The sequence below is a fragment of the Diabrotica virgifera genome, chromosome 7 (genome assembly GCF_917563875.1).
Source record: "Diabrotica virgifera virgifera chromosome 7, PGI_DIABVI_V3a".
NCBI classification, from domain to species: Eukaryota; Metazoa; Arthropoda; class Insecta; order Coleoptera; family Chrysomelidae; genus Diabrotica; species Diabrotica virgifera.
Genome location: NC_065449.1, coordinates 214,898,422 through 214,970,510, shown reverse-complemented (window position 1 = coordinate 214,970,510; position 72,089 = coordinate 214,898,422).

Below are 72,089 nucleotides of genomic sequence, written 5' to 3'. Positions count from 1 at the left end.
GTGGCATTTTTATGATTAATTATTTATATGGGAAATAAGCCACAATTAAAATAAAAAAATAATTTTATTAACGTTTCGACGCCCAAATCGGGTGCCGTTGTCAAAATACAAAATATTACTAAATAAACAAAAATGTTGTTGCTAAGCAAAAAAATTCTTCTAATAATTTATTTAATCTGACTCATTTATATTGGCAATTTAGACATATATTATACATTTTAAAGTAGAAGACTTTAAAATGATATTGCCAATATTTATGAGTTGCGTTCCTGGGACGACTTACTGAAAGATAGTTCATTCGATTACATGAAATCAACCCCAACTCAAGAATATCCGTCATCGAATGAACTATCTTTCAGTAAGTCGTCCCAGGAACGCAACTCATAAATATTGGCAATATCATTTTAAAGTCTTCTACTTTAAAATGTATAATATATGTCTAAATTGCCAATATAAATGAGTCAGATTAAATAAATTATTGGAAGAATTTTTTTGCATAGCAACAACATTTTTGTTTATTTAGTAATATTTTGTATTTTGACAACGGCACCCGATTTGGGCGTCGAAACGTTAATAAAATTATTTTTTTATTTTAATTGTGGCTTATTTCCCATATAAATAATTAACCAATAACTTACTTTAAATTAACATTAAAGGTTTTTCAAGTAAGCAATTTATTATATTTTTTATTAGCTTCAATTTTAGTGATGAAAACTTTTTTGTAAAAACTTACAGTTTTTGAGTCATTTATGAAAAATCGCTCTAAAGCATGCATTTTCTTTCCAAAAATTAAAATATTTGATCTTTAATAACTCAAAAAGTATTGATTTATTTTAATCACATTATATAACAAATTTTGCTTACAATTTGTCCCTCTCTCGATTTGTGGGGTTATTTTTAATAAAGTAATTTTCACTCCCGATAAGGGGTGACATATACCCCAGGCTAAAACCCCAAGTTGTTATTGTCAATTCGTGAAAATAAATGGAGATTTACCGAAATCGAAGGTAATAGTTGATTTTTACCTTCAGTGACTGCACTATAGAAAGAAAATGGCAATTCAATAATTGAGATGCGTATATTTTGCAAGCTAATAAATTATTAAACGATATGTAGTCGCCAAATAATCAATTTAAATTATTTTAAAAACAACTCTCTCTTAAGCCGGGAAAATGGGGTCGTTTTCTTGCGAAGGGGTTGTAGCTATATAATCGAAAGGTGCGTGATTTAAGAGTTTATTCTTACAATATAAGCTATACGAATTAAACTACTATTAACTTTTTTGTAAAAACTTACAGTTTTTCAGTGATTTACAAAAAAACTCTTCAAACATGCATTTTTTTCACAAATAATTAAAATCTTTGATCTTTAATAACTTAAAAAGTATTGACTTATTTTATTAACTTTATATAATAAATTTTGCTTTTAATTTGTTCTTTTATTGATTTGTGCAGTTATTTTTTATAAAATAATTTTCACCCCCGAGAAGGGGCGGTATCCACCCTCAGGGTAAAGGCGCAAGGTGGTACCATGTCACCTTTGTTTCTTGACGTATCCTCTAACCACTGACCAATTTTCGTGAAAATCGATGAAGGTTCACCGAACTTGAAGGTAATCGTTGATTTTTACCTTCAGTGAATGCACTATACAAAATAAATTGCAATTTACTGATCTAAATGCGCGTAATTTGGAAGTTTATAAATTATTAAATGATATGTAGTCGCCAAATAATTAGTTTAACGCATTTTAAGTACAACTTTCTCTTAAGCCGGGAAGATAGGGTGGTTTTCTTGCGAAGGGGTTGTAGCTCAATAATCGAAATGCCCTTGATTTAATAGTTTATTCTTAGAGTATATAAGCTATAGGAATTATATCCGCAATACGATATATTTTAAGTTTTCTCAGCATCTTTCTATTAAGTTAAATCAATTAAAGGGTTGTTTGGGGGCGAAGGGGATGAGCTCAAAAATCGAAACTATATAATTTCAAGAGCTCATAAATAGCTCGTAATTCTGCCGCAAAAACCGATTCAATATTCCTATTTTTACGTAGTGGGGGGGCTGACTTAGCCCCCCCCCCCACTAGGGTATTAAATTCCTGCTCAATGGAACGAGCTCAAAATTTTTAGTTTGCGGAATATGAGAGCTCATAAAAAGCTCATAAATCAGGGCTATTTGTTTTTTAATTTTTGCAAGTGGGGGGGCCAGCTCAACACGGGTGTTAATAAGTAATGCCCTTTGTTTGTTGTCATAATTTTGAAAACAAAACCAGGAAAACCGTACGTAGAGCTAGATATACAGAGCGTGTCTGAAGAACGGCCCCATACCAAAATCGTGGTCTTGGACTTTTGTCTCTAGAGGACCGCTTTAAGTCCATAACGTCAATTGCAGACTAATTGTTTGGACATCATAAAAGGCCTGATACAATTAAAACTGTCTAATCAACTATTTTTAATGGGAAATAAGCCACAATTTTACCAAAAAAATTATTTTATTAACGTTTCGACGCCCAAGTCCGGTGTCGTTGTCAAAATAAAAAATAATACTAAATTAAACAAAAATGTTCTTGGTTAGTAAAAAATTCTTCTAATAATTTATTTAATCTGACTAATTTATATCGGCAATTCAGACATTATTATACATTTTAAAGTAGAACACTTTAAAATGATATTGCCAATATTGATGAGTTGCGTTCCTGGGACGACTTTACTAAAAGAGAGTTCATTTGATTACATGAAATTAACTTAACTCAAAAATATCCGCCACAAAAAATCATAACATGTGATCTGTCTTTAAAAAGACAACCAAATGAAACGGTGGCAGTAAAATTCTCGCGCTAGAGAGTCCATAGTAAATCACGAGGGAAAACCAGGAAAAACCTCGTGATACTATCCCGACATCGTAAGTATTTGGGCTTACATTTAGTGTACTCTCAAATCTAATATCAAATTCCGACTTTAATATATATGCTATTTTAAATTATAAATAATATTAATAATACGTAGACATTATTTACATAATACTAAAATATAAAATATGTTCTAACTCGATATGTTACTGACTTACTAATCGTGGTATTTTCTTTCTATTGACTTCCTCTTTCAGTATGGGTAACCACATCCTACTGCATTCTACCGAAGAATTTGCGACACAATTGGTTTACTTAGCATAATTAGAGCCGCTTCTTTGATTTTCTCTTTTTACTATCTGTTAGTAAAAAATAGTCCTGAAAGAAACAGATAGTAAAAAGAGAAAAATCAAAGAGGCGGCTCTAATTATGCTAAATGAAACCTTTTGTGTCGCAAACTCCTCGGTAGAATGCAGTAGGATGTGGTTACCATACTGAAAGAGGAAGTCAATAGAAAGAAAATACCACGATTAGTAACTCAGTAGTAAGTCATATATCGAGTTAGTACATATTTTATATTTTAGTATTAAGTAAATAATATCTATGTATTATTAATATTATTTATAATTTAAAATGGCATATACATTAAAATCGGAGTTTGGTATTAGATTTGAGAGTTGACTAAATATAAGCCCAAATACGATGTCGGGATAGTATCACGAGGTTTTTCCTGGTTTTCCCTCGTGATTTACTATGGAGGCTCTAGCGCGAGAATTTTACTGTCACCGTTGCATTTGGTTGTCTTTTTAAAGACAGATCACATGCTATGATTTTTTATGGCGGATATTCTTGAGTTGGGTTGATTTCATGTAATCAAATGAACTATCTTTTAGTAAAGTCGTCCCAGGAACGCAACTCATCAATATTGGCAATATCATTTTAAAATGGTCTACTTTAAAATTTTTAATACATGTCTGAATTGCCGATATAAATGAGTCAGATTAAATAAATTATTAGATGAATTTTTTACTAAGCAACAACATTTTTGTTTAATTTAGAATTATTTTGAATTTTGACAACGACACCCGACTTGGGCATCGAAACGTTAATAAAATAATTTTTTGGTAAAATTGTGGCTTATTTCCCATTGAAAATAGTTGATTATAAAAATGCCACAAGGAAATAGCTATAAAACGGTCTACAATTAGACCTACTTCATACTGTCTTCAGTTTCTCCTACCTCTCAATCCCCTCTGAAATATGAGGGTCACACCTGGTATATAGATGGGTCCAAGACAGAAGATGGTTCGGGATCAGGAGTACATAATGATAGGGATAATGATTCCATCCCACTAGGAGAATCTACCTCTGTATTTCAGGCAGAGGTATATGCAATCCTGCACTGTGCACACATAAACAGATTGAGAACTTATACTAAGAAGATTCAGCCAATAATCAATATCTCTTTAGACAGGCAAACGGCCTTGAGGGCTTTAAAGAACCCAAGGATAACCTCAAGGCTTGTATAAAAATGCTCCGAAGAACTTGACACCCTGGCGGAATATAATGAAATAAAACTGATCGCTGGCAATGAGAAAGCTGACGAACTTGCTAGACAAGGATCAGCAACAAGATACTTCGTTCCAGAACCGACACTGGGATACCCAAAAGCACAATCAGAGACCGATTAAGAGGCTGGATACGAAGACAACACAAACAATACTAGAAAAAAATTCCCACGCAAAAGCATGCGAAGAGATTTATACCTCAGAAATGCGCAAAAAGAGCTGAAAAACTGCTCAAAATATACAGGAATCAGCTCACAATCACTACAGGTTTCCTAACTGTAAACACTTACCAGTACAATGGACAATTTCCAGTAAAAGGACACCTACACACGATATGACTATACAATGGAGATCTCAGTTGCAGACTATCCAATAGAGGGACCGAGACCGTCAGACACACATTGTGCGATTGCGAGGCTCTGGACCGCAAGAGACAAGCAATATATGAAGACTGCAGAGCAAGTCCGAAAGTATATGGCACTATCCCACTGGACCTTTCCAGGCTAGTGCAGGGCATTGTTATATTGAATTGGGTGTCATGAGAATAAAAGAAAGAAAGCACAATAAGCTAAAAGGCTGCAGTGCGACCGGGGTGCATGCACGGACGGCTTCCAGGAGAAAAAAAACACCTCTCAAGCCTATAGATTGAAAGTGATTGAATGCAGAGGATGGCTAAACTGGGACCATGAATGGAATACTATTGCCTTTACTGATGAGTCTAAATTTGGTGTGAACAAGCATGATAGCTCTACAAGTGTGATAAGATTACGTGATAATAAACGAGATCCGTTATTTTCGAAACATAAAAACAGACGGAAGAAACGCAAACAATGGTATAAAAATTAGTTTCAGAGAAGAATAAATTTACCCATTTCAATCTACTTACTGAATTCAGACATGAAGTATCTAATTATAACAATTATTTTTACGCATGAACGAATTAATGTACAACGAGTTACTATCACTTGTGATAGAAATCCCTTTAAGAAAAAGAATAGTGAAGAAGGTTTACTAAAACTGTATTCCAAAGAGGTAAAAATTAGCTGTGGGAAAAAATATAATCTGTTAAGCGTATGTGAAGACCATGTGATTATTCCAGAAGTTTTTCATCCATTGTTTAATAGCCTTTTAAGTGATTAGGCAGTTATAGGAATTTAAATAAAAATATATTATATTCCCCTTGATTTTACTCATAAATATTTGTTAAAATTGATGTTTGTGTAAACATCCCATTCAGTACTGTTTTTCTCTCCTAAAGCTCATTTACCATTATCCGAATTGTGTCCGTTCATAGTTTCTAATAGAATGAGTGGATAACTAAAACGTACTTTCCTTTTAATGTATAAAATAAATAAATAGCCATTATAAAGCAAACTTCCAAAGTGTATTTCTATTTATTTGTATTTGTATTATAAATAGAAATACAACCAGATTTAACTCATTAACACCGTCGGCTAAATGAGAGCTTTGTAAACAGCCTGATTCAAACAGTTAACTGTCTTACTCAGCATAAACTATAACTTCAAGTATATATGCTTGAAGCTATTCTGAAATATACTCAGTGCATTTTAAGGGTCTCCACTTTCTATGTCAACAGGAGTCAAAATAAAGTTATGTTTTCTGCCAATGAATATATTGTTGTGCTTTTTCGAAAAGTTATCTACATACATATTATGCACATAATACGTTAGCAAATGTATTGCAAACATTAGTAAGAACATAATATTAAATTATTTTTTTTACTAATGTTACGGCTTATCAAATAATATACTTTTTCTACAAATGTGTTAAAAATTTTTAGCACTTCATAGGAGCCTTAAAAATGTTACTTTAAAGCACTGAGTGCTTTAAAAATTTTAAGGTACTGCAGTTAAAAGTGAAATATCAAATTTTAAAAGCAAACGTCAAAATATTTATATTTCATTTATTAACATTAATATTAATAGTACAATTTGCGCAATTTGAAAAATGAATTTTAAAACGTTTTTTAAAATTTAATTTAAACTGTACTATGTATTGCATTTTTAACACGTTTGTAGGAAAAAACTATTAAAATTTGTTAGAATATACAACAATAAAAGTAGATGTTATTCTATAGTTGTTATGATTTACGTATTGACAGTATAGGAAGTTTTGATGTAATGTCAAGAAAAATATAAAAATGGAATGTCAGTCAAGTTCAAGTAAATTTTTTGTAGGTATTGTCCTGTAATTGAAAATGAATAAATTATAATTGTTGATATATAAGACGTTTGTAGAACAAATATTGTATGATATACGTGTTAAAATTACATTTTTAAGACACTCATGTGAATTGCAGAATTCGCTTCGCTCATTCTGCAAACCTTCACATGCGTGCTTTAAAATTGTATTTTTAACACTTATATCATAAATAACTATTATATCGTCATGTTGTCATGTACGTTTATTCGACCTGTTCAAAAATATCGGTTCAAAAGTCAAAAGAACTGAAGTGGGCTTGGAATTACATTTAGATAATATATAGGATTTTCACAAAGGATCCCTCTACTATTGTCAAACGTGTACGAAAATCCACAGTGCTTTAAAAGTGATCACAAATTTTAAATATTTGCTTTAGTATAATCGTGTTGTATATTTGCTTATTTTTAACATTACTTTCTACATTAATAGGAATTGTAACGTATTGCCCTTTTACTTTCATAGCATAGACACCATTTCAAATTCATGGAATGTCGTTTCCGGTAAAGGTACATTATTCTTTCTGAACAACATGCTGAAGAAAATGGAACTCCACAAGGTTCAATACTTAATTCTACATTATTTTTGGTAGCAATACATAACAACTTACCTAAATCTCTAAAAACTCGATTAGTTGCAGACAATCTTGTCTGTCATCTTAACTGTAGATCTCTATCTTCTATTGGACCATTTAATTCTTGTCTGTCTCCATGATATTCTTGGTATTACCTTTCACTGATAGTGGGAATCCGCTATACCATTAACAATATCTTTGGTTATCTTTTATCGTTCATTCTTTCAACATGTCCACGCCATCTCAGCCTTTTGCATTATAGAGTCTCCAGGATTGTATTGTCCATACGCATATGCTCTCTGACTTCAGTATTCCTTACCCTATCGCTTATCGCTTCTAGTGATTTGGCAACATCTACGCCAATAAGTCACTTCCATTGCTTTTATTTTGAATACGTTTTTTTTTGTTAATAGCTACTAACTGTTGTATTTCGAGTGATATAATTATTTCAGATTATACTATACACTTGACAGATAACTGAATTTTCTTGACTAATTCTAGTAGCTATTTCTTTTGTATTCCGAGCATCGTTTGTAATGCTTATATAGTATTTTTACAACAAAAGCAAGATTACGTAGGTCAAAATTTCTGACGTAAAAGCACTGTCAAAACATTAGAATATGACTTTTCATCATGGCCACGTTAATGTCATTACTTGTCAGATATTTTTCTTTGTTTTTTTTTTACTATAAAAATAATATCTATAATTCTTTATTATAATTAATGATGTCAATCGGATTTCATCAATTGCCGAAATATATTAATCATATGCCAAAATATTTGTTAATGTTAACGAAAATAATGAGATTCCATAACATCAACTAATCTAGAATTGAAATTTGTGTAGCACAGCTAAAATACGACACCAACACGGAACTGCCCGATCTTGTATAAGCGTCCACATGGTATTTTAACAAAAAAAAAACGAAATCGCGATTACATTGAGAATTTTAGAATTATATTAATTAAATAACCAAAAACATTTATTATTATCAATAATATAAATTTTCTAAAACAATTATTTAATTTTAATATTCCCAAAAATAATAATTTTAGTTAAATATTTTAGACATTCGTACACTACTCATACATTCAAACGCAAATGACAGTTCAGTGTTGCTGGTTGCGGTCAACTATTATGCTGTGAGTTGTGAAATAATCTATTTTAATGATTATACCTACACTATGATAATATTGTTGCTAATTAATATATTTCGGCAAGTAATGAAAACCAATTGACATCGTTAATTAAAATAAATAATTATAGATATTATTTTTATAGTAAACAAAAACAAAGAAAAAGATCCCTGACAAGTAATGACATAAACGTGGCCATGATGAAAAGTCACATACTAATGTTTTGACAGTGCTCATACGTCAAAAATTTTGACCTACGTAATCTTGCTTTTGTAGTAAAAATACTATATACCCACATATTAAACAGCTGTCAGTATTTTCGATTTACGCACCTCTTACTTTAAGCGCCTTTTTTCACTTCCCAGTACTACGTACTTTACTTTTGACGGATTAATTATTGATAAACCCAACTTATAAGTATATTCTTCATCTATTTTTCGGAATATGTAGTGGACATCAGTTTGATCTTCTGCAAGTATTACTTGGTCGTCCGCAAAATGCAATCTGTACAGTTTATTATCTTCAATTTTAACATCCATAGGTTCACATTTTTTTTCAAATATCCAAAACCGCCGTACAATAAATCTTAATTCCTAAGCAATGCAGCAGCCTTGGCGTAGTATTTTTTGCCCTTTATCTTCTTTTTTGTCATTTTTTACACAGCATCAACCTAAATCGGTGTAATTTTCTTGTCTTCTAACACCTGCCAGAGCTTGGCCAAAGGGACACTATCATACTTCTCAATATTATGTTCCAAGCGATTTTCTATGGTTTGTTTTAGACAGACATATTGTTTCAACAATAACGACCAGTACGAAAGCCACTCTGATCTTCAGCGTGTTCTTAACAATCTTCAATTCGGCTTTTAATTATCTTCCCGTACATTCTACAAATTGAGTTCGTCACACTATGCCCTTAAAAGTTTTTACAAATTTTCTGTCGCTTTTGTTTTTGTAATTTTAGATTGCTCAAGCTTTCAGCCAAGAGCTGAAATATTTTTTTAAATTAGTTATATGGTTACTTTGTTAGTTGGTTCTTTGCGGTTACGTGGAAGAGCGCTTCTTAGCTGGTGTTTCTAGGAACATCATCTAAGAGCGAACGTCGCCTTTTGCTTTATTATAATTATTACTGTTTGTCTAGTTTGTATTTTTTTTTTTTTGAAAAAAAAAAGCAATAAAGTCATCCAGATTTAGCCATACGGCTCACACTCCCTCTAAGGGGAAAATTGACTCATCCCAGATACCTACGGTATCAAAAGGATTGAGCTCTGGTGGGACTCTTTCCGTGTTATCGAGCCCTAGGTGACTTGGTATGCTGGAGTTTCTCCCAGAAATTTTCGTACGCATCTTGCCGTCGCGAGCAATACAGCTTTCTGCATGGTCCTATAAAGGTGTTCATTTAGACCCAGCTTTTTTATGCTTTCGAGGAGGGTCTTCGGAATGACTCCAGTGGTAGACATAATAATCGGTATCGTCTGGGTACTTTGCATTCTCCATTGCCTTCGTATTTGAATTTCCAGATCTCTGTACTTGGCGATCTTTTCAGTAAATTTACTGCGTAGATTATTATTGTTAGGTATCGCCACATCAATTAGTGTTGTTTGTCTTGTTAATTTATTAACTAGTACGAGATCTGGTCTATTATGTGCCACTGTTTGGTCTGTGAGCACAGTGCGGTCCCAGTATAGCTTGTAGTTGCCATCCTCAAGCATACTCTCGGGGACGTATTGATAATACGGGAGATGGTCCGTTTGGAGAAGTCCCAGCTTGATAGCTATCTCTTGATGAAGGATTTTTCCCACTGCGTCATGCCGTTCCTTGTATTCAGTTGCAGCAAATGCCTGGCAGCCCCCTGTAAGATGTTGGATGGTTTCTTGGGCTTGACATCCATATCGGCATCTGTCGTTTTGAACCTGAGGGTCTTTGATGATATATTTCAGGTAATTTCTGGTTGGTATAACCTGATCCTGAATGGCCAGTAATGAACCCTCCGTTTCAGGGAACATCTTTCCTGACGTCAACCAGTAGTTCGACGCTATATTGTCGACATAATCTTGGCTGACCCCATTGGGATGTCGCCCGTGCAAAGGTTTACCCATCCAGGCGCGCACTTTTTCGGCCTTAGTAAGGTGGTTTATGCGCAGTTCTGCTTCCCTCAGTTTGATCGGTGTTGTGTCATCTACTGCGCAGATAGCGCGATGTAGAGTAGATGTCTCAGCCTGCATCTGAAAATAAGTTCTTAAATTAGCAATTTGTTTATCTAATTGCTCACCTATATCCATAAGTCCTCTTCCTCCTAAATACCGGGGTAATGTCGTTCGTTCTACTGCACTTTTAGGGTGGTGTTTTTGTGCCTTTGTGAGGTGTGTTCGTACTTTTCGCTGAAGATTTTCTATATCCGTTTTTGTCCACTTAACAATACCAAATGAATAGCTAAGCGCGGAACAAGCGTAGGTGTTTAGTGCCTTAAACAAATTTTTACTGTTAAGCTGTGAACGAAGCAGCTGTTTTACCCTTCTTATAAACTCAGTAGTTATCTCAGTTTTCATTTGCTTATGGTCAATTTTCCGCGCCTGCTTTACTCCAAGATATTTGTACATATCGTTGTCGCCCATGGCCTCGATGTTCTGGCCATTTTGCATATCGAATCCACCGGGCTGTACCTTTCCTCTGACTATATTCAAAACACGGCACTTGTCTAGACCGAACTGCATACTAATATCATTAGAAAATGTTTCTACAGTTTTTAGCATCTCTTCTAGGTGTTCTCGAGTGGAAGCCATTAATTTCAAATCATCCATATACAACAGATGATTGAGCTTCGCTACCACAGTATTATTGCTTTTAATGCTAAAACCTGAGTCAGTGGAGTTTAATAGTTGGGAAAGGGGGTTCAAAGCTAAACAGAACCACAATGGACTCAACGAGTCTCCTTGAAATAGGCCCCGGTTGATTGCGATATTTTCGGTTTCGATATTGTTTTCACCAGGTATTTGGAGGTGAATTTTAGTCTTCCAATCTCTCATTATATGCCTTAAAAAGGCCACTATGTTATCATCTACTTTGTATATTTTCAATATATCTATTAGCCATTCATGCGGTACTGAATCAAAGGCCTTTTTATAGTCAATAAAAGCAGTAAAAAGGTTCCTTTTTTTAGTGAATGCCTGGTTAGAAATGACTGAGTCGATGATAAGCTGTTCTTTGCAACCCATGGAACCCTTAGCGCATCCTTTCTGTTGAGACTCTATGATATTGTTTAGAGCACAGTGTTGGTAGATACGCCGGGTTACACAGGATGTGACCAATTTATACAAAGTTGGAAGACAAGTAATTGGGCGGTACTTGGATGGATCTTGGGTGTTATTTTGATCCTTGGGTATTAAATAAGTAGTTCCCTGAGTTAGAAATGATGGTAATTCCTGCGGATTAGAAATAACATGATTAATTAATGTTGATAAGCACTCATGAATACTCCAAAACTTTTTAAGCCAGAAGTTCTGAACTCCGTCTGGTCCAGGAGATTTCCAGTTATGAAGCTCTTTGATGACATTTGAGACTTCTTCAGTCGTGAATGGTTCGTAGTTAGCAGTGACGTAGTGGTGACAGTTGTGCGTCGTATCTTCTATCCAGCCAGCATTGTTGTTAAAAGCAGCTGGTGTGGAAAGTTGATTTCCCCAAAACTCATGAATTTCTTCTTGGCTTGGGTAAGACTTGTCGACACTTTCTACGGTGGAATTGAGTTTTCGGTAGAACGCCTTCTCAGAGTTCTCAAAAAATGCATTGTCACATTTTCGGCTGTTACTAACTTTATACCTTCTTAATCGTCCTGAATAGACGGAGAGTTTTTGTTTTAATGTATCCAGACACTGTTGGGCTGTGTTATTTTCTGGATCGTATCTCGAGTGTCTTGCAGTGCTCCGCATTATTTCTTCAGCTCTTTTAATGACTTTTCTACTTGTAACACCTCTTATATATTCTGTGACTTGACCAATATCCCTACGCAGTAATTCAATTTTTCCGAGAAGTCTTTTTTCCCAGGGTGCAATTCTGTTACCAGTCCTTCCGTTATTAGTACCCCGTCGTGTTCTGATCTTAACGCCCATTACATTGGCAATTGCTGTAGCTGCACAGTAGATTAGCATATACAGATATTCCAATGTGTGGGCTCATTCATATATATATCATGTGGATAAAGTCATTATTATTATTATTATTATTACTTCCCAGTCTTCCCATGTTTCACAACGTGTTTTTAATTTCTTCGGCTATTATTTCAGTTTCATCGTAGTAGTAAATATCCTATTTTTCGTTGCCATTATCTTGGAATTCTGCTCGATATTCTGTCAGCATTTGTTCATAATATTCGACCCATAATTCCTGGATTACAAATCGTAAAGGTCCTTCGTTACATGTATTATACATATCCTCTCCTTCCTCACAAGATTCTAGGATGCGAATTTTTTGTTTTAAATAAAAAAGTTCTCGTTCAAAATTTTCAACTGTGTGTTTAACCTTGCCCAGCTATATTTAGATAAGTCAAAAGTACACCCTAATATTCAAACAAACAACAATTATACCAGCCATATTTATGCCAAGGCCTCGTAGATTCCGGGAAAGTGATGTACATATTTCTCCGGCTGAGAATTCGCGAGAGAGCAAACAATCCTTGTTAAATTTGAAGTGAATTCGGTTATTGAATAGGATTATATTAAGCTGCTGCTTCTCATTTATCAAAAATTGATAAATAAACACAAGAGGGTGAAATAAAGGATTTATAAACAGAGAAAGACAACTCATTTCGTTCAGTAGTACGTCCTTCAGAAAATAATTCCGTTACATTTTCAATTTGACGAGACGTTTATTTTTTGTTACGTGAAGAAGAGAGAAATTAAAGGGGGATTAGCAGTACTTTTTTTCTTTCATTGAAATTATTTATAAATAAAACAAGAAAGGTGAATTAAGTTACTGCGTATGAAATATATTATGTCAATCTCGAAAACATATTTTAACAATTAGTTTAATCAATTTTCATATGCGACAAATAATCTTATATTTTTCGCTGAATTATTTCGATTATTTCATTCATAGAGATTCTGACCAATAGAAAGTTACAAAAATAAAAATTACAGCGGTTATTTTTTAATGATTTTAACTTCCAATCGTGTAGTAAGATTTTTCATCACGTGTTTAATTATGTCCAATCAGATAATTATTACAGCGGGAATATTCTATTGTACATTATTACAGTGGGAATAATTTTATGTAGATTGTTTCTGTTTAATTGCAACTAGTTTCCTAGTTTTGACAACTACTGTCACATTTAAGAAAATATCCATAATAAACGTTTAGTTCTGCATCTAATGTCAAATTGTCACGAGGAGAACACAAATCGGCAATTTGAAGCGGCATACATACGCGGCAGAAACACGACCTGATACAGAAAGGACAAAAAGAATGCTAGAAACGGCAGAGATGAAAACACTGCGAAAAATCGATGGTAAGACAATGTGGGATAGAGCTATAAGTAGAAGTGCAGATAAACGACGGAGATGCAAAATGGACAACATTAATAACTGTGCGAAAAACAGAAGAGTAGAATGAAATGACCACATAAGCCGAATGACAACAATTAGAGTAGTAAGGACAGCGAGAGACGGTTCCCCAATAGGAAGACGATCAGTGGGAAGACCACGAAAAAAATCTTAACTATTTAGAATGGGAAATCCACAATATTATTAAAAAATTATTTTTATTAACGTTTCGACGCCCAAATCGGGTGCCGTTGTCAAAATACAAAATACTATTAATATAAACAAAAATGTTGTTGCTTAGTAAAAAAATTCTTCTAATAATTTATTTAATTTGACTCATTTATATCGGCAATTCAGATACATATGATACATTTTAAAGTAGAAGACTTTAAAATGATATTGCCAATATTTATGAGTTGCGTTCCTGGGACGACTTTACTGAAAGATAGTTCATTCGATTACATGAAATCAACCCCAACTCAAGAATATCCGTCACAAAAAAATCATAGCATGTGATCTGTCTTTAAAAAGACAACCACATGCAACGGTGACATTAAAATGACATAAAAATAAAAATAGCTTCAGAACAACAACACGAAAAAAATGGAAAGACAACTTACTGGAGGCACATTGAAAAACAGACAGAGTCAGGTCTACATAAAAAGAAGAAGAAGAAGAAGAAGAAGAAGAAGAAGAAGAAGAAGAATAAGAATAAGAAGAAGAAGAAGAAGAATATTTCTTGAATAAAACTGTATTTATAAATAATTTTAACTAATATTTTATTAATATCTTCGTCTAAATATTTGTTAAACTGTGCTATTCACCTTGACAATTTAAAAAATGTGTGTCACATTAATTGGGATCAATATCACTGAATGTATTTATACAAAGACTTGAATTTTGTGTAAGTATTAAAAAATAACCTGTCGAATATCACACGATAGTAAGAATAAATAAGATAATAATGCTCGAATTTTTGTTCTCAAACTTGTTTCCGTGCAAAAAGTTTTTGAAAAATTGTCACATTATTGTCAATTTATACTCACTCTCTAGTGATATTAACGCCGATTATTTTTTTGAATTATTTCAACATAGGAGATTCTGACCAATAGAAAGCTACAGAAATCTAAATTAAATTGATAATTTTTGATAATTTCCCGTCGTCAAGTATATTACGTCAGATGCTCTTCGTTGTTATGAAAAAATACATTGAGTGACATTAATGACAATTAATGTTTTAAAAATTATAAAAGTAATGACTTTCAACCGTAAAATATTTATAACAACTGTGTGTTTAGTTGTACTAATTTGTACTTACATAAATAAATTACAATAAAATTTTGGTTTTTAACAGTTTTATTCATGAAATAATCGCAACAAATTGCACTCGATCTCTAAAATTAATATAGAATTTTGGAGCTCTTGTGCAATTACTACTGATAACTTCTCGTCGTCAAGTATGGCCTCATACGCCAAATATTCAGGCAAAGATATCAATAAAATATTAGTTAAAATTATTTTTAAAACGCAGCTTTTTCATGAAATAATCTTACCGAATTACTCTCGAGCTCATAAAAATTATCGATTTCTTTTGCCCTCGTGACACTTTGACATAATTTCACTCCCCTTCGGGTCGTGAAAAGTGTCACTCCGGATACAAATCGATAATTTTAGAGCTCTCGTGTAATTACTACTGATAATTTTCAATCTTAATGTTAAATAATTATTACGCCAACCCTGAATAATAGTTTCTGGTACCTAGTTTTATCCCTAAATAATTTTATCCCTACCCAAAGACTGACATGCATAGATATTGCAATAGAAGATCTCTTGAATGTTGATCGCCGAAGGCAACACAACTCTTTCAGTAATAACCGCTAGTTAACATGCGAAAAGTAACGTGAATCTCTCTCTTTACTGTTGATCCCCAACGGCAACAGCCGTGCAAATATCTCTCTGCTGCTCTCTTTTGACGTGAACGGATGCAGCTTCTCTATCTGCTTTCTCCGGTGGAAGATAGTAGACGTGTTAAATAGTACCTCGAGTCTCTCTCTAGACTTGACCGCGTCAAAGGCAAATAAAGGACAAAGATAACTCTCTCAGTGACAATCATAAGCTAACAGGCGCAAATACCAAATTTACCAAAAATGGATAAATAAACACAAGAGGATGAAATAAAGGATTTATAAACAGAGAAAGACAACTCATTTCGTTCAGTGGTACGTCATTCAGAAAATAATTCCGTTACATTTTCAAGTTGACGAAATGTTTATTTTTTGTTACGTAAAGAAGAGAGAGAGAGAGAAATTAAAGAAGGATTAGCAAAACTTTTTTAATTCTTTGAAGTTATTTATAAATAAAACAAAAAAGGTGAACTAAGTTACTGCGTATGAAATACTATACCGGGTGTCCACTTATATTTTCCCCCATTTTAACTGCCTATAACTTCTAAACCGCTCAAAATAGAAATTTGCGGTTTTCGCTAAAATGTTTTATTTTAGTAAAAGTTTTGTCTGAATGGATTGAATTTTTTATATCACTTTCAAATACGAAAAAAAAATGGCAAATTTTTGAAAAAAACGTTGTTGACTTTTTTTAAATGGAACACCCAGTTAATTTTTTTGAAATTGAAAGAAAGGTCATTCACCTATCCAGCGATATAAAGTTTTTCCAAATCGGTTGTCAAATCACTGAGTAATTAATTTTTAAAATGAGGGGTGCAACGTGGATATCACATACCTAAATAGCATAACTGAGCAAAATGATATTATGTTACGTGATTTCCACATTGCATCTCTCATTTTAAAAATTAGTTGCTCAGTCATTTGGCAACCGATTTTAAAAATTTTTATATTGCTGGATAGGTAAATGACCGTTTTTTCAAGATACAAAAAAATATACTGAGTGCTTTAATAAAAAAGAGTCAACAACGTTTTTTTCAAAAATCTGCCTTTTTATTTAAACGCGATATAAAAAATGGTCACTTACCTAAAAACTTGAAAAAACGGTAATTTATCTATCCAGCGATATAAAATTTTTTAAAATCGGTTGTCAAATGACGGAGCAATTAATTTTTAAAATGAGAGATGCAATGTGGAAATCACATAACTTGGTTAGTTATGTTATTTAGGTATGTGATATCCACGTTGCACCTCTCATTTTAAAAATTAATTACTCAGTGATTTGACAACCGATTTTGAAAAACTTTATATGAACTTAAAAGAATGTGTGTGTACTTTGTACGCACGTAAGAAGTTATACTTCTATTATATAATTTTAACGAAGTAATTGTATTCTATTTAAATATTAAACTAACTTTCTTATCTACCACTTTCAAAAATTTTTTATTAAAACAACTTAAAAAAATGAATCGTAGAGGATTGGAACCCGGGACGTTTCGAACTCTGACCGAACGCTCAACAACTAGACCACCGAGGTCATGCAGTTGACACGTACGTTTCGGATATAATTATGAGTGCAGCTGATCTCACTACTACCAACTTTGTTAAATTTCGAAACAGTAATTTCACTTTTATTTAATAATGGTACGGTAAACAATCCTCATTTTTTAATATGTTATTCCTTACAAAAATACCTTTAATTTAAGCAATTTAATTTAAATAATTAAAAATCGTAAATTTGGGTCAAAAGTTATTAACTTTTTAAGAATTCCCATAAGAGCCCATGTTAAAACTTAACTTTGACCCTTAATAGTAATTAAACGGCACGGTAAAACATTTTTTTAAAAATCAAGTCTTAGTTTTTTTAAGTAAACTATAACATACTAAAATTTCATGCAAATCCTTAATTCTTTGCCGAAGGTGTAGAACGTCATTAAACTTATGATATTTTGAAAATTGATCAAATTATTTTAATTTTGAATTGAAATGATTTAAGTGCACTTTACATCAACAATAAATTGAACAAGAAATTGACAAAGTTATTCAAGGCCAAATTTGACGAGTACAAAATGTAGGGTTTGTAAAAGAAAATGAAGGAATTTGATGAAATAGAACAATTGGATATGTTTTATTTTGTCAAATGTCTTTATTTTCTTTTTATTCACAGCAAAATTGGATGTAGAATTGTGTTTTGTATAAGCCAAATTTGACCTTGAATAACTTGTTGTCAATTTCTTATTCAATTATTGTTGATGTAAAGTGGACTTTAGAATTGAAAAAAAATACAACAAAACATATAGTAAGAAAACAATATATTAGGTGAATATTGATGGTAATCAAATTATATAAATAAGGGCCGGTTGTTCGAACGCTAATCAACATTGATCACTATTAAATACTTAATTACTGTCACAACTGTCAATGTCAACTTTGGTTGGGTTGTCGAAAACATAATTATTGATGACAATTATGAAATTAGTTAATCAATTATGTTAATAATTGTTATGTTAATTTACTAACTAATCTCATAATTATAATTAACTATGTTTTCAGCAACCCAACCAAAGTTGACATTGACAGTTATGACAGTAATTAAATATTTGATAGTGATCATTGTTGATTAGCGTTCGAACAACCGGCCCTTAAAGTATTACATTATTACATACTATGTATTTTGGCAGATCAAACAGGTAGGTTTATACCCATGATACATTAACAATTATTACGTACCTGTTGCTTTTAAAAACTATTTAAAAGTCACTACAATATTATAAACTGTTTTGTTTCTGTCCTCACAACAATAAAACTAATATATTATACATTTGTTTACCTTTACCTTTTCCTCCAAACCACAGCTGTCCTACAGCTGCCATATTGGATAATTTTTGACATGTCATTGGAACATCCAATCAGAACAAAGTTATAATGCGCGTATGCGCCTGGGTGATGCGTATGCGCCTGATTTTAACATATAAAAATTCACCCTCATCGCGCGTAAAGAAGTATAACTTCAAAAATTCAATCCATTCAGACAAAACTTTTACTAAAATGAAACATTTCAGTGAAAACCGCATATTTTTATCTTGAGCCGTTTAGAAGTTATAGGCAGTTAAAATGGGGGAAAATATAAGTGGACACCCGGTATATTATGTCAAAATCTTAAAAACTTATTTTAACAATTAAGCGATTGTTTAATTTTCATAATATGTGACAAATAATCTTATATTTTTCGCTGTATTCTTTCGGCCATTTTCAACCTTAATTTTAAGTAATTCTTGAGTCAACCCTAAATAGTACCTATTTTATAGTGTCTAGTTTTACCCATAAATAATTTTATCCCTAGCCAAAGACTGACATGCAGACATTGCAAGAAAAGTCCCTCCCTTGAATGTTGGCCGCCTAAGGCAACAGTAATGCCCACTATTTAACACGAGAAAAGTACTCCGGATCTCTCTCTTCACTATTGACCCCCCTGAAGGCAATAGCCGTGCAAATATCTTTCTTTGATGCCTTCTTTCGACGTGAACAGACGCATTTTCTCTATCTGCTTTCGTTCACAGAGAGCATTGAGATCAGAAAAGGTGTGCGACAAGGATGTGTTCTCTTCACTCTCCCTTTTAATGTTTACTAGGAACAAATTAAAAAAAGCACTGGAGAATTGAGTCATAAAATCAATATACTTGCCAGCAGTATTGATGAACTTCAGCATCTTATGAACAGGGTACAAAGAGGGGGTGAAGAAAGAGGACTTAACCTCAACATAAAGTAAAACAAAATGGATGCTGGTGAGCAAAACTCAAAAACCTGCCAGACAATGGAAAAAAAGAAACCAACTAATTCAATACGTAGACTCATATGTATACCTTGGAACAGTCGTCAACTCGAAATGGGACCTAACAACAAAAATACTATCTAGAGCTAAAAAGTTCAAAGCAACATTTAACAACATGAGAAATATATTCACCCATTGCGACATATCTCACCCACTAAAAATACGGCTGCTAAAATGATATGTATTTCCAATCTTGCTGTATGGAGTAGAGGCCTGGACAATAATGGAAACACTAAAAAAGCTAGACGCATTCGAAATGTGGGTGTAACGACGTATCCTCACAATATCCTGGACGATCCACAGCAGCAACGTTGAGTTGTTGCACAGAATGGTAAAATAAAAAGAAATCACAAGAATTTCACAATAAGGAAACGGAAACTTGAATACGTTCGTGGTCATATTATGAGACATGATAAGTATCGTATACTGCAACTGATAATGCAGGCTAAAATAGAGAGCAAACGCGGACCTGGAAGAAGAAGACCCTCATGGCTTCAAAACTTACGTCAATGGTTTGGAATAACATCCATAGAATTATTCAAAAACGGCACCAACAAAATTAAAATTGCTTTGATGATAGCCAACGTCCGCAACGGACAAGGCACATGAAGAAGAAGAAGATAATATTATGCATCATTTTAACTTTTTCATTTGATTGGTTTTATAGGCACTACTTTATATTTTCTTGCTTTGGACGAGTTTGGACGATTTATATTTGATCACTTGTGTTTGGGTTTTTTTTTTCGTACCTACTGTAACATCAGTGAATATTTTACCCTTAATGGTCAAGAGCACACAAAGCAATTACACATTCTGACAGGATTATCTTGTAGCAATAGCAAACATAATAATCATGGGGGACTTAAAGCTAAATTTGGTCAGGGAATAGTTGAATATGTGCATATGTGGAGTACATTTATCTAAAATTAACTATGCGATATTAGTTCGAATCTACTAGACAAGTGAAAGAAACCAAGCGGTTTGTTTGAATTGAACTTCAAGTGTCTACATTTCGATTATGTTTTGTTTTTTATTTTTCGGTCTAAATTCTAGAAACGGTGCGAAAAATTTCATTTCAAATTTGCTATATACAGGGTGTTCGGTAACGAATGGGCCATATAGTGGAGTCACTGAAGGTTTTCACCTCCGATTTCGTTGAACCTTCATCGATTTTCATGAAAATTGGTAAGTAGTTAGAAGATACTTCAAGGAACAAAGGTGACATGATGTTAACTTGCGCTTTTACCCTGGGGGTGGTTGCCACCCCTTCTCGGGGGTGAAATTTTTTTATTAAAAATAATACCAGAAATCGATAGAGGGGCAACTTCTAAGCAAAATTTGTTATATAAAGTTATTAACATAAATCAATACTTTTTGAGTTATTAAATATCAAAGATTTTATTTTTTCTTAAAAAAATGCATGTTTTAAAGCTGTTTTTCACGTATTACTCAAAAACTCTAAGCTTTTGTAAAAAAGCTATTATTACCAAAATGAAAGATAATAAAAAATTTAATACACTCCCTACTTAAATAACTAAACTAATGTTATTTTAAAGTAAGTTATGGGTAATTGCATGTATATTTTTTTCGACGAGTACTCAAATCTAAGTATTCAAGCTTACATAACGGGAAAACGATGCATTTTATAGAATATACTTGTAAAACACTTGTCAAAGTACTTCGGAATACCTATCAAATGAGCTTCAGTAGAAGTTAATAGCATCAAAATTAAGCAAGTTATGATGAAAATAAGAGAACCCTTTCGATTTTTTTAGGAAAAGTTAAAAACTAAACATACGCCATTTCCGCAAAAATTAAAATTTGTAGTAATCCTCAGAAGAATTTTTTTATGTTACCATAGTTAATTATTTCAACAAATTTGACCGGTTTAGAATGCATATTTTTGAAAAAAAAAGGTATGATTTAAAAAAATCAGAATTTTTAGAATTATCGTACTTTTCATTTTCTTTTGATAATAACTCCAAAAATACTCAATATACGTAAAAAATGATAATTAACTAAATTTAATTTTTTTCTGTAACAAATACTTTACCCATTTTACTATTTTCGTAGAGTAAAATATAACCGAGATAGAAACGTTTAAAATTTAAATTTTGCTGCGAGAACCATGTAACAGGGGCCATTTAACCTTTTATTTTTAAAAAAGTAAGAGGCATAAATGACTATTTTGACGTTTGTTAATAGCTCTTGGAATACAATTTTAACCAGTTATTAGATGAACTTGCTACTTTAAAATTTAACGGAGTTATTTACAAAAAAACAATAACATTTTTTAGAAAAATTTTTAAAAGATACATTTTGAAACATTTTTGGTGCATAAACTTTAATGCTATCAACTTGTTCGAGCACTTATTTGATAGATATTTCAATGAGCTTTGACAAATGTTTAATAAGTTTATGTTATAAAATGCATCATTTTCCCGGTATTTAAGCTTGAATACTTAGATTTGGGTACTCGACGAAAGAAATATACATTGAATTACCTATAACTCACTTTCAGTTAACACTGAAAGGTTTTTCTAGTAAGGAATTTATTTAATTTTTTATTAGCCTCAATTTTGACAGTAATATCTTTTTTGCAAAAACTTATAGTTTTTGAGTTATTTATGAAAAATCGGTGAAAAACATGTATTTTTCTTACGAAAAATTAAAATCTTTGATCTTTAATAACTCAAAAAGTTTTGATTTATTTTAATAACTTTATATAACAAATTTTGCTTATAATTTGTCGCTCTATCGAATTGTGGGGTTATTTTTTATAAAATAATTTTCACCCCCGAGGAGGGGTGGCATCCATCCCCAGGGTAAAAGCGCAAGTTGGCACCATGTCACCTTTGTTCCTTGAGATATCCTCTAACCACTCACCAATTTTCGTGCAAATCGATGGAGGTTCAACGAAATCGGAGGTAATAGGTCATATTCACCTTCAGTGACTGCACTAATAGCTTAACCCTAGATTCCTGACCTTAAAATACTTCGATTTAAGCTAACTTACTTTATTACGAAAGTTGATAATAACCAGAATACAGGGTGTCAAAGTTAAACTTTTGTTTTATTTATTTTTGAATATTTCCTGACAGGCATGGGATAACAACACGAAATTTGGTAAGCGGTGTTTTTTGGGACGATAAATTTAAATTCGCCACCAAAAATAATGTATTACTCAGAGGGCGCCACATACGTCTGTCAGCACTCATTTAATACGTTTAATTTGTATTATCCCACACTCTACATACTTTTTGAATCAAAACTTTTATTCTCTTAATATTTTTACTTAAAAAAAATACTCCATTCATCTCGCTAAACTTAACCGTTTTCGAAATAAACGCATTTTAAATTTGCGAGGCAACATGAATTTTGCATATATTTTTAGTTACAGCCAAAAAATAAACTTGAAACCATCATAAGTTCTCATATTTATGTTGGCAAATATCATTTGATAGAATTTGCGATACATTTTTGAAATATTTTGGTTTTAAGTTTATTTTTCGGGTGTAACTACAATAATTATTATGCAAAAAATTATGTTTCATCGCAGGTTTTAAATGCGTTTATTTCGAAAACGGTTGACTTTATTGAGATGGATCTAGTAGAATTTTTTTAAGTAAAAATATTAAGAGAATTAAGTTTTGATTCAAACAGTATGTAAAGTGGGGGAGAAAAACATTGGACGTATTAAATGAGCGCTGAAAGACGTATACGGCGCCGTCCGGGTAATACATCATTTCTGGTGGCGAATTTAGATTTCTTGTCCCAAAAAACTCCCCTTATCTAATTTGGTGTTGCTATCCTACGCCTGTCAGAAAATATTCAAGAATATATAAAATAAAAGTTTAAGTTTGACACCTTGTACTTAGCTTAGTCAGGTTTTTTACTAAATTAAGTTAGCTTAAATCGACCTATATTAAGCTCAGAAATCTAAGGTCTACGCTATGGTCCATTCGTGACCAAGCACCCTGTATAAGGCCTAATCATGCAAAACACAACACTTCCATACACAGAACCGCATAGACATCAACAATAAAGAAGAATCAATCACATTGGCCATTGAAAACGAAAAAAATCAATTCACTTCCTTTTCTGAATGTGCTAATCAACAAAATTTATTTAATAAGATACAGAATACGCAATCAAAGTTTACAGAAAGCCAACCCACACCAACAGCTATTTAAATTACCACTCAAATCACAGCCTAAATATCAAAAAAAGAATTATCAAATCATTATGTGATAAAGAGTGCAAAACCCTTGCTCCAATTAAAAGGAATTTCGGGAAGAAAAAAGCTGCTGAAGAACAAAAATTTTAATAAAAAATGACTACCCATTGTCATTTATAAACAAGGAATTCCACACGAAGAAAGAAAACAACACACTACAAGTAGTCTAAAAACACCCACAAGAAGGTACTTAAGGATTACAACAATACCATATTTAAAGGGCTTGTCAGAAAAATTAAAAAGGGTATAAATCAAGTAGATACAATATCACAACAACATGACAACCTACACATTCAGATCTATCATGTCCAAAACCAAACTCAACGACATACCAGCGAGGTCAAAAAACTTAATCTACAAAATAACCTGTGAATGCAACAATTTTTATGTGGGAGAAACTGCAAGACTACTAAGTGTCAGGATTAACGGGCATGAAACATACATCAAAACCAGGGATTTCGACAAATCACAGATATGCAAAGATGCCTGAGATAAGCAAGCAGACATCGAAAAGAGAAAAATCAAAGCAGCCCTCATTCGACTTCAATTTTGATACACATAACCAGTGTTGCCAATCGGCGGATAATTATCCGAGTTGCGATCTTTTTAAGAGTTGTCGTATCTTTTTCGTATCTTTAAATAAATTGGATATTTGCGTATATTTTTCAGTGTATCTAAAAATCTACTACAACAGACTAATAACAAAAATAAACTTAAAAAATCCGCTTGTTATTCAATTATTCCCAACAACACATTAAAGGGCCTAGCCGGGTAAGATGGTGAAAAGTGCCCCCAACTCAATTTAAATTCCATATAGGTCACTTTTTAGCACATATAGAGGAACTCACTTTCTGAAATTTTTAGCCCCCGAGGTGGTCACGTGACCCCCCTAGAGCCTAATTAGGCTTTTTATGTTTTTATTTTTTATCTCAGCCGCGTCAAGAGCTAGCCAAAAACTTTATTAAAAAAAGTTGTAAGTTTCAAAAAGATCTATACGAAAAATTTTTTTTTAATTTTTTGGCGGAAAATTCGAATTTTTAGAACAATTTTAAACTTTTAAATAACCCTGAAAAAAAAACTAAGACACTCGTTTTTACGAAAATCAATTATAATGTGTATTTTTGCACAATCTTTCACTCTAAATTTTTTCAATTTTTTAAAATTGGTGAAACGTACCTTTAAAAATAAAAAACCGCATTTTTTCGGTTTTTTTTTTCGTTTTTTGATACAATTTTATACATATTTTTTAAAAAAGGTAACACCGTCACTAGAAGAGGTAAAAAAATGAAAAATAATTGGGGTTTGCTAAATAAATTTTTTTTGTAACGCCATCCATTTTCAAGATACAGGGCGTTGAAGAAAACAAAATTTTACACATTTTTTACGATTTTGCCGAAACTACTGGCAACATTGCAATAAAGTTTGGCAGGTTTTAAGAGGTAGTTATTGTGCATTTTTGATATACAATTAAGAATTTTATATTCATCATTGCCTCGCATACGGGTAATGGTCTGAACTTTTTAAAGAAAAAAAGATGGTACGCCACTGACATATTTCAAATTAACAATCATTTTTGAATTCCTCGTTCCATTTGTGACAAAAAATCTATCTTCCCATTTTTTCATACGACGCGCCGTTTTGTTGCAAAAAATAAAATATCTTAACGCTTCCAAAGTATTCGAATTAATTTTTATAATGGATGTACGAGTTTATGTAATTTAATATTATGTAGATGTAGAAACTACTAGAAGTTCGAATGCTTTGTAAGGATTAAGATCTTTTATTTTTTGAATAAAAATGGCGCGTCGTATGAAAAAATAAGAAGATACATTTTTTGTCACAAATTGAACGAGCAATTCAAAAACGATTGTTAATTTGAAATATGTAAGTGGCGTACTATCTTTATTCTTTAAAAAGTTCAGACCATTACCCCTATGCGCGCCAATGATGAATATCAAATCCTTAATTGTATGTCAAAACATGCACAATAACTACCTCTTAAAACCCGCCAAGTTTTATTACAATGTTGCCAGTAGTTTCAGCAAAGTCGTAAAAAATGTGTAAAATTTTGATTTCTTCAACGCCCTGTATCTTGAAAATGAATGACGTTACAAAAAAATTTTATAAAGCAAACCCCAATTATTTTCAGTTTTTTACCTATTCTAGTGACGGTGTTACCTTTTTTGAAAAATATGTATAAAATTGTATCAAAAAACGAAAAAAAAAAACCGAAAAAATGCGGTTTTTTATTTTTAAAGGTACGTTTCACCAATTTTAAAAATCTAAAAAAATTCAGGGTGAAAGATTGTGCAAAAATACACGTTATAATTGATTTTCGTAAAAACGAGTCTTAGTTTTTTTTTCAGAGTTATTTAAAAGTTTAAAATTGTTCTAAAAATTCGAACTTCCCGCCAAAAAATAAAAAAAAAATTTTTCATATAGATCTTTTTGAAACTTACAACTTTTTTAAATAAAGTTTTTGGCTAGCTCTTGATGCGGCTGAGATAAAAAATAAAAACATAAAAAGCCTAATTAGGCTCTAGGGGGGTCACGTGACCACCTAAAGGGCTAAAAATTTCAGAAAGTGAGTTCCTCTATATGTGCTACAAAGTGGCCTATATGGAATTTAAATCGAGTTGGGGGCACTTTTCACCATCTTACCCGGCTAGGCCCTTTCTTTGGTTCCACCCAAATTTCTATAAATAGCCTATATATTGTATGAATGTTAGCGACATCCGATACTTTTCATGGTAATTATCTAAGTAGGAACAGATAAGACGGGACAAAAGAGACCTGTCGAATAGTTTTGTTTAGAATTTGAATGCACAAATGTTTCCAGGCATAATAATCCAATTCAAATTTCAAAAACAGGAATTCTGCCGTCCGATTTTATTTATGGGATTTAATCTTTAAACTTATGATAGCTACTGCACGATTTAGTTTTATTTTTATTTTATGTAGTGCAGTGCTTAGGTAAACGGTAAACGTCTGTTGAAATAAATTTTGGTTTATGAAAATACTTTTTTATGATGAATAAATGGTAAAATTAAAAAATGAAGCTAATATATATTTGTTTCCTAATAAAAATAGTATATTGTACAACAAGAGAGAAAAAAGACATATTTCTCACGAGCGCAGAAGTTTGTTGGCACGAGCCGAGGCACGAGGCGAGTGCCGCAAATCAAGCGAGAGAGAAATATGTCATTTTCTCTCGTGTTGTACACTGCACTTTTTCTATGGATGCGTTTTTGACAAGAGTTCAAACTTCAAAATTAAATAATTTAGGTGCTTTTAGGTATATTATATGCCTAAATTGAAATAAAATACATATATACACATAGGTACTTGATATTCTTAATATTTATATACTTTATTTATTCAAAATTATAATTCAGAGTTGAACAGTCTTAAAAGGTAATTTTTGATAAGTTTTGACAAGTTTAAACACATTTTGTTTGACAAAAATAATTGTGTTTGCTTTGTGCATGTTACCATGGAAATGGCGATCATATGTATGTAAACCGGCGGTGAACCCGTGAGAAAAAATATTTCTCACTGCAATGGCCGACTTTTCTCACTGCTTGAGAAATTGTTCATTTTGAATGTATGTAAGTAGTGAGAGAAGTTGCACATTGTATAGCATCCATAGAAAAAAAGTATTTTCATTGCTATTCGTTCTACCATTTTCAAACACTAGTGTCAACGATGTAACCAGGATGATCCTAAGGGGGGTTATAACTACTGGAGGGTCTCCAGGGAATATGGAATAGTAATGGTGTTAAGCGTATAGAGCTCAAAGTACATCTCAATGGCGGTTACATCCCCAAATCCCCCCTGGTTACGCCACTAGCTAGTGTAGAAAGGGTTTTCAGTAATGTATTCAATATAAAAACAAATAAAAGAAACCTCTTAAATACATCTACAATTAGGGCTTTATTGGCAACAAAAGATGGTTTCGGTAATACTGGCTGTGTAAAATTTACACCTTCAAAAATAATGTTACAATGTAACGTATGGCAAAATAAAAAATAACAATTTTGTAATTTATTATATTGGTTTTTTGTGTTTTGCATAATGTACATGTTTATAGTCCAGAAAGCCACTAGGAAAAATATTCTAATGTAGATTTTTTGCACAATCTTACTCAAAAAGGACTCCTTTTAACAAATTTGCAGGTTGCCAGGACCAAAAGGTGGTCAAAAATTTTTTAAACGTTTTTTTTTGTTTTTTTTTTAAATTACTTTTTTTGTATGGAAAAAAGTTTTTTTAGGTTTTTTGGATCATTCCAAACAGAAAAGGTCTTTAGTGACTTTTCTCTAAAAATGATAGTTTTTGACATATAAGCGATTAAAAATTGAAAAATTGCGAAATCGTCCATTTTTAACCCTCAAAAACTATGTGAAAAACTGAAAATTTGAATGTTGCCAAGGTAGGTAGATATTCTTTAAACATCGATTGATGAAATCCCGAAGAGTTTTTTGCAATACAATATTCAAAACTCCTATTTTTTTTAATTGCTAATAAAGCGTGCTCGACACTATTTTCCACCGACAGTATGGTGCAAATGAAAGGAATAAATACGTTATTTCGTAAACCGGCGACTTTAAGGTAAAATCCCGAAACAGGTCGATTTTTCTTTTTAAGTTATGATATTGTGGCATATATGGTATACTAGTGACGTCATCCGTCTGGGCGTGATGACGTAATCGATGATTTTTTTAAATGAGAATAGGGATCGTGTGGTAGCTCATTTGAAAGGTTCTTCAATTCTCTATTCAGTAATGTAAATATTTACATAATTATTTATACAGGGTGTCCTTCTACTTCTTTTTTGTCAAATAATTTAATTTAATAAAAATTTTTTGGACACCCTGTATAAATAATGATGTAAATGTTTATATTACTGAATAGAGAATTGAAGAACTTTTCAAATGAGCTAGCACACGACCCCTATTCTCATTTAAAAAAATCATCGATTACGTCATCACGTCCAGATGGATGACGTCACTAGTATATCATATATGCCACAATATCATAACAAAAATAAAAATCGACCTGTTTCGGGATTTTTCCTTAAAGTCGCCGGTTTACGAAATAATGAATTTATTCCTTTCATTTGCACCATACGGTCGGTGGAAAATAGTGTCGCGCACGCTTGATTAGCAATTAAAAAACAAAGAAGTTTTGAATATTGTATTGCAAAAATCTCTTAGGGATTTCATCAATCGATGTTTAAAGAATATCTACCTATCTTGGCAACATTCAAATCTTCAGTTTTTCACATAGTTTTTGAGGACTAAAAATGGCCGATTTCGTAATTTTTCAATTTTTATTCGCTTATATGTCAAAAACTATTATTTTTGGAGAAAAGTCACTAAAGACCTTTTCTGTTTGGAATGATCCAAAAAACCTAAAAAAACTTTTTTCCATGCAAAAAAAATAATTTTAGGAAAAAAACAAAAAAAAAACGTTTAAAAAATTTTTGACCAACTTTTGGTCCTGGCAACATGCAAATTTGTTAAAAGGAGTCCTTTTTGAGTAAGATTGTGCAAAAAATACGAATTAGAATATTTTCCCTAGCGGATGCGCAGTGGCTTTCTGGACTATTAGGTTTTTAATGTTTTAAGACTGTCAGTTATGTTTCTACTGTTTTAGTTGTAATAAATCTTTAGTTGCTAACAGAGCATAGGGGCAAAATTTCGGACCAATCATTTTTAAACGCATTTATTTTTTTCGAATCATGAGAAAACTAATAAATATTTTTGAAAATTTTTAACGCAGAATGAAAGATTACATTACTACAGAGGACAAAAAGTCCCTTACAGTAAACAAAAAGGTTTTTTTTAGTGAGATATTTGAAATTAAAAATCACACTTAATTTTCTCTTATTTTCACCCCTGTAACTTATTACAATAAACATTATAGAAGTCTTCAATGACATTCGGCCCTCGGTAATAATTTAATCTTTCATTCTGCGTTTAAATTTTTCAAAAACACTTATTAGTTTTTTCAGGACTCGAAAAACTATTGACAAGAAATTTTGCGCCTACGCTTTTAATGTAGTGTTATTTTTTTGTATTGATTTATTTATTATTTATTTTTCTAGTACCTAGTTTTAGGTAGTTATTACGATTTAATAATATAATATTTAAAAGTGATTTTTTACTTAAAAATCAATAAAAAGGTACACATAATGAAATATTTAGATATATTAACACTTACAATAATACAAAATACGTACAATACAATAATAGTAGGTAATTACATGAATTAATCAGCTAGGATACGAGATTTCAATCTATAAACAAAATTTTTAAAAGTAACGGTAAAACAGAAAATCTAGAAGATTAAAAATTATACTGTAATAAGTAGTCAGATAAAAGAATAACATTGGCACATTGATTTTAATTACAGAATAATTTTTGACGTTGTAAGTTCCCACGTTGTAACCAGGATGATCCTAAGGGCGGGAGGGGTTACAACAACTGGATGGTCTCTGTGGGAGGTATAGAATAAGAATGGTGTTAAGCGTAGAGAGCTCAAAGTACATCCAAATGGGGGGGGGTTATAACCCCCAACCACCCTCTTGGTTACGGAACTGAGCGTATCTTTTCGTCACAAATCGGATCTTTTTCGAGCGATCATCGGATAATCTAGAGAAATGCGGTTGGCAACAAGGCACATAACCTACCCGACAGCATGACGGTTATACCCTTTTTAAACAAAATGTTCCTAATAATATTCCGGGGTAAAAGTCGAAACGTCAAATTGTGATTACAATTAACTGTGGCTAATCTCATAAACACAATACTTAATGGCTTGCTTTTTTTTTCAAAAGCCATCTATCGATATTTTCCGAGTTTAAGCATAGCTGCACAAAAATGCAGGGAAAATACAGGGAAAACGAAGTATTTGAAGAAGACGCATCTCCTGGCTCAACAATCTGAGAAAGTGGTATAATTGCAGTTCCGTCGACTTGTTCAGGACTGCAATGTCAAAAGTGAAAATAGCTGTGATGATTACCAACCTCCTTAGAGGAGACGGTACCTAAACAAGAGAAGCACAAAAATGGCTTAAAGTAAACAGAGCAAGATATAACTCTTAGTTCGTATTCGAGAAAACAACTCAATCTACAAGTTATCGCGAGCTTGGCAGTCAACGTGTTAAAATATGTTAAACTTGTTTTTCTGAATCGCTGGTTCGCTCGCCATTGAATCTACATTTATATTGAGTAAATTCTAAAAATATATTAATATTATTATTAACTAAAAACAATAGTAAATTATAAAGTGTGGTGGGCGATATAACAATATGCTTGTGGCTGATTTGATATTCGGATAACAATGTTCGATGAATTACAAAAACATAGTGGACAAAACAAAACAATATCTATTCAATAGAAATAAAATAAAAGGATTGCGGAAATTATTATGGTTAATTATTAAAACGAAGGTAAAATAAAATGTTAAATATAATTTGAAAATTTATATTTGTCTAAATGTAAATTTTCACATTTTCTAGAAATCGGAATATGAAATATAAAAATAAATCGATAATAAAATTGTATCGTGCTGCGAAAGAGGTTTGTATAAAATAAATAGTTTGACTATAATATGATAAACAGACAAGTTTCATTTTAATACAAGTACATAAATTCTTCTTTTTCTTTACGTGCCATCTCCGCGACGAAGGTTGGCAATCATCATTGCTATTCTCACTTTTGATACTACAGCCCGAAAGAGTTCAGTTGAGCTGCATCCAAACCATTCTCTGAGATTTCTCAGCCAGGACATTTTTCTTCTACCTATGCTGCGCCTTCCTTGAATCTTTCTCTGCATAATTAATTTTAGGAGTTCATATCTGTCACCACGTGTTATAGGTATGACCCAAGTATTGAAGTTTTCTTATTTTGATGAAATCCAGTATCTCCTTGCTGTTCTGTATTCTCCTTAGTACTTCCTCATTGGTTATTCTGTCTGTCCAGGAGATTCTCAGCATTCTTCGATATGTCCACATCTCAAATTCTTCCAATCCTTTGAGGCATTTTTTATTGAGAGTCCATGTCTCCACACCATACAAAAGAACAGAAAAATACCTAAATTCAAAAAATGTCAAAAAATGTCTTTCAGATCAGTTGCTATGTAGAATCCAAATGAATGAGGTTTACCCTCAGGGCCAGCCACTCACCAAAATGAAGACAAAGTTCAAGCATCGCATAATATTTTATAGAAAAATGTAAGAGACAACGTTTTCAACCTAATAAAAATATTTAAAAATATTTTTAAAAGATATTTAATTAAAAACTTATTGGATCATTTTCCTGGTAACACCTCCATGGCTTCTAAAAATTGCAAGCCAGATGGATGCTGAAGCGAAGAAGACAAGAGGGAATTCTAAAACTTGCAATTCACGACCCCGTCTGTTCAGCGTGAAGTTCCAACGGAAAATAGACCTATGTTACTCAAAGGAGTAATACTAATATAAAATAAAAATGTACATATACCATTTTTATTCAGTTGAAATGCGAAGCCAAAACTGTCTTAATTTTTACTTAGTTCAGAGAGCGACGCTGTACCCGGCTGTATCTCAGGAACTAGTCCTTACAATTTAATTTTTTTACTTTTAGAATAAGCGTCGCACCGAGTATTTTCTAGTTCCGTTTTGTAAATATTTTCTTCTCCTTCTTCATCTTTTATATAGGCAGTACTGCCTGTTTTTCTTTAACGGTGCCTTTTATTCTGCCCCTAAGTTGTCATTCCATCTTTTCCTTGGGCGTCCTATACTTCTCCTGCCTAACGGTGACTTGTCCCTGGCTATTCTTACTATCCTTGATTCAGACATCCTGCTTATGTGCTCATTCCACTCTTCTTTTCTGTTCTTTACCCAGGTATTTATATTGTCTACCCCACATATGCGTCTGATTTCCTCACTTCTTACCCTATCCTGTAGTCCTTTTTCAGCAATCCTTCTTAAGATCTCCATTTCGTTGGTTTCCAGATGTCTTCGTGTTTTGCTTGTATCTGGTCTTGCTTCGGCCGTGTAAGTCATAACTGGCCTAATAACTGACATATATTCGGGCCTTTGTTTCCAATCTTAGGTGTTTGTTTTTCCAAATTGTGTCGTTTAGGCATCCGGCCGTTCTACTGGCTTTAATTATTTGGTCTTTTACCTCTTCTTTGATATTGTTGTCGGCTGATAGATTAATTCCCAGATCTTTGAAAGTCATTACTTGTTGTATAATTTCATTGTCTAACTCCAATTTGCATCTTATTGGTTCTTTGGCAATTACTAAGCTTTTTGTTTTATGGGCTGATATTTTCATATTCATTTCTTTTGAGTTAATGTTGAACTCGTGCAATAATCTTTGTAGGTCGTCTTCGCACTCTGCTACTAACACTGTGTCATCAGCGTAACAGAGTATTTTTATCTCTCTATTGCCCATTTTGTACCCTCTTTTTTTCTTCACTTGTTTTATTATTGCATCCAATATTATGTTAAATAGTAGAGGGCTTAGTGAATCTCCTTGCCTGATTCCTGTGTTTATTTCTATGGGTTCTGTTATTATTCCATTGACTTTCATTTCTATTTTATTTCTTACATATATGTTTTCCATAAGTTTTATGATATCCAGTGGTAAGTGTTTCTCATATAGTAGGTGTATCATATCTTTTAATTGGATTCTATCCAACGCTTTCTCTAGGTCTATAAAACAGAAAAAGGTTGGTTTGTTATATTCTAGTGATTTCTCCGCTATTTGTCTTATCACGAAAACTGCATCGTTACATGATCTTCCACTTCTAAATCCTTGTTGTTCATCTGATATATTTATGCACGCCATTATTTTCTCCATAAGTATTTTTGTTGTGATTTTCAGTATAGTGCTCAGTAAATTTATCCCTCTATAGTTACTGGGGTCTGCCCTATCACCTTTCTTAAATAACGCTATCATTTGAGTGGTTCTCCATTCTTCTGGAATTCTTCCTGTATTTGTTATTTTACTTATAAGGATATTCAGTTCTTTGTGAAGTCTATCTCCTCCGTATTTTAAAAGTTCATTAGCTATTTTATCTTTCCCAATAGCTTTTCGATTTTTCATCTTTTTCAAGGCGTTCTTTATATCTCCCTCTTTAATTTCTGTTTTCTCATCCGATTCTAATCCTGGTGCTTCCAGTTCTTTGTGATTAGCTGTTTGATAGAGGTTTTTTAAGTAAGTTGTCCATGTATTTGTATCAATATGTTTTACTTCTATCAATTCCCTCATCTCTGCTCTTTGACCTCTTATCATTTTCCGCATTTTCTTTTGCATCCCATAAAAGTCGTGCTCCATCTCTTTTGAAAATGCTTCCCAATGTTCTGTTTTCTTCCTTCTTACTATTGAGTTTAATTAATTTTGTTCTCTTTATATTTTTCATATGTTTGTCTCGTTCTTTTGGACTTGTATTCTAGGTAGATTTTCTTTTTTTCTTGGCATTTTATTTTTATTTCTTCACAGAACCATGGAGTTTTCCTTTTGTTTCGTATATGTTTACTTATCTTACGTTCTCCAAGTGCTTCCGTTGCTGCCATTTTGATATTATCTCTGATCTTCCTCCAACTTTCTTCTATGTCTTCATCCGGTGTAATGTAGTTTTCATTCAGTACTTTTTGCAGTCTTCTCTGGTATAGATCTCGTGGTGACAAGTCTCGTAGCTGTTCTACCTTTTTTCTTGTCTCACATTCAACAGGGTCTTCTTCCTGTTTCTCTATAGCTCTATTCTGATTTTTTCAAGTACTAGGTTGTGATCGCTTCCAATATTAGCTACACTTAAACATCGTATGTCTAGTACTTGAGAGTGGTGGATGTTTCTGTTTGTCAATATATAATCAATAACGGATCTGTGTCCTCTTGTATTTTGGAATGTATATTTTTGTTGATCTTTGTGTCTGAAGAACGTATTGTTTATTCGAAATTCGTTCTGAGAGCAAAAGTTAATAAGTAGTTCTCCATTTTCATTTTTGTTGCCTTCATTGAATCGTTGCTTTATTCCTGGTATAATTATATTACCGACTCTTGCGTTCATGTCTCCTAAAATGTATATTATCTCATTGGCTGGTATTTCGTCGACTGTTTGTTGAAGCTCGTTATAAAAGTGGAGTCTGTCGATTTCAGGTTTGCAGTTTTCTGGGCTATAAACTCCTATAATATTTATTTTTTGCTTCATTAATTTGATCTTAGTAACTACGATTCTTTCTGATATGTATTAACATTCATATACTTTATCTGCCCATTTTTGTGTATCATCAAGGCCACGCCTTCTTTGGCTCTCGTATTTTTTGGTACACCACTATAGATCAAGAAGTACATCTGTCCCAAGCCACATCTGTCCTTTCCCTTTCTTTTTTGTTTCCTGGATCGCGCATATCTCTATCTTATTTTCTCTCAGTTCCTTTTCTGTTTTCCGTTTTGTAAATATAATGTAATATAATAGTAACGGAGATATATTTTATTTGTTTATAAGCCAAACAATTGTTTACAAATTTAAAACATTGCCGGGGCTGCTTAAATAGTCCGATTTTATTTCTGTAAATATTATTAGATAGGTAGAGCGCCTGTTTATATGTAAAAAAATTAGCAAACTTCTAAATGGTCTACTTTTTGTTCAAAAAGTTTTTAAAAAATTTGAACTTTAAAAAAAAAATTAGATTGAAAATTTAATATTCAAAATCTATCAGGTCGATTTTAATGAAATTTGGTGGACGGTTTAAGTATGTTATAAGCATGTTATAGAGCATCATTACATAGGCTTTCCTGACGAGAACAAAAGAGTTCGAAATGGTCCATAGAAAGATGGTAATGATCTCTGAATCGAAATTAAATATAATGCCTTTTATCTACCCACGTTTTACTCACGTATCGAGTACTAGGAAGCAGATTTGTTGATCTTTACCTCGGTGAATTGATATGTTGTGGAGTGCAACTATGTAGACTCCCCATGTCTCTACATTCATCACGCTTTTCCTTGCAATTTTTAGAAGGATGGGAATAGGTATAAGAGAGAATCTGTTTCCGAACTAAGAAATCCAAAGATTTATTATTTTTAAACATTTATTTGTTTGAAAATGGAGTCTTTTGGGTTTCGACATTTTGTTATGTTATAAGCATTTTCTAAGCGGATTACGAAGGTTCGAAGTGCAACCAAAGTGGCTGAAAAACATTGGATAAAAACAGGATTATTTTTCCCCCTTATTATGTATTTATGGCTATTTTGCAGAAAGGGTAATTACTTAAGACATTTTTAACCAGTCGTATATTATACAAAATTAAATTATCTTTATTTTATTTCCCTACAACTTTGTTCCAAAATGGATCGTTTTAAAGTTATAAGCAAAAAAATTAGAAAAAAATGGATGTTTTTCAAAATTTTTAAATATTTTAAATATTTTTTTATTAATGTTCCGGGTATATTTGAGAGGGAGCTTAAGCCAATTATAATTATTGAAGTTGTTCCCTAACTTTATCAGCAAAAATTCGAATGCCACCTCCCACATCCAAAGAGCTTTTTTCACAAATCCGCCCTGTAGACCAGGGCGGATCTGTAAAAATATTAGTACATTTGGACGTTGAGAGGTGACTCAAATTTTTTTGCAGAAATTGCTTGGAAATAACTCAAATAATAATATTTGAGTTATCCTCCCTCTCAAAAAGGTCCGGAACATTGTTTAAATAATCAAAATGTCAAAAAATGAAGGAAAAATTCGATTTTTTTCTTCGTTTTTTCATTACAACTTTAAGAGTATTCATTTCCGAGAAAAGTTGTATTGACATAAAAGTTTTGTAATTAAGTTTTCTACAATATAAAGTTGGTTGAAAATTTAAAAAATAGTCACCCTTGTTGCAAAATAGCAATAATTGGGAAAAAACTATACAAAAACAAGTATTCGCATTTTACGTTTTTCAACCATTTATGCTAAACTTAGGACCTTCAACTTTCACCCAGAAAAACTATATGATACAGTTAAACAATACTCTAATGCCTGGTTGCACCAACAGATCTTAAGCTGCAGCTTAGCTAAGCTCTGCTTATAGATAGGGCCTCCTTGAGTATCACTTACGTTGCACCATAATTTTAGATTCTTACCTTATTATCAATTATATCTATTATTATATTATGGTATTCTTATTGTAATATATTATAATTATATTATATTAATTCTTATGATATTCTCGACTTAAGCTTAAGATCTGTTGGTGCAACCGGGCATTAATTTCATTAAGATCGGTTCAATATATTTTGCAAAATAAATTTTGCAATCCAGCTTTCGCAAAAAAAATTCATTTTTTCAAACTGTTACAGGACTGAAAAGAAAGCTGATACAAGTTGAATTTTTTTTTTGCTTATAGAAGTGCACTGTACCTTTCATTTGCAATTTGCAAAACTAAAATCGATTAACCACCACGGCGTCAGGATTTTTTTTAAATAAACATTAAGTATTGCTGTTGCGCGCAGGACACCGGATAGTTTGCTCTGATTGGGCATTCCAATGACCTTTGATAATTATTGATACATATTAATTTTTATTACATTTCGATATAAATAAATAAATTTGTTTATTGCAAAATAAAAACACATACTCTATCCTTTAAAATAACACTTTTTTTAGCAAAAACTTTTTTTGTTCATATATTTGAACTTGAGAATAAAAGTTTATTATTTTTAAACATATGCAATTGTTTAAACAATATTTCACAAACAATAATATAATTAGTTTGATATTTGTGGAATTAAAATATTAAAATACAACAAAATATAAAGTAAGAAAATAATACATTAGATGAAGATTGGAAGAAATTTTGGTGGAAATCAACTTTATGTGAATCGAACACCGCTGTCCTGCGCGTAGCACCAATAATTAATGTTTATTTAAAAAAATTCCTGACGCCGTGGTAGTTAATCGATTTTAATTTTGCAAATTGCATATGAAAGGTACAGTACACTTGTATAAGCAATAAAAATTTCAACTTGCTGTCTGCTTTATTTTCAGTCCTGTAACAGTTTGAAAAAATGAATTTTTTTTGCGAAAGCTGTATTGCAAAATTTATTTTGCAAAACCTATTTAACCAATCTTAATGAAATTTACAGTATTGTTTAACCGTATCATAATGTTTTTCTGGGTGAAAAATGAAGATCATAATTGTAGCATAAATGGTTGAAAAACGTAAAATGCGAATACTTGTCTTTGTATGGTTCTTTTCACAATTATTGCTATTTTGCAACAAAGCTGACTATTTTTTCGACTTTTAACTAATTCTATATTGTAGGAAATTTAATTACGCAACTTTTATGTTAGTACATATTTTCTCGAAAATGAATACTTTTAAAGCTATAATCAAAAAACGAAGAAAAAAATCGAATTTTTCCTTCATTTTTTGACATTTTAATTAATTAAACAATGTTCCGGACCTTTTTGAGAGGGAGGATAACTCAAATATTATTATTTGAGTTATTTTTAAGCAATTTTTGCAAAAAAATTTGAGTCACCTCTCAACGTCCATCTCAAAACAGATGGGCCCTGGACTACTGGTCTAATACTACAATCAGGGCCGGCGATAACGGGCCTGTAGTATGGTGTAACTAGACCCAAACCCAGATATCCAAAGTGAAAGTTATCCTCCAACATTAAATTTTTCTATATAGTCCACATATTGTTCAGTAAAAAGTTACACCATTTTGAGTGTCGGGATTGGGGGGGGGGGGGGAGGTTTGGGATAATCTCAGTAAATTAGTAGTTTTTTACGTTTTTCGTCAATATTTCTACAACTAAGCGGTTTAGCGAGAACCATGTTGTATACAAAAATGTTCTACATTAAATTTTAAACAAAAAAGGTCCTATGCATAATCTTTCTAAAACGAACTGTTCCAAAGTTACGGAGGGTGTACATAAAGACATTACAGAAGGGTGTACATGTAAGGTTGACGTTCCTTCAAGGGCTTATCAGTTACATGCCACCGCCCACTGAAATAGAAAATTATATTTAGAAAACGTAGTCCTGGAAAAAAATTAGTTTCCTTAGTAATAATATGTATTATAGTTTACCCAAAAAAATATAAAAAAATCTTTAAATCTTAAAAAAAAGGAAACTCTCCACTTTATACTACGTAACTCCCGTTACGAAGCCGTTAATTTTAGAACAATTATTCATACAACCTTTTTTTTATAGTTTATTATATATAATTATAAATAGTTAAAACAACCTTTTTTGTTCAAAATTCAATGTAAAACATTTTTGTATAGCACATTGTTCACGCTAAACAGCATAGTTTTAGAAATATTGACGAAAAACTTGAAAAAACTACTAATTTACCGACCTCTCCCTCACCTCCCCTCCCCCCAAACCCGACGCTCAAAATGGTGTATCTTTTTACTGCACAATATGTGGACCATATAGATCAATTTGTTGTTGAAGGAAAACTTTTACTTTGGATGTCTGGGTTATGCCTTTTTTTGATCAATTGTATCATACTACTGCAAGGAATGCAGTGCAGGCAGGCTCCCCTGTTTGGTACTAAGCTTTTTTCTACTGGTGTTATACAAAATATTTAAAAACCGTGCGCCTATGCTAGTTTTGCACCTGATATCCTGGCACCGGCACTGGCTATAATAATAAAAACACCAAAAACAAATTCTCGAAACAACAGAGACATAACTCTTTTTGTATTCTTTTTATATTAGGTAACATTTAGTTATAATGACAATGCATGTCGTGAATCCCTCTTTTTCCGGCTGTTGACACCACGTTGTAGGAGGTATGCATAAAATATAAGAATATAATAAATAAACATATGTGATTATCTGTGGTTTAGAATGTAATTATTTATTGTAATTACTTAGTATCGCCGTGGTTTTTGTTAATGTGTTGTTAATTTTTGTTTTATTCCAAGTATTTAATTATATTAAATTGAATATATAATTTAAGTAGCAGTTACAATTTTATTAACAATAATTACGTGTGTAGCATAAACTATTGGGTTGGATTTTATACAATTTCTTGTTAACAGTGGTTGTTAGCAAATACTTTTGTCTTAAACTTAGTATACAGGGTTGGTATAAAGTATGAATCCACTAAATATATTTCAAACGAATAAATTATGAAATTTTGCATGCAAGTACACTGACCTAATATAATGCATTTAACGACATATTTCTTGTTACCACTATACTTGCGGTTTCAGCGGAATGTTACTTAGTATAAGGTCTTCAAGAAATCATAACAACGTAAGTAGACCTTAATTACTTCTGATAAAACAACTAGAAATGGAGTACACAACACTGTCCAATAACAAGAACATATACGCGACATAACACTTTTGAAAAAATGTTATACTCAAAGCGACCATAGATTGGTAGGAGCAAATATTGCGAGAAATATGCAAAGATAACATAACAAACTTATCAAACAATATCGTTAAGCAACAGCAACAGCAACAACCCTGATTCAAAAATCCGAGTACCTAACAAAGTGAAATAGAAAATACTAACATTGGTAGGGAGATGTGCTCAAATACAGAAACATCCAAAACATCTAAACTACATCCCAATACTATAGAATTACTAGAAAAAAACAGAGCGATCATATGAAACAAAAATATACTCTGGCCTAATTAGCAAAATACAAGGAAAAGTTATTTACCAGCAATTTTATTGCTGGAATCGAATCTTATGATTGTATATATTAATAATACAGGTATGCAAAGTCCGCAGATAGTGTGCTACTTTTTTATAAACAAAATGGAGCCCGAAAATCGTGTTTTTTTTTCAATTTTTGCTCTATAACTCCAAAGATTTTAAATTTACACCAAAAACATCCAAATAAAAATCCAACGTAATTAAATTTTATAGAGACGTTTGCATAGAGACGTGTTTTCCCGATTTACTTTGAAGAAAATTTTCCCCGAAAAATGCGAGTTTTTCCAACAAAATCTTTAATTTTCAACTAAAATTTTAGTTAAGTAATTATTTATCAATAACTAAATAACTTGGTAATATAAAAGCTCTTTTCGTATAGATTATAATTCCAGAAGCCGATAAAAATTGAATGAACAGTTTAGCAACAATTGAATTGTTAATTAAAAATTTACGGTCACTATAATAACCACAATACTTATGATACATAAATATTATTGTGTTTTAAATTTTATCAATCAAAAGCAAAAGGAAAATTAAATTAAATTTTTTTTTAATAACGCGGGCACATAAATTTGATACACCCTGTATATTGAGCTGTAAATATTTATTAGAATTTAGTTTGGATGTAAGTGGATTTCTCTTTTAATGAGCTTTCCGATGAACCATTAAAGACTTTTGTGAATAATTAAAGTGAAAAGGACGATGTATTTAGGTTTAAAATGGAGAAAGTTGTTTACTACGGAAACTATAGAATCCACAGCTGGATGTAATTATCATTTTCGAGAAAGTGGTTTTAAAAAAGAAAGTTTGGAATTTTAATATTTGTTTCAACCCGAGTGAATGTTATAGAGTTTCCCCGAAAGTAATTAAGGATGATCGGAATAATTTTGAAAACGACTGTTTGTTTGTCGAATGGAAAAGTCGATGTTTCTGATTCTTGGCAAGTTGGAAGGGGAAAGGTAGTTTGAATGATTGAGAGAGTTTGAAAAAGAGGTCAGTATGTTATTTGGCAGCGCTGAGGAGCGGTCGACGTTTTGGTGGATAAGTAGTTAGCAAATACCAGTGGTTGTTTGATAGTGGAGAATAGTGATGAAAAGTGGAACGAGAGACAGATCAAATTGAGACGAAATACCTTTTTGATTCTGTATTATTGTGAGAAGGAGAGCAGATAATTTTTGGAGTTTTGTTTGAATCGAGTACGTGTCAAAAGAGGCCCGGCTTGTTGGAGAATTGGTGCTGGTATGCTGATAGTTTTGAAGCTGGAGAACGGAGAGCGCTTTGATGAGTAGCCTTTAACATAGTCAACGAGGGAGCGCTGTTTTGGGTCACGCGAAGACATCAGAGTGAGTGAAGCAAAAGGTCAGTCAACTTATGTGAAAGATATTTTTATGTTCGGAAACTAAAATTTTGAGTAAAAGGCATATGAATTAAAATTCCAATATTTCTAAAAGTAAATAGGAAGTATAGCTAATCTTGCGAATACATAAATTTGTTTTGTTTAGTTTGTTTTACCAAAGTCATCGGGAACAAAACCGATAAATTGTCTTTTTTTTAACTATAATAAATTTAAGTGGTAAAGATTTCATTCGGACATCTGTGTCCACAGGTTTTAGATTTGATAGATTTTAGAGTATTGGTTTTGACAAATAAAAGAAAATTCTGTATGTTTATTTTAATATTTTGCTTTATTTCTTTTCCCTATTTTATCCCGATTAGGATAAAAATTAGAGAAGAAAAGTATAACGTGAGATAATTTAGATTTTCTTTTAATAGTATAAAAAGGCACCCTGAGAATTTTTATTCATTTTTATGTATGATTTGCGACAATTAAATAATTAATCAGATAAATAATAATTAATATAAAATTAATAAAAAGCAGATCATAACAATATATTATGATACATAAATACATTCTAAAGAGCTATCGCCATTTTTTACACATTAAGGCCGGGACACACATATCTGCACCGAGCCTAAGCCGACACAAGGCAAGTTTCACGGTGAGCAAGAAAAAGTAAGGTATTTCATCAGTGTGGGGACACATAGTATCGCACCGCATCAGAACCGTAGCCATGGTCGGTCACCCGGTCACCGCATTTATGTCGCTGTCTGTACTCGATGCGGGCGCGGTGCGGACTCAGTGCGGATATGTGTGTCCCTGCCCTTATTCTCACCTGTCCTACATCTTTATGGGAGCATATTCCCTATAAGGTACAACGAGTACACCACAAAAGCAACGACAACAGCAATTAAACAAAATTATATGCTTGGACTTTTACTAAGAGACATTTTTGGAAACATCGAAATAAGATGGAGAACAAAAGTCAGTTACGATGATAATCGGTGGTCCTGAAGTCGAAACTTTGGGACCTATGGGTAGGGATTGCTGGATAAAAGTTCTTAAGAATGCTAGGACCTTCACAGGGTTGAAAAGCCATGGTGATAAAGTCAAAAGGAAAGATGGAAGTAACTGAGAGGTACCTACATTTAGAAGTAGATGGGTAAAGGTTGACACAAAGAGAAATAAGAAACAGTTATGTTGATATTTGCAATTATTTTGTTGTTTATCATATTACCTTTTTTATGTTTAACTTTTTTGCGTAGTATTTAAAAAAATTAGGGCACCTCAAAAAATTGTTTAGTAATTTATTTTTTGGAGTACTGTAGTAGAAGGGCCTGTACAAAATAAACTAGGAGTGACTATACAGGAGAGATACATCAACAAATTTTACCAACCATTTAAATCTTTAAATTATACTTATTATTCAACATTACAAACGTGTTTTCTTTAGTATTATGGACGAAGGATATTTATCAGTTTTGAAACAATACGAATAGGTATTCAAAAAGAAATAAGCAAACTGTTGAAACACGGATTTGAGCCGTCTGAAGACGTAACCGATTTGTAGAAGTTTCAAGCCCGAGATTTGTTTATCAAGATTGAAAGTTGGTAAAAGACAGTAAAAGTTTAAAGTACATCTTAAACTGCTTATACAGATTAGGGAGAACGATATATACCTCCTTAAAACTTACAATGTATTGTATAGCTTTTGAAATTTTTTTGAGTTGAAAGAAATGTTACGACAAAAAGCGTTGAGAAGTTAGTATTTTTGGGAAAATACAATTTAAAAAAGGTTTAATTTGTACTTAACAACTTAAAATAATATAAAAAGTAATATGTATTATTTACCTAACAATATAGGTATAAAATGTTATAAACTCTTTTGATAGCTTGATAATTATACTTTTTGGAGAGGAGTTGAAATAAAAATAATATTGCCAAACGATATAAAGCAGCGGTTCTCAATCTGTGGTGCATATACCACTGGTGGTACATATCATTATTTGAGGTAGTACACAAAACGCAAACACAGCCAAAATAAGCACCACTATAATAATTATTAATTAGATTAGGTACCTAGCTAGATAGGTATTTCATTTAGGCGGTACCAAAAATAATAAAAAGTATTTTGTGGTACATGACTCAAAAAGATTGAGAACCACTACTAACCACTAAAGAACTAGATATAAATGTCAACCGAATGACAAAAAGAACTAAAGAGAAATGACTGCAAGGAAAAGGTATAAGAGCTAGAACGAAGACGGGACAACTTTGACATATATAAGAAGATGAAAGATGGTAGAAGAATATCTTCAACCGGATAAGGGTCTTTTTTAAGAGTGACAACCTCTCTTAGAGTATAAAAGTAAAAAATAAAAGTAAAAGAAGACGTGTATTCGACCAAGATACAGGACTAGTACAAGGTATTATTTTTTTATAAACTTTTAATTTTTTGGTAAACATGAACTCCTTTTGTAAATCCGTAAGAGATCACAGTTCTTTTTAATTTCATAGAAATGAAGCCAAAGTGCTGCACGATAAAATGGATATTTGAGACATCTTCATTGACACTGATTTGGGCAAGAATTTTGTAACAAGTGAATGCAACAACAAAACTTTAGAAACTGGGGACTTGAACGTGTCAGTTGGAGTAGAACTAATGATGTCTATTTTGAGCTTTGTTGGAGACGTAAGAGATAAGATAAGCAACTAGCAGCCAAAAATGTTTTTTGCGCAGGCGAGGATATCTTAAATATGTTCTATATAATTGATCTTCAAAGAACGAAGAAAAGAAATACCTACGTGTTTTGATGAAGCAGATGAAAGTGAAACAATTTTAAAGGGGCAAGAGAGATTCTGAATTATTGAAGTATTTAATGTGATAAGCGAGAATATTACTTAAGATATTTTAAAGAGCATTGAATGTTACTAAGTTGTAACATCAGCCTAGCCCTAGATAAAGAAGAAATCAATAAGTCAATTAATATTTATAAGAGAAATATAAAAAATATGTTCATGTAACTAAAGAGAACTTGCATATTATAATAATGAAATTACTAATTTTATAACGGTATGCTAAAATTTGAATAAACATACAATTTATGAAAAAATTGGTGTCATCTAGGCAACTTTTTCCAATATTTTACTGCAAATTTATTTGACGATACCAATTTCTAATGCGTCAAGCGAGCGGTCTTTTTCGGCTTTAAAAAGAACAAAGACATATTTAAGAAAACTGTGGGTCAAGAAAACCTAGACCCATTATCACTAATTTAATAGAGAAAATGAAGAACTGGAGGAATTGAATTGTGATAGTATTATACACTAAGCATCAAAATTAACGCAACACCTTAAAAATGGGACATTTTTGATGTCTCGTATTTCCTAAACCTATTGTCCGATTTGAGCAAATTTTTTAGTATAATGTAGCATTACTCTTTAAGAATATCGATGTAATAATATATTATTGCTAAAGAGGTAAGTGTCATTGTATACCGGGTTTAACCATGATAGTGTGTTTTTTCCTCAAAGTTTGGAACACCCCGTGGAATACTCTAGCGTAAAAAAAATATTGAAATTAAAACTGAACTGTAGCCTTAGGCTTTCTTAACATTTTGATTTTTGATTCATTAGCTTATATTGGATAATAAAAAAGTTAGGTACTTTAACAACTAACAATGATATTTATTAATACAGGGTGTTTCTAAATAAGTGTGACAAACTTTAAAGGGTAATTCTGCATGAAAAAATAATGACCGTTTACTTTATAAACATATGTCCGCAAATGCTTTGTTTCCGAGATACGGGATGTTGAATTTTTTTCTTACAAACTGACGATTTATTTATTGCTCTAAAACTGGTTGAAATATGCAAATGAAATTTGGTAGGTTTGAAGAGATTATTATTGCGCATTTTTTGATGTACGATTAAGAAGAATTTTATATTCACCATTGGCGTGCATACGGGTATAAATATTTTAGATACATCCCGTATGCACGCCAATGGTAAATATAAAATTCTTAATTGCAAGTCAAAAAATGCGAAATAACTACCTCTTAAAACCTACCAAATTTCATTTACATATCTCAACAGGTTTTAGAGAAATAAATAAATCGTTAGTAGGTAAGAAAAAATTTAACATCCCGTATTTCGGAAACGAAGCATTTGGGGACATTGTTTATAAAGTAAACGGACATTATTTTTTCATGCAGAATTACCCCTTACAGTTTGTCGTACTTATTTAGAAACACCCTGTATTGATGAATAACATGGCTAGTTGTTAAAGTACCTAACTTTTTTATTATCCCACATAAGCAAATGTATCTAAAAGCAAAATGTTAAGAAAGCCTAAGGCTACAGTTGAGTACAGTACAGTTTATTGATATTATGTTTTCTTTTGACTGTATGTAAGCTTTGTCCATAAAATTGTAAAAATTTTCAGTGACAATAAAGCATATTTCTATTCTTTATTCTATTCTAGTATTAATTTCAATATTTTATATATATATATATATATATATATATATATATATATATATATATATATATATATAAATTCGAGTTCAAAACGTCCTCCGACGTTGTCCGATGCCTTGTTGCCAATATCTTCTATCATTGCAGTTTTCATCTTCTAATCCTCGTACACTCATTGATCGTCTTACTCCTTGTATCCATGTCGTTCTTGGCCTTCCTCTTTTTCTGTTTTCTGTGGGTATCCATTTCATAATTTTCTTTGGCAGTCTTTCCTCCCCCATTCTCTGAACATGCCCGTACCACGTTAATTGTTTCTTCTCAATGCATTCTACAACTGTTTCTTGTAAATTCATTCTTCGCTATACTTCCTCATTTCTAACCCGGTCCAATCTCGATGTTCTACTTGCTCTTCTTAGGGCGTCCATCTCAGTAGCTTCTAATTTTCGTTTTAGGTGTTCCTTTATTCTCCATGTTTCGGATCCGTATACCAATGTGCTCTTAATCATGGTGTTGTATATTCGCATTTTTCTTTGTTTCCCTATCTCGGTACTCCATAAAACTCCGTTCAATGATTTAATTATCGTTCTTGCTTTATTTATTCTGCTCTTAATTTCTGCATCGTCAGTACTTTTCTTGTTGAAATTAATGCCCAAATACTTATATTTATCACAGCTAGTTATTTTCTGATTATTGTCCAATATCATATCAGTTGAGTCCTCACCTAGGCATAAATATTGTGTTTTTTCTACATTCATCTGCAATCCCCATTTTTCGTATTCTTCCTTCAATTTGCGAGTCATATATACCAAATCTTCTTTATCGTTTGCACATATCTGCAAGTCTGATCGTCTGCAAACTGAAGGGTGTACAGGCAGGTGTTGTCGTCGATTTGGATGCCCATTCCACCGCATTTTCTTTTCCATATTGCAAGGACTTTGGCGATATACATCTTAAACAGACTCGGTGATATGCAACATCCTTGTCGTATACCTTTGTTGACTGCAAACAAATCTGTTATTTTGTTTCCTAATTTTACTGCAGATTTCATGTCACTGTATAAATTTTGGACAGCATTTATGAGAGTAAAGTTAATGTTGGGGTTTTGCAGTACTTCCCATAGTTTCGGTATCGGTATATTGTCATACGCTTTTTGTAAATCTATAAAAACTAGGTGTATTGGCCTATTCCGTTCTAATTTTTTTTCGATGATTTGCTTTAACGAAAATACATTATCCGTACAGGACCTTCCAGCTCTAAACCCGCATTGTTCTTCTTCTTCGTATTCTGAGTATTCTTGTTCAATCAGTTCTCTTAAAATCAGTTCTAAACTTTGAGGAAAAAACACACTATCATTGTTACACCCGGTATACAATAACACTTACCTGTTTAGCAATAATATTATTACATCGATGTTCTCGAAGAATAAAGCTATAATATACTAAAAAAATCAGTAAAATGAGACAACAGGTTTAGGAAATACGAGACATCAAAAATGTCCCATTTTTAAGGTGATGCGTTAATTTTGATGCTTAGTGTATTACGGCAGTTTGCTAATGCCAAGTCAAAAAAAAAATTGATCTAATTTTTTTCTTATGTATTTTTGGAATTTTTTTTTGTCATATGTTGTTCTGTGGAACTTTCTGTTTTTTTATACATCATGTAATTATTTTTTTGGAATATTCTTTACGTTTGCTATTCTTTTTGATTGTTTTAAAAAAATTATTGTATGGATTTTACAACGAACAATTATAGTTAACGCATGTGTTTTCTTGTTAAATAAACTGACAACGAACAGCAATGAAGAGGGCCCCTAAATCTCCAGTGCTCAGGGCCCGAAGTTAGGTTAAACTGGCACTTTGATCGGCATAAGAAACAATGAGAGGCCTATGTCAACTTTGGACGCAGATGGCTGGATGATGATGATGAACTATTTGATTATGCCAATTTGTTCCATTTGTTTGGTATTCAAAACACACCTACGTCGATATGTGAAATCGATTATGAGTCAGGGCCTAATTATGAAGATTAGACGCAAAAAGATGTTTTATTTATTACAACGTAGAAGTAAACGAATGAAGTTTTATTTATTCTTATTATTTAAAAAAATTTTAGCTTTTTATTGTCGTAAGAAATTACACCCGCCAGTCCTGTAAGTTGAAATAACTTTTCAATTCACATGATTAAGTATTGGTCGACCATGAAAGCAGTTGCCATATTTCATATAGTTATTTTCAAATTCGATATTAAAATATTCGTATTCGTATAAATTATTCTTCTACGGTATGAACGTTTTAAGGCTATGGGTACATAATTCGCAAATATTTTACGTGTATCCCTACTTTTTCTGTCTTTACACGGCAAATTACGTGTAGTAAAATTCACACTGGTATGGATATGTAAACTTTACTAGAATGTCATTCTTACTTGAAAATGTCATCATTAATTTAAAGAGATGTGTTTTGAATGTTCTTGGATAACTGTTATTTTTATAATTGCAAATTATTAATTCAGTTAATAAATGTGATAATTTTTTCACTAACTATGTATTCAGTGATTGTAATAATTTATTTGTACAACAAAGACTAATACTCAATCGAGAAAAAGTGTTTAAGTGATTTTTTAATAATATATTGTTATGGAACGCTTACAATTTTGAACATCTTTAACAACAAAATACTTGGATCACAGAATGTATTATCTCTGCTTGGATCTTCCACAAATAATACACAATAAATAACTTTTTATTAAGTTCACGTCTTAAAACAATTATTTATCAAATACACTATAATATATCAATAATATTTAACCAATAACTCGACATATTCCCGATGCAATGTCAAATATTTAAAATTGTCACTGATTGTCAGTGTCTGACTGACAATATATATTATGCTGACAATTAATTATTTATATGGGAAATAAGCCACAATTAAAATGAAAAAAATAATTTTATTAACGTTTCGACGCCCAAATCGGGTGCCGTTGTCAAAATACAAAATATTACTAAAATAAACTAAAGTGTTGTTGCTAAGCAAAAAAATTCTTCTAATAATTTATTTAATCTCACTCATTTATATTGGCAATTCAGACATATATTATACATTTTAAAGTAGAAGACTTTAAAATGATATTGTCAATATTTATGAGTTGCGTTCCTGGGACGACTTACTGAAAGATAGTTCATTCGATTACATGAAATTAACCCCAACTCAAGAATATCCGTCATAAAAAATTATAGCATGTGATATGTCTTTAAAAAGACAACCAAATGCAACGACAGTAAAATTCTCGCGTTAGAGACTTCATAGTAAATCACAAGGGAAAACCAGGAAAAAAAATATAATATATGTCTGAATTGCCAATATAAATGAGTGAGATTAAATAAATTATTAGAAGAATTTTTTTGCTTAGCAACAACACTTTAGTTTATTTTAGTAATATTTTGTATTTTGACAACGGCACCCGATTTGGGCGTCGAAACGTTAATAAAATTATTTTTTTCATTTTAATTGTGGCTTATTTCCCATATAAATAATTAATCATAAAAATGCCACAAGGAAATAGCTTCAGAACAAAATATGCTGACAATATTATATTCGGCTGAGTGCGTTGTAAGACAAAGATAGATTTGGAAAATATTACCAGGGCATTGTGTTCATTTTTTTCGAATCCTGAAAAAACCAATAAATATTTTTGAAAAATTTAAACGTAGAATGAAAGACTAAATTATTACCGAGGGCCGAAAGTCCCTTAGAATAAATAAAAAGTTTATTTTGAATGATATATTTGAAATTAAAAATCACACTAAATTTTCTCTTAGCTTTTCGCCCCTGTAACTTATTAAAATAAACATTATAGAAGTTCTCAGGGACTTTCGGCCCTCGCTAATAATGTAATCTTTCATTCTGCGTTTAAATTTTTCAAAAATACTTATTAGTTTTCTCAGGATTCGAAAAAAATTGAATTCCCACTTAAATAGCATTGCAGCCGAAAATACGTACCGATCCTCTTAATTGGAAACGTTCAATTTTCTTTGATATGTATAATTGAAGCAAAAACGCAGTTCCAACCCGGGAGAGGGGCTCCGGACAAATAATCCCCGGACAAATAATCCCGGACAAAAAATCCCCACAAATTATCCCTGGACAAAAAATCCCCGGACAAATAATCCCCGGACAAAATATCCCCACAAAAAAATCCCGGACAAAAAATCCCCAAGAAATATTTGCTGCTAATAGTTATAAGTTAACCTAATAGTTATCTAAAAGTTTTCCCGAAATTTTAACAAATTTCGAATTCCAATTCCATGCTGAAGACTTCAAATTTTACATGCCAAAGGAGTGTGAGTTTTTTCAAAAATCGTGGAAGATATGGGGAATAAGCTAAGGCCCAGTTTTCACGTCAGGCGCTTAACGCGCGTTTTGATAACGCGCTATTACAACTACATACATTTTACTGAAGACCGTTCGCATGCCAACGCGCGTTTTACATGTCAACATTAAGGCCCGGCGCAAATTGAACCTAAGCGAGACACAACCTGCACCGGCGGACTGCGTAGACCGTTCTGCGCATCCTACTATCAGTTCATGCATTCGCAGGTCTAGCTTGGGAAGGTTTGTCATCGGCGTACAGTTTTCTTGGATCGTGGGACGCGTGACTCAATTCTCAGTTGTGTTTTTGTTTGCGAGATGGACGTTGAAAAGCTGATAGAACTCTTTCGAAATTATCTCATCGTATATGATACCAGCCACGACGATTATAATATGAGGACGAAATTAAAAGACGAGGTATGGAAGAAGATAGGAAACGAACTGAATACGAATGGTAAATACAATTTACTCTGATAAATAAAAATATGAGTGGGTGATTCGCCAAAATATACGGCAATTTCGAGGTAGAGAAATTTAATTTAAAACATGATATAGAACTAGTTCATTTTTAAATATTTTTTATAAAATGAGCTATTCAACTTAGCCATGATACCAGCAGAGATCATTTTTAAATATTTTCTGAAAAACGGAAATGTGACTTCGGAGTTGACAAGTGTCCACGGTGTTGACGTAATTCTCTGTTAATTGAAATTTATGATCATAACAATTAAATAAAAACTGGTATGTAATAAAACTGTACAAAACACTTCCATTTTGATATAAAGTCCTACAGAAAAACATGAAAAATAGGTAAAATATCAATTGCGTCGGAGTTGATTTAGACCGGCGTTCGTGTTGACAAAACTTTCCAATATTTAGCCGTGTCTTTTCCGTTAAACTTCAAAAATCTAATCTGCTTTTGAACACAATCTTGGCATTTCCTTTCTACACATTGTTCTGTCTTTTCTTCATTTTCTCCATGTCAACATAATTATTTGTTATCCGCTTCCACACATGAGCTCCATGTTTTCACATAATGTGCCTACATAGACAGCAGATGTCTCTTTTATCAACATTAGAGAAGACTACCCAAAATGGTATATTCTTACAGAAATAAGCATAGCTGCATAAAAAATTAATTTCTTTCATAAAATCTTTATTTAACGATTTTAGGGGCTTTTGCCTTCATTTTTCCGTCGTACTCCAGTGTATACGAGTTTCTATAAAAATAAGTATTCCGTCTCCTTATGGTTTAGTTAATTTTTGTTTCGATTTTATTTTACATGTAGATGCATATCAGAACATTCCTTAAGCTTGGGTAAATTATTTTCCAGAACTATCTTAATAGATTCCTGATAGTATTCCTGATTCTCTTTATAAAGTTAGGTATTTGGAAAGTTTGTGCGAGGCAAGCTATGTTGCTGCTTCTTAGAAGGACGCTGATGACGATTTGTTAATTACGTTTTTTTTTCCAAAGTGAAATTTTGTAGAAGAGATAAAGACATTTTTGCTTTCCCCACCACACGGGATTTCTGGTCGAGCGCTTTTTGTAATTTTAGTAAGTAGTAGCGAACAAAACTTTGATCTGTAAACACCTCTAGCAATCAATAAAGAGTTGTATCGAAAAGTGTCGCCGAATATTATTTTAATTGCTAAAGTAATATTTAATAGCATCGTATATTCACGGTAAACTAATCGTGAAACAAACAAGAAGATAATTACCAAACCGACCGAAACATCTTGACAGCTTACCCAATAACCCTTTTCCTATATCAGACTAAATTTAAATTGTATTTTTTTAGTTTAAGAATGACTATTCACACACTTTAAACAACTCGGAGGCACGTTCGTCAACTCCGAGGAACGACTGGGCTTCGGAGTTGATTGCTTCGGTGTTGATGATTTCATACATTTTTAATTCTACTTTCTACAAAATATTAAAAATAATTCTGCTTTATTCATCGTGTGTCAAAAAAACTTTATAGCGCATAATTAGAAGAAAAACATATTAAAAAATTAGCAAAATTAAGCTTTTACGAAAGCTTCGGTGTTGACTGTATAAAAACATACGCTTAGCTTAAGACACCTTGAAAATTTTTCTATCGATTAACGATATTCGTCCACTTTCTTCCACAATTTGGGTTAGACTGAAGCGTTCCTCTCTTGTCAAGATGCCTACCATACAGTTAAGTGCAGTTTGGCCTAAATTTTCATATATTTTCAAGAGGCCTCGGTGTTGATGCACAAAGTTGGTTACAGTTTTTAGTAGTAGATTTTTATGTTTTAATTTTAAAAATGAAAATTATTATTATATTATTTTCATTTATTATATGAAAATTATTAAATTATTAATTTGACAGTTTTAAATTACATTGGGTTTTTAATTAATTATTGATAAAATAATCTTCACTTTTGTAACTTTTCAGTGTGTAATACTATAAAACAGATCAAAAACCAAGATGAGTTACAGCCTCGGAGTTGATATTTTGACATTAAAATTGAATAGAATGCTTGTAAAAATATTTTTTTTTAATTAATGTTAAGTGGCGTATATTCATCTATTGTATAACTTAACTTTGGCAACACAATTTGAAACACAGTATGTAAAGGACTTAAGAAAAAAGCGAGTTACACAATATGCCGCTTATTTTGGCGAACCACCCTAGTACATATTATATGTATAATCAAACCTCAACACCGCTTTGTCATTAAAATTCTGCTAACTTTATTAGGTACTCGTAGACAAAATAAACGGCGATACCAGATATGCTTTACAAGAACACATTATTAGAAAAAAGGTTACTTAAAACGAATAGGCCTGGATCCCGCGTAACAAAAAAAAGTTGATTAATAGCAAGCTGAAAATTTGTTAATAGCGTAACGGTATCTGGTCGGACAAACTTTAATGTATGGAAACACTGGAACAGGGGAAGTTTTAAATGAAGACCTTGGGACCAGAAGGGGACAAGCCACAATTCCGTCAAAAATGAGTTAAAGTAGAAATCGCACACTTAAGACCATATTAATATCCCAAACAGAAAATTTCAGCAGTTTTCTCATAGATGGCGCCGCTGCAGTTAAGTCCCGTTGTGTCACCATTACTTTGTATTGCAACAGAAGGAGACAAGCCACAGTAGTAATCAACATGGCGGCGGAATACTCCCGTGCATGTAAACGGAAAATAGACTTTTCTGAGTTTGATTCTGAATATAGTGACCAAGATCTGTTTTTAAATAAAAGCGAAGATGACAAAGACTATACAGTATCCGGAAGTAGCTGCTGGGAAAATATAAACCCAGGAACAGTGGCTTGTCCCCTTATGTTATATTTTTCGAACCTAAAAATATTAGGATTGTTCTAAAGGTTTCTTGTGGCTTATACCTTTTTAGTGAAATACCTACTTCATTGTAGGGAAATGAATAGGTTTATACCCCACAGACTTCTCGAGTTTTCTTGCCAACTCCAGAAAAGAAGGCGCCTTCTAGATGGAGACACAAGGATACCTAACGACATAAAAATTAAGCAAAAGACTAAAAATAATCTAGTTTACTATGTATATAAATACAAAAGGGAAGAAAATAGAACCAAAAAAATTAGGTGCACCTTGCGGTTGCAAAAAACAGTGTAGGCAGAAATAATTGATGCTTGCCAACAAATTCTACCAGATACTGAGAATAATGAACCACTGGAAGACATTGAACATTTGGACGACTTTTCAGATATTGAAAATATTGACAACTGAATTATTTTATTGTTGCATTTTATGTTCATATTTTAGAATATAATTTTTTATGCAAAAGGGGATAGGCCTCATATTTTTTCAAAAAATGTTCAAAAACCGTTAGATAAACATTTGTGTTACTTTTACTGTGTATTTAATATCATATTTCCAAACGATTATGGGCCTTACTACCAAGAAAAATTTAAAAATGGGATTTCAGGATTTGAAAATAAGTTTAAAATGATGTTTTCTCCAAAATATTGCTTTGTGGCATGCCCCCTTCTGGTCACAAGGTCTTCAATTGTGGAACAGGTCAACTGTGGAACAAGATTTGGAACGTCAGACTACAAAAACCTCCCATGCATTTTATTGGACAGAACTTCCAATTGATTTCTTACCCTTTCATTAAACTCTCATGCAAAAATTAGACTGCTATTTATCACCTGTCATAATTCCTGTCATTTGACATGTTCTACGTGTCGGACTTATTAAAATGCACAGTTGGTGATAAGAATACCAGTCTGATTTTTGCATGAGAGTTTAATGAAAGGGTAACAAATCAATTGGAAGTTCTGTCCGACAAAATACATGGGACGTTTTCGTAGTAGGACGTTTTCGTAGTATGACGTTCCAAATGTTTAACCTGTTCCACAATTAAAACTTCTTCTGTTCCAGTGTTCCCATACATCAAAGTTTTTCTGACGAGACACCGTTAAGCTATTAGGTAACAAATTTTCAGCTTGCTATTAATCAACTTTTTTTTCGTACGCGGGATCCAGGCCTAGAAATACAATGTCACAAATGATAATCCCCTTTACATAGGTATAAAAATTTTGTATTATTCATTTCTTAAATCTACACAACATTATCATTGAAAAATGATTCATTATTTAAAAGCCGTTAAAGAATCTGTGAATATCGCATTACCCTCAAATAAAATTTATAGGTATTTACATGACAAAATACATTTTTGTTTATGCTTAAAAACAAAATATGTAGACGAGATATAAATATAATAGGTAAGCAGTTTTGACTATAGAAAAATGCACTCATGCAAATAATGCGTTGTTGTTGTGGTAGTTGGTAGTAATTTATTACACAGTTAACATCATAATTGGAGATATTACTAATGGTAGGGGAGCAAAGTATGCTAAATGTGCAGTCACTCGAGCGCTTTGGGGACCTATTGGGTTGTAAACAGTAGGTCCTAAAACCAAAAAAGTTAAGTAAGGTTTTCCATTTTAGTGGGCGCTTGCCATTTTTTAATTTAAGTTTCCTTTTCCAATAATCGTTTTTTCCGATTATAGCGACATCTATCCATAATTCGAAAAAATGTTTCGAATAAAAGTTACTTATTTTTACGTAAGGAATCCAAATATGCAATAAAAAGTAAAGGTTCCTATTTAAGATTTTAAAGTAACCCCCCACCCCACACCCATGGGGGGTCGTGTTTGGTGCCTTTCGACAGATTTTTCAAAAATATTGAATAAGTGTATTTTACAGTTTTTCGATCTGATATTCATTTCGCGAAATATCACGGGATTCGTATTTAAAATATTAAATTTACCCCCCACCCCTCTCCGTGAGAAGTCGTGTTTGGTACCATTTCCTTACGCCCGGCTCAAATCGTCAGATTTTTGAAATATACAGTCGTTTGCATGTACTTAACCTACCTTATCTTAATCTGACAATTTCGAGTTTTTTTAAGGGTAGATTTTTTTTTCGGGCCCCCCTTAACGAACTCCCCTGTGTTAAGAGCCAATATATAGTAGAGGTATATCTGTAGGGTACCAGATTTCTCACCATATGCTAATCTGACGCGCTCAAGTGACTGCAAAAATCCCCGCTTGGGCTCCCCTACCATAATATTTGAAATACATTGAAGATGTAAAATTAAAAATTTAGCGGACTAACGGAGGGATCATTAAACAATTTTGATATTATTTTAAATATATATTGTGTGGAGCAATAAAATATTCAGTATAAGATATCTTTTTATGCGCCCTATTATGATCAAATTTGATGTTTTCGAAAGTCATGCCGCTACGAGTACTAGGGAGATGTTAGGTATTTAAAACGTTACAAGTACGGAAATACGGATTTAAAGTTGCCTACTGAATTCAGTACAAGGATCAGATACATCAGTATTTTGTAATCAGTATTTGTACTCAGTACTACTGAGAACCGGTATCAAAAGTAACCGTTACACGTCCGCACTGATTTTGCCCGTCTCTATTTGTTACGGTGACAGACAACGGTCGGGTTGGCTTGTGTTCAATATGCGGTGCGCTAGAAAAATAACTGTACGGGTCACCAGTACCGTCGGGGCAGGTTGTGTCTCGCTTTAAGCGCTCTATTCACATGCGTATTTGTCCGGCGGATATGTACGGCGGACAGATACTCCGGACAGATCCGCATGTTGTATCCGTGCGTACGCCGTATGTGTATTTCTCGCCGTCTGTGGTTCAAGACGACGCGACGACTGAATGTATAGCACCAACGAATTTGTCTGGAGACACATCTGCCTGTATGTAGCTAACAACGGATCTGTCCGCCGTACATATCCGCCGGACAAATACGCATGTGAATAGAGCGCTTTAGGTTCAATTTGCGCCGGGCCTAAGACGCGCGTTGGCTTGTGAACGGTCTCAAGTAAAATGTAGGTATGTAATTATAATCGCGCGTTATCAAAATACGCGTTAAGCGCCTGTTATGAAAACCTGGCCCTAGCTCATTCCCCACATTTTCCACGATTTTTGAAAAAACTCACACTTTTTGTCATGTACCTATAAACTTTCTTTCTTTCTTTCTCCCCTTCCTTATACCCTTTCAGGTGTCGGATTTGGGTTTAATTTAGCTACATATTCACCCATCTCTTCCATTCTTTTCGGTCCTGTGCTATTAGTTTCATTTCTTCTAGCGTTTTCTGTTTGATTTTTCCTGCTTCTACTATTTGCTGTATCCATTTTTTCTTCGGCCTGCCTTTTTTCTTTTTTGTAATATTCCTTGTTTCGTGAATTTTCCTTGCTAGTCTACTAGGTTTCATTCTCATCAGATGTCCATACCAGTTTAATTGCCTCTTTATTATTTTATTCATTATTGGTTCCTGTTTAGTTATCCCTCTTATTGTCTCATTTCTTATTCTATCCCATTTGGTCTTTCCGGCTATAGCACGTAAATGTCTCATCTCAATTGCATTTATCCTACTATTATGCTTTTTCTGTAAAGTCCAATTTTCGCTTGTATACAGTATCGTCGGTATCACAATGGTATTATATATTTTAATTTTTGTTTCGTGGGACAATTCTTTTTTCCTCAGAATTGGCGCTAGTGCGTAGTACAGTTTATTTGATTTTTTAGTTCTGTTTGTTATTTCGAGGTCTATTTTCCCATCATTGGTAATAATACTTCCAAGATAATCATATGCTGTAACTATTTCCAGTTGAGTATTTTTGCATTTTATAATTACTTCATTTTCTTCCTTTTCGCCGATGACCATTATTTTACTTTTCTCGATGTTTATTTCCATTTTTAATTTCTCTATTTCTTCTGTCCATATATTTAGGAGTTTTTGCATTTTTGTCACGGAATCTGCTATAAGGACTATGTCATCCGCATACAATAGGGCTTCTATTTTTATTGGCTGTAATCTTTGGTATCCTATTGTTGTCTGTATTTGGTTCGTTCTTTCTCCAGTATTTCTAGTCAATTCATTCATGACTATTATGAATAGTAGCGGACTAAGACTGTCTCCTTGCTTGATACCTCTTTCCCAATTGAATTCTTCAGATCTTTCTCCTGATATCTGTACACGTCCTTTTACTACTCCGTATATATTTTCAATTATTTTTATCAGTGTACTTGGTACTTTCATGTTCTGCAAGCATTTCCATATAATTTGTCTTTCTATAGAGTCGAATGCTGCCCTTAGATCTATGAATGCTAGAATGAGCTTTCCCCCGAGTCAATACTTCTATTATATTTCTAATGATGTAAATGTTATCGTTTGTCTGTCTTTCTGGTCTAAACGCTGCTTGTTCTTCTCCCAGTTCTTTTTCTACCTCTTGTCTTAGCCTCTTCTCTACTATTTTCGTGTATATTTTAAAACATACCGATGATAAACATATTGCTCTATAATTTTCGCAGTTGACGTGTTCTCCCTTTTTGTATTTGGCACTATAAGGTTACTTTGCCAGTCTTTTGGGATTTGCTGCTTTTCCCATGCCTCTTTGTATATTTTCAACAACCAGTTTATCCCTTCTTCTCCCATGTACTTGACCATTTCCGGGTCTATGTCATCATCCCCTCCAGCTTTACCTATTTTCACGTTTGATACTTCCAATATTACTTCTTCTCTATTTATTTGCTCTAATTCTTTGTTCTCGTTATCTTGATATGTTTCATTTCTATCATCTATTATTGCATTTCTAAATTTGTTTTCATAGTATTCTTTCCATACTTTAGCTATTTGTTCTGGAGTTGTTTGGATTTGGTTTGTTGTATCCCTTACGGTTGTCATTTCTTTATGTTTTCCTTTCTTCATATGTCTGATTGTTGTCCAGAAGCTTCTATTATTTGTTACATAGTTTTGTTGTAATTCTTCTCCAAACTCTTCCCACGTTTTTGTTTTTACTTGTTTTATGGTGTTTTTCGCTAATCGTCTCAGCCTTTTGTATTCTTCTTTATCTTCTTCCAGTTCGGTCTCAATATATTTTTTCCATGCTATTTTCTTTTTCTTCACTGCTGTTTTAACTTCATTGTTCCACCATCTCGTTCTTTTATGGAGTTTGTTATGTTTTCTGATTCCACATATTTCTGTTGCTGTAGATTTTATGACTACTTTGAAGGCGTTCCATCTTTCTTCCAGTGTCCATGCCTCTTTTTGGTTTTCTAGTTGTCTTAATCTTCTATTTGTTTCTTTTTTGTAATGTTCTCGCACCTGTTCTAATTTGAGCTTATTTACTTTTACTCTTTGGTAATCTTTTCTTTCCACCTCCTTTATTTTTTCATCCTCGAGTTTTGCAGTAACCATCCTGTGCTCTGTAGCTAGTTCCGGTTCCTTTTCAGTTAAGACGTTATGTATTTTATCTTCTAGGTTTATCGTATAAACTATGTAATCTATCAAACTTTTCGCTCTTCGCTCTTCCGCCACGAACGTATATTTGTCTTCGATGTTTTGATTTGTAAATGTGTTTCCTATTAGTAGGTCATTTGCTTGGCAGAAATCTAGCATTTTGACACCATTCCTGTTCAAACATTCCTCTCCATATTTTCCAATGCATCCTAATCCTTTGTTGACATCCTTGCCCACTCTTGAATTCCAATCTCCTAAAATTATGATTTTCTCTCTCGATTCTCTTAATTTGTCTAGTGCTCTTTGGAGTTCATTGTAGAATTCTGTCATCGTTTCTTCATCTCTGCCTTCAGTTGGTCCATATAATTGTATGAATCTTATTTTGTCTTTTAGGTCCATTTGGATTGTTATAATTCTAGATGATAATGTTTCATAGTGTGTTATTCTTGGTTCTATTCTCTTATTTACTATTATACCAACTCCTTCCTTTGCTCTTTGTCCCTGCGGTACTCCTGAATAATAAAGACTATATTCCACATTTAGATTTATGTGCCCTCCTCCTACCTTTTTTGTTTCACTTATTCCCATTATTTGGATACCCATTTTTTCCATTTCTTCAGTTATTTCTATTTCCTTTCCATTTAGAGAGGTCACGTTCCATGTTGCTATTCCTATTTGTTCTGACTCTTCATTTACAAAACTAGTATTTGATTTTCCATTATTGTTATTACTACTACTACTACTATTTATACTACCTATACTACCAATATTTCCACCACCCATCCTATTTCTATTATTATGTTTAACATTTGAACTCCTAAACCTAATCTTATCACTAATCGAGTCTATACTTTAGTTTCATTGTCCAGTGTATTCGTAATTTCCTTGTTTTCTGATCCTTGTCTGGCATCTACTTCGTCTCTTCTCTGTCGCTCTGCTAGTTTTTTGGACTCGCTACCTCCACTACCTTTTTCTCATTGTAGTTCCATCTCCATACCTTACCATCCACTGTAATTTTGTCGTACCCAATTTTCACTGTTTTTCCTTTATCTCTCATTTCCCTTGCTTTGTCTCTTAGAGATTTCATTTTTTCTCTCTCTTTTTTTGTAAGGTCCTCTGTTATCCATATTTTCTTGGGTTCAACATTCTTTAGTTTGTTCCTATTTCGTAGAATGGCTGTTTTTTCTGTTTCGTTTCCTAGTTCTATTAAGCATGTTCTTATTCCAATCTTACATGCTCTTTTAATATTAATATTTACACCTAAATGTTTTCCAATCATATTTGTTGCTCTTTCTTTCAGTGTTGCTGAATCGTCAGTATCAATTTCTAACCCACTAATAATTAAATTATTTTTCCTTTTGTCTTTGTCCATTATTTCTATTGTTCGTTGGAGTTCTTTTATATCTTCTGTTATCTTTTTATTTTCTTTTTTAAACAATTCATTTTCTTCTATCAAATCTTGTCTTTCCTTAGTCCATTCATTTTTCATTTTTTGGATTTCTAGTTCTATAATATTTATTTCTTCATTATTTTGTTTATTTCTTCTTTTAGTTCTTTTATATCACTTCTGGTCTTCTTATTTTCTTCCTTCATTTCTGTTTTTAAGTTATTTATTTCTGTTTTAATCTCCTGCTTCAGTTCTGCTAATATGTTCTTTATTTCATCCATTTCTTGCTTTTCCTTATCGTCTTTTTGGGGTGGTGTTCTTATTGTTGACTTACTTTTCTTAAATGCTTCCTCTTTGTCAAACGAATTATCATGCTCCGGTTTGCTCCTTTTATTGTTCATTCGAGTGGGATTATACCCGTAACCTTATTTTGTTTAAAGTTGGCGTCAGGCAGTGTCTTCCACCCTATCCGTTCAGAGAAAAACACTACCTACCTACTTTAATTTAATTTATCTTCCACCTGATTAAATTTTCCAAAGCCGTCCCTGAATTTTATATTTAATTTTGCTAAACGGCTGGTCTTAATCTATTCTCGACAAGTTTTTTGTTCCTGGTTTATTTTATTTAGTTTTTGATTATAATATACTTAAATATTAGGTACTGGATTTTTGATTTTATGAATATTAATCTAGGCATGCATTAACTTACAGTTTTTCTGAAGGCTTTTGCGTTGTGTCGTACACTGCACTTTCCTTTAACTATTAATCTTACTTTTAATATTTTATTATTTGTTTATACCACTTAATTTTTGATTTTTATGAGAGCTAAATTTTTCACGTTGTTCACTTTCGATTTCCAGGACCGGACCTCGTACCTATAAACAAATAAAGTTAACAAAAATATAAGACAAATAAAGTTTTCAGCATGGAATTGGAATTTAGTATAGTATAGTTGATCAAAAAGATGGCATAACCAAGACATCCAAAGTGAAAGTTATCCTTCAACACCAAATTGTTGTATATGGTCCACACAATGTCCAGAAAAAAGTCACACCATTTTGAGCGTCGGGTTTGGGGGGGAGAGGGGGAGAAATCGGTAAAATCGTAGTTTTTTAAGTTTTTCGCCAATATTTCTAAAACTATGCCGTTTAGCATGAACAACCTTCTATACAAAAATGTTCTATATTAAATTTGAAATAAAAAAGGTCCTATGCATAATCTTTCTAAGATGAATGGTTCCAAAGTTACGGAGGTAGTATAGTATAACTGGTCCAAAAAAAGGCCTAACAAAAACATTCAAAGTAAAAGTTTTCCTCCAACACCAAAACGTTCTATATGGTTCACATATTGTTCAGTAAAAAGTTACACCATTTTGAGCGTCCGGTTTGGGAGGGAGATGGTAGAGAAGCCGGTAAATTAGTAGTTTTTTTACGTTTTTCGTCAATATTTCTAAAACTATGCTTTAGCGTAAACAATGTTATATATACCCTATTCCACGAACATACGCCTGTTTTGGATTACTTCGACAACGAATATTTTACTGTGCAAAATAAGAAGAACGAAAGTAAATTGCAAATTACATTGTTGTTTATTGGAATAATTATTAGCGCCATTTACTTTCGTACTTCTTATGTTGCACAGTAAAATATTCGTTGTCGAACTAATCCAAAACAGGCGTATGTTCGTGGAATGGCCCATACAAAAATGTTCTACATGAAATTTTAAACAAAAAATGTTATACAGGGTGTCCAGAAACTCTACCGACAAACGAAGACAGGAGATTCCTCAGATAATTTTAAGTCAATTTAACCCAATTTACCTAGTCTGAAAATGCTTCCTAAGGGAGCTAGAGCTCTTTGAAGATGGCGTCTTTTAACTAGTTTTTCTTAAATACCTCCAGAACGCTTCTAGTTAGAAAAACGAAAATTGGTACACATATTTATCTTCCAGAGTTAAATCGATTTCATCTATTGTGAATTTCTAGTACCAGTCATAGACGTGCGTTTTGGGTGGGGCAACGGTTACTTTATCGCATAACTTTTTTGTCTTTAACTTTTTAGCATTTCTGATACTCGATTATTAAATTGTGAGGTATTTTAGTACTAAAAGGTACTTTTGATTTAAGTCGGTAGGACACACCGTTTTCTAGAAAAATCGATTTGAAAACTTTTTGTTTTGTGAATATAAAAAAAAATAAAAAAAAAACTATTTAGAAAAACGAAAACTGGTACGTTTATTTATATTCCAGAGATGAATCGATTTCATTAATTGCGAATTTCTAATACCGGTGATATGCGCCCGTTTTGGGTAGGCCAACGGTTATTTTATCGCATAACTTTTGTCTTTAATATTTAAGAATTTTTGACACTAAATTATTAAACTATGAGGTATTCTAGCTCTAAAAGTTACTCTTGCTTTAAGTTGGTAAAATACACCGTTATTTTTTGAAAATATTTTTCAATTTTATTATCAAATTAAGGAAACGAAAAATTTTCAAATCGATTTTTCTAGAAAACGGTGTGTCCTACCGATTTAAAGCAAGAGTACCTTTTAGTACTAGAATACCTCATAATTTAATAATCCAGTATCAAAAATGCTTTAAAGTTAAAGACAAAAAAGTTATGCGATAAAATATCCGTTACCCCACCCAAAACGGACGCCTATGACTGGTACTAGAAATTCACAATAGATGGAATCGATTTAGCTCTGGAAGATAAATATGTGTACCAATTTTCGTTTTTCTAACTAGAAGCGTTCTGGAGGTATTTAAAAAAAATCTAGTTCAAAGACGCAATCTTCAAAGAGCTCTAGCTCCCTTAGGAAGCATTTTCGGACTAGGTGAATTTGGTTAAATTATCTTAAAATTATCTAAGGAATCTCCTGTCTTCGTTTGTCGGTAGAGTTTCTGGACACCCTGTATACATAATTGTTATGAAATCAACGGTTCCAGAGTTACGGAGGGTGAAAGTCGAGGTTTTCGATACTTTTTATATTTTTTGGGCAATATTTATGATATAACTATACCAAAAACCCAGACATCCAAAGTGAAAGTTATCCTCCAACACCAAATTGTTCTATATGGTCCACATAATGTTCAGAAAAAGTCACACCATTTTGAGCGTCGGGTTTGGGGGGAGAGGGGGGAGAAATCGGTAAATATAAAAAGTATCGAAAACCTCCACTTTTCACCCTCCGTAACTCTATAACCGTTGATTTTATAACAATTATGTATAGAACCTCTTTTGTTTTAAATTTTATGTAGAACGTTTTTCTATAGAACATTCCTTACGCTAAAGCAAGGATTTAGAAATATTGACGAAAAACCTAAAAAAAATACTAATTTGCCGACTTCTCCCCCCCCCCCCTCCCCCAAACCGGACGCTCAAAATGGTGTAACTTTTTACTGAAGAATATGTGGACCATATAGAACAATTTGGTGTTGAAGGAAAACTTTTACTTTGGATGTCTGGGTAGGCCTTTTTAGGACCAAAATTATACTATACTACCTCCGTAACTTTGGAACCGTTCATTTTAGAAGGGTTATGCATAGGGGCTTTTTTATTTCAAATTTAATGTAGAACAATTTTGTGTAGAAGGTTTTTCATGCTAATCCGCTTAATTTTAGAAATATTGACGAAAAACGTGAAAAACTACGAATTTTCAGATTTCTTCCCCCTCTCCCCTCCAAACCCGACGCTCAAAATGGTGTGACTTTTTTCTGAACATTATGTGGACCATATAGAACAATTTGGTGTTGGAGGATAACTTTCACTTTGGATGTCTGGGTTTGGTTCTAACTATACCTACCATACTAATTCGAAATTGGTTAAAATTTTAGGAAAACTTTTGGAGTTTACTAAAACTAGTAAAACTATTCGACAGCAAATATTTCTTGGGGATTTTTTGTCCAGGATTTTTTGTGGGGATATTTTGTCCAAAAAAATTTGTGGGGATTATTTGTCCGGGATTTTTTGGGGGGAATTTTTGTCCGGAGATTATTTGTCCAGGTGGAATTTGTGGGGATCTTTTGTCCGGGATTATTTGTCCGGGGATTATTTGTCCTGGCTTCGAAAAATGGGTGTTCCTATCCAAGTTTCTAAAGTAAACCCCCACCCCACCTTCTTGGGTGGTCGTGTTGGGTGTCATTAGATACATTTTTGAAAAATATTGAACATGTATTTTTCAGTTTTTTGATAAGATGTTCATTTTGCGAAATATCGCGGGGGTTCCGATTTAAAATTTCAAAGTTACCTCCCCCCTTTAACCCGTGGCGTGTCGTGTTTGGTATGATCCAGGCTGGTTTCGGACAGGGAAGAGCAACAACCGATCAAATTTTTATGCTAAAATTATTAAAAAACAATAGATATGAACAAAATCTGGGCTTGCATATGCTCTTTATTTATTTTAAATAGGCTAACGACTCAATCTAAATGGACTGTACGAAATAATGAGATCTTCTTAGCTGAGAATTTACAACTGTATGCGAATAAAGGAAAAAGATCACTAGGAATATCAGAGAAACTGAGAAGGTTAGTTAAAATGACTCAAACCAATACAGTCAATAAAGTCATGAAAGAAGGAAGTGTTTCAAATCATTTTAACGTCAATAGCTGATTAAAACAAGGAGACTCCCTGTCAACACATTTATTTAACCTAGTACTAACGAAGATATTAGAGGAGCCAATAACCAGACAAGCGGCATGATTCTCAACAAAAGACAAAACAATGCATAGGTTTTGCAGATGACTTAGTGTTTCTGACACTTTTAAGAATAGCACTTAAAAAAATGCTCAAACAATTTGAAGCTAGAAAATATGACCTGACTGTAAACCAAAAAAACCAAGTATATGGAAAAGAGAGGGAAAAATGCTAAAGAAAATAAATGGATCACTCAAAAGACGAATGAGAGAGTATAAATTTGAGACGGTCACTGAATCTGAGTACCTTGGAGCAACAATTACAAATACAGGAAACGAAGAGAGGGATATTGATAAACGGTTGTTGAAAGCTAGCAAAGCAGTAGGATCATTAAACGCACTGTTGAAGGCCAAAAACGTATCCAGGGCAGCCAAGATGCGAACTTATGAGACAATAGTGAGACCAACGGTTTGTACGCATATGAAACTTAGACAATGAATCAGAATCAGAATCAGAAAAACGAAACGCTAGAGATTTGAGAGAGTGAAAAATGCTGAAGAAAATAAATGGATCACTCAAAAGACGAATGAGAGAGAGTATAAATTTGAGACGGTCACTGAATCTGAGTACCTTGGAGCAACAATTACAAATAGAGGAAACGAAGAGAGGGATATTGATAAACGATTGTTGAAAGCTAGCAAAGCAGTAGGATCATTAAACGCACTGTTGAAGGCCAAAAACTTATACAGGGCAGCCAAGATGCGAACTTATGAGACAATAGTGAGACCAACGGTTTGTACGCATATGAAACTTAGACAATGAATCAGAATCAGAATCAGAAAAACGAAAAGCTAGAGATTTGAGAGAGGAAAATCTTGAGAAAAATTTCTGGTGGTATTAAGGAGGCTAACGGGAAATGGCGCAGAAAAACAAACCAGTAGCTAATATAGTTGTACTTATAAGAGACCCAAAATAACACAGAAATCAGGGCGCAGAGAGTTAGATGGTTGGAACCTATTTCACGAATGCCACAAGAAAGAAACTTCCTAAGAGTTGTGTTGGCAGGAGAACAAGGGAAGGAAAGAAGAGGGAAACCACGAAGGAAGTGGTTTAATGCCGTCCGAAATGACATAGGAGAAATGGATACAAGAGACTGGAGAAGACAAGTGCAGGACTGGAAAGAGTGGAAGAATTTAGTTAAGACTATCGAAGTTAAGGGTCTCTAAGGCATGTAGTGCTGTTATGTTATGTATATAAACAGTATATAAACAAGACCTATTTTTCAAAACATATTTTTTGTATGTTGGTGCTTTAACTGAAATTTTTGAAATAATTTCTAGTTTACTTTTTCTCCTATTACTGCATTAACTTTTCTGAACCGTGTATAAAAGCCTTTCACACGCCGAGCCAGCATAAAATATGTGTATTTAATTCGGAGCGCGAACAAAGTGTAAAAGGAAATTGATTTCACACTTTCTTTTATGCGATACAAAATATAATCGCAGGGATTAAAAACACTTGTTGATAGTACAGGTGGTGGCGTACGAAGGGGAATCATTTTGTAAACATGAGGGAGGTTAACTGGATATGAATAAAATTAAGTTAAAGAAATTAGATCACATGGCTTATAAAGAATAATAAGAAGCAAAATGTAGTATATATTAGTGTTAGACCAGGGAATTTAGAACAAAAACAAAAAATTACAAATTAAATCTACCCAATTAGCAGCATCCGCAGATGATAAAAACCTCGTGAGCGAAACAAAGGATGTGGCGGAAGAAACCTACCTTTAGTTGAAGCATAGTGCAAAAGTTGTAGGGCTAGCCATAAATACAAATAAAACAAAACTACTCATACAAACCAGATCAAATAGACAGGCGCAACAACACATTGTAGACGATATAGAACACCTGAATAAACTAACGTACCGGAAATAGAAAATAAGTAGAAGGCTTATGCTGCCAAATAAAGCCTATTTCGCGATTAGCCACATATTCAAATCGCGAGACGTACACCGAAAAACAAAACTCCTAATCTATAAAACAATAATCTGGCCCATAGAAAGTTATGGGTATGAAACATGGGTTATAACACAGAAATCTGGCAATACATTACCTACAGGTGATCGAAAGAAAAATATTAACCCTCAACCGGTATGGTGGGTCAATACTGACCCAACAAAATTTAGTTTGACAATTTAAACAGTATTGCAATCGGCGCACGCTACTGGCCAGCCATGAATTCTCCTATTTTCTACAGTACTCTCAGTTTACCTACGAACATTGCGCGTGCGGGAGATTTTTTTTTCTATTTTTAATTTAAGTTTTCAAATAATTTCATGGTACAAAACACCCTAGACTTTTTGACATTTTGACTAGAATTTGACGAACATAAATTAGTTGGAAGAAAAGTATTTAATCAGATTGGAGTTTTTTAAATATTTCTGTTATTATTTTATTCGTTTTTGTATCAACCTACAAAGAATCCAATGTTTATGTTTAATTCGTAATAATAAGGTAAATAATTTGTATCCATTTATTTTCTTGTTTTATATTTTTCCTAAAGGTTCAATTAATAAAATAAACTAATTACAACATAACATTTTTCGCATATTATATGTTATATCGTGCAGTATTTATACTCGTGTGTCACCATTGACCCAACATACCTTAGAAGCATATTTAAATCACCATAACAGTTGAGCGTTAACTGGAATCTTCTCCTTCTTACGCTGCCTATCCGCTCAGGATGTTGGTGATCAGCATGGTTATCCTAACTTTGCTTGCTGGTTATAGTCCGGTTGTCGATGTATTAAACCATTTTCTAAGTTTTTGAAGCAAAGATATTTGATACTGGTCCTCTCTTTCCAAATACCTTGTCCTGAAGAATCAGTTACAACAAGCCATATCTCTGTTCATTCCTCATAATATGGCCAAGATACTAGAGGTTGCGCTCTTTGATAGTGTTAATTATCTCACATTCCCTGCCTATTTTACGTAGGACATTAGTCACACGATCCACCCACGAAATTCTTAGCATGCATCTCTAACACCACATCTCGAATGCCTGAAGTTTTCTTAAAAAAGCTTCGGAAAGTGCCCAGGGCTCTATTCTATAAAATAACGTAGAAAATATATAACATCTGATGATAGAGATAATGGTAGCAAGTGGTAAATCGTGACTTCTAAAAAGCAACTTTATCGTTATGAATGCTGATCTCGCTTTTCCTATGCATTGTCTAATTTCACTTGAGTGGTCCCATTCGCTGTTTATATTGGTATCAAGGTATGTGTAGCTGTCCACCCTGTCAGTTGGTTGTTGGTTAACCAAAAGCTGTGTATTTAATATTTCGCGCTTTTTGACTACCATGTATCTTGTTTTTTTCTTATTGAGATCAAGTCCGTGTTGTCTGCTTATATCTGATATGGCGAAATTATTCTTTGCAAACCATCTAGACTATCTGCAAAAGCTACTGCATCATCCGTCGTTAAGTAGAATAATGGGCCAATAAGTAAAAATAACAACTGATGAATTAGGTTTAATAAAGAAATCCTCAAGCATGAGAACAGAATACCCAAAATATTGCTAAATGCAAAAATTCAATAAAAAATACATGTTGGAAAACCAACAAAGAGATGGGAAGACGAAGTAGAAGAGGATGCCAAAAACCTCCTAAAAACACGTTCATGGAAAAGAACAGCAGTAAATAGAGATGATTGGACAGGCTTCCTAAAAGAGGCCAAAAAACACCAGAATAACTTTTTTTTTAAATACAGCACCTAGAGATTGCATCAAAACATTTTTTTTGTAAAAAAAGCGTGCAATAAAAAAATAGGTGGAAATGCATTTACAATGAATAATTAGCAACCAAAAGTGGATAAACATGTCAAAATCAGTATATTAACGGCCAGATTTTGTTACTCGCGGGTTTTAGGAGTCGCTCAACATGAATACGCCATTAGAATGATCCCCCGGAGTATCTGGTGGGCCATTTGGAGTTTCGACGGTTTTCAGCACTAAGCAGATTATTGGGGGGTTTTGGGGGACGCCGAACATGAATACCTCATCATAAAGGACCCCCGCTGCAGTGCCCAGGATTCGCATAGTAGTCACCCTGGACACTAGGTGGTCCGAGGGTCGGTTTTGATGTCAAACTCGTGTTCAGCAACCCCGACAATCCTTGAGTAATCTGTTTACGTCAATTTAGTGCCGAAACTCTCGAAACTACAGAAGATGACGTGCCTCAGCAATGACCCTGGGTACCAGGTGTTTGGGGAATCGGTTCTTATGGCGTATTCATGCTGAACGATACTAAAAACCACCGAGTATCAAAATCTGGTTTTTAATATAATGATTCTGACATAATTATGCAGGTTTGATTGCATTTTATACACTGTATATACATTTCCAGCCATTTTTCTATTTTGGACTTTTTTCCTGACGTCATTCCAAACACAACGCAAAAAATTACAAGTCAATAGGTGCTGTATTTAAAAATCGATTTATTTTTCTCAAATGCCCTGGTCTGTATATTCTAATGGAACAAAAATAATTAGGGTAATAGATGAGCGCATTTTGAAATGTATGTATAAACAAAGAATAAGATAAAAGATTTTTTTTTCGCACGTTGATTAGGCCCGGAAATCTAAGCAGAGCCATGCGATAAAAGTACTTCATCGGTTCTTCATCCACAGGAAGACGATATAAGTGCTGTGGAAGATTCTATGTGTCTTCAGAACAAGGTCAGGTCAGTTTCGTGGAAAGTAAAAAGACAACTGACCAAGGTCATAGATTTTTCACTGATGTAGGCTAAATATAGGGTGTAATCTTTTTTCATACCTTGATGAAAATACTGTAAAGTTTATAATCTATTGCTTATATCATTCTTTAATAAATCTATGTTGTGTACAGTATGATATACACATACAAACAGTTCTTATTCATTTATAACTGTTTGGTGAATTTTTGAGTACAATTGGGTATTTAGTACAGTATCTATTATTATTTTTACAATAACGATTTTTGTGTCTCTCTGTATGATGATTTCTCCTCATAGCGATGAAAATTCTCGGTCCTTTGCTTTGCATATCGTTATAGAGAGATAGGACTTTAGTTAATTGTACTATGTTATGTATTTATATTTTACCAATTAGCATTTATTTCACAAGAAGAATATTTTTCTTTATAACAAAGACAACCAAAACATAAAGTAAACCGTAAGAAGATAGATAGATAGGTCAGCTTAATTAACAACCTAATTAAGGACCAGTCTTTATTCAGTGAATTTTTATAAGAACAAGGTTGTTTCTTTGTACAATGATAAATTAGCAGACATTTAAGTTCATCTGGATTGAGAGCTGCACCTAGATCGAGGTCAAGGAGACGGATTACCCACAATTCAGACGACATTGACCAATTTCAGTCAACAAAGAACCGACATAATAATAAATAAAAAATTAGCGTATCATCGCGAGTGAGTAATTCTATGGTTTGTGGTTTGTATATTTGGAATATAATGGAAGTGTATTGTTCGATCGATAAGCAATACTGATAAAGTTTAATAGAAATATGTATAAATACAATGTTGTGGTCGTAGTTTGGCTGTTATCTGCAACGCTAAAAAGTCACAACACAACGAAATTAGCATATATATTAAATTATCAATAAGATACGACTGTCTGGTCGAAAATGTAAATTAGCCTAGTAAATGAACGGGAAATTCGGCGATACCCTGTAATTTTCAGGGTCAACTCCGAAATGCATGAAGTACAACTCCTTTTAAATTTTCGGATTTAATAATACCATCGATAACCCTCTCAAAGCAGGCCACTCCGTTGGTTACCCCAAAAGGGATCCGGCAAAATTCATATAGTTGGCCATTGGCTTCAAAAGCAGTGTATATTTTCTCTTCATTTTTGATTGGAATTTGATGGTACGCATTTTTAAGATCAATAGTACTGAAGACAGAATATCTTCCTACTTTTCTAACAATATCGTCAACATCTGGGAAAGGATAGGCATCTAAGTAAGTAAATTTATTAATCGTTTTTGGATTTAGGTTCTGTTTACCCTACATTTCAAAGTTGAACTTGTACCGTTGGTTGCTCTTGGATGGAGGGTGACAGTCACCCCCTCTCGGGGGTGAAAAAACGCGCGTTTAAAATAAGTCCGGAAATGGATAAACTGACTGGTTCCAAGCAAATTTCATTCTATAGAGTTTTTTTAAGTAAGTCAATAGTTCTTGAGTTATTTGCAGTTGAAAATGTTTATTTTTCGACAAAAAAAAACACGTTTTCGGGCGGTTTTTGACAAATAAATCAAAAACTAAGTTTTTTGTCGAAAAAAATATTCTTAACAAAAATGTAACAAAATGTAGCTAAATGTAGAAAAAAAAAAACAAAAAGAATTGTGCATTTGTGAAATCTTTAAACCCAGCAAAAGCAAAGTTGTAGCTCATGAAAAAAAGTTCTTATTCGTCAAATTACAATTCAAATATTTCAACGTGAAATAACGAAAAAATGCACTTTTTGGGAAAAGTCCATTAAAACTTTCATTCAAGTGTTTAAAAAAA